General features: G+C 47.6%; 2 protein-coding genes, 1 long non-coding RNA gene and 3 other non-coding genes across 8 annotated transcripts; all 6 read left to right on the top strand.

Moving 5' to 3' along the window:
* Positions 1-7,561: 7,561 nt before the first annotated feature.
* Positions 7,562-10,191, top strand: LOC123130820 (protein NRT1/ PTR FAMILY 8.3). Its single transcript, XM_044550626.1, has 3 exons — positions 7,562-7,741; positions 8,139-8,241; positions 8,349-10,191. The coding sequence occupies exons 1-3, from the start codon at positions 7,697-7,699 to the stop codon at positions 9,938-9,940; spliced, it is 1,740 nt and encodes a 579-aa protein (XP_044406561.1). The 5' UTR covers positions 7,562-7,696; the 3' UTR covers positions 9,941-10,191.
* An 8,451-nt stretch (positions 10,192-18,642) lies between these two features.
* On the top strand, positions 18,643-24,576 carry LOC123128090 (uncharacterized). 3 transcript variants are annotated; one of them, XM_044548004.1, is made up of 2 exons: positions 18,643-18,849; positions 21,874-24,576. In XM_044548004.1, exon 2 carries the CDS (start codon positions 23,515-23,517, stop codon positions 24,559-24,561), a length of 1,047 nt encoding a protein of 348 aa, XP_044403939.1. In that variant the 5' UTR covers positions 18,643-18,849; positions 21,874-23,514; the 3' UTR covers positions 24,562-24,576. The 3 variants fall into 3 exon arrangements, with proteins under 3 accessions (XP_044403939.1, XP_044403938.1, XP_044403937.1); XM_044548003.1 differs by lacking the exon at positions 18,643-18,849 and adding an exon at positions 21,190-21,350; XM_044548002.1 differs by lacking the exon at positions 18,643-18,849 and adding an exon at positions 21,593-21,793.
* LOC123128091 (uncharacterized) lies at positions 21,879-29,768 on the top strand. Its single transcript, XR_006462932.1, has 4 exons — positions 21,879-21,997; positions 28,102-28,106; positions 28,191-28,336; positions 29,003-29,768. It is a non-coding gene; the product is annotated as an uncharacterized lncRNA (long non-coding RNA).
* Positions 29,769-43,763: 13,995 nt separating this feature from the next.
* On the top strand, positions 43,764-43,924 carry LOC123132884 (U1 spliceosomal RNA). Its single transcript, XR_006465108.1, has one exon. It is a non-coding gene; the product is annotated as a U1 spliceosomal RNA (small nuclear RNA).
* Positions 43,925-49,266: 5,342 nt separating this feature from the next.
* On the top strand, positions 49,267-49,429 carry LOC123132896 (U1 spliceosomal RNA). Its single transcript, XR_006465118.1, has one exon. It is a non-coding gene; the product is annotated as a U1 spliceosomal RNA (small nuclear RNA).
* A 4,492-nt stretch (positions 49,430-53,921) lies between these two features.
* Positions 53,922-54,083, top strand: LOC123132872 (U1 spliceosomal RNA). The gene has a single exon (XR_006465098.1). It is a non-coding gene; the product is annotated as a U1 spliceosomal RNA (small nuclear RNA).
* The last annotated feature ends 17,359 nt before the right edge of the window (positions 54,084-71,442 follow it).

The following is a 71,442-nucleotide window of genomic DNA, read 5'->3' as shown; positions in this document are numbered from 1 at the left end:
AGCACCAATGTTGGTGTCAAAACCGGCGGATCTTGGGTAGGGGTCCCGAACTGTGCGTCTTAGGCGGATGGTAACAGGAGGCGGGGGACACGATGTTTACCCAGGTTCGGGCCCTCTCGATGGAGGTAATACCCTACTTCCTGCTTGATTGATCTTGATGATATGAGTATTACAAGAGTTGATCTACCACGAGATCGTAGAGGCTAAACCCTAGAAGCTAGCCTATGGTATGATTGTTGTTGTCCTACGAACTAAACCCTCCGGTTTATATAGACACCAGAGGGGGCTAGGGTTACACAGAGTCGGTTACAAGGAAGGAGATCTACATATCCATATTGCCAAGCTTGCCTTCCACGCCAAGGAGAGTCCCATCCGGACACGGGACGAAGTCTTCAATCTTGTATCTTCATAGTCCAACAGTCCGGCCAAAGGATATAGTCCGGTTGTCTGGAGACCCCCTAATCCAGGACTCCCTCACCTGTGGTCGGACCGCGATTAACATTAACGACGAGGTCGGACCTATCTTCCCCACCCTTTGTGGGGTTCGCCAAGGTGACCCATTCTCCCCATTTCTGTTCAACATGGTAGTCGATGCCCTGGCGGTCACCCTGGATAAGGCCAAATCTGCTGGCCATATCCATGAAATTGTCCCTCACCTTGTGGGGAGGGGTCTCCCTCCTTCAATATGCTAACGACACAATAATAATGGTCGAGGTCTCCGACACTGATATTGTCAACCTGAAGTTCCTCCTCCTATGCTTCCAGCAGATGTCCGGGCTCACGATCAACTTCGATAAGAGCGAAGTGATGATCCTTGGCTATCCTCCGGATGAGGCTCGGGCTATTGCGGATTGGTTGAACTGTTGCTTGGGTACCTTCCCCATGACCTACTTGGGGATACCCATTAGTGACTCTAGGCTCACCGTGGCTGACCTCCGCCCGACTATGACCCGGATGCATCACCGGGTTGAGCCCTGGAAGGGTAGGTGGCTCTCGAAGGCGGCCCGGGTTATTCTCATCAACTCCTCGCTTTCTAGTCTCCTTTGGTTTCTCATGAGTTTCTATAGCCTCCATGAGACGCTTCATCAGGAGATCGCCAAGTACCAATCCAGGTTTTTCTGGCCAGGCGAGGGTGACAAGCAGAAATACCATATGGTGAGCTGGCCCGGAATCTGCAAGCCTGATGTCTACTACACAACCTTCTTCTTGTAGACGTTGTTGGGCCTCCAAGTGCAGAGGTTTGTAGGACAGTAGCAAATTTCTGTCAAGTGGATGACCTAAGGTTTATCAATCCGTGGGAGGCGTAGGAAGAAGATGGTCTCTCTCAAACAACCCTGCAACCAAATAACAAAGAGTCTCTTGCGTCCCCAACAGACCCAATACAATGGTAAATTGTATAGGTGCACTAGTTCGGCAAAGAGATGGTGATACAAGTGCAACATGGATGGTAGATATAGGTTTTTGTAATCTGAAAATATAAAAACAGCAAGGTAGCAAGTGGTGAAAGTGAGCGAAAACGGTATTGTGATGCGTTGAAACAAGGCCTAGGGTTCATACTTTCACTAGTGCAAGTTCTCTCAACAATAATAACATAATTGGATCATATAACTATCCCTCAACATGCAACAAAGAGTCACTCCAAAGTCACTAATAGCGGAGAACAAACAAAGAGATTATTGTAGGGTACGAAACCACCTCAAAGTTATTCTTTTCGATCGATCTATTCAAGAGTCTGTAGTAAAATAACATGAAGCTATTCTTTCCGTTCAATCTATCCTAGAGTTCGTACTAGAATAACACCTTAAGACACAAATCAACCAAAACCCTAATGTCACCTAGATACTCCAATGTCACCTCAAGTATCCGTGGGTATGATTATACAATATGCATCACACAATCCCAGATTCATCTATTCAACCAACACAAAGAACTTTAAAGAGTGCCCCAAAGTTTCTACCAGAGAGTCAAGACAAAAACGTGTGCCAACCCCTATAATAGCAAAGCTCATGGTACATCAAGATCGTGCCGAATCAAGAACACGAGAGAGAGAGAGATCAAACACATAGCTACTGGTACATACCCTCAACCCCGAGGGTGAACTACTCCCTCCTCGTCATGGAGAGCGCCAGGATGATGAAAATGTCCACCGGAGAGGGATTCCCCCCTCCGGCAGGGTGCCGGAACGGGTCTAGATTGGTTTTCGATGGCTACAGAGGCTTGCGGCGGTGGAACTCCCGATCTAGGTTTCTTTCTGGAAGTTTGGGGTTATATAAGAGGTGTTGGAGTCGGGAACAAGTCAGGGGGTCCCCGAGGCGGCCACGAGGTAGGGGGGCACGCCCCCACCCTCGTGGTGGCCTTAGGACTCTTCTGGCCCATCTCCGGTACTCTGTGGGCTTCTTCTGGTCCAAAAATGGTCTCCGTGAAATTTCAGGTCAATTGGACTCCGTTTGGTTTTCCTTTTCTGCGATACTGAAAAACAAGGAAAATACATAAACTGGCACTGGGCTCTAGGTTAAAAGGTTAGTCCCAAAAATCATATAAAATAGCATATAAATGCATATAAAACATCCAAGGTTGATAATATAATAGCATGGAACAATCAAAAATTATAGACACGTTGGAGACGTATCAAAGCCCAAGGACCAGGGTGGTCTGGGCATCTTGTCGTCTCGGCGCATGAACATTGCTCTCCTGACCCGGTGACTCTGGTGTATCGCCAATGGGGAGCAAGGCCTCTGGCTCACCATCATCCGTAACAAGTACCTCTGTGGAAATTCGCTTGCGTTTTGTCAGCGCTCGGTCGGATCCCAGTTCTGGCAAGCTGTGATTCAACTCCTGCCCGTGCTCCGCATTGGCACGTCCATCTCAGTTTGCTCTGGGTCCTCGACTCTGTTTTGGTTTGACCGCTGGCTGGGAGACTCCCCCCTGGCTGCTCGGTTTCCGGACCTATTCGCCATACCGGTTGACCCTCGGGTCTCTGTCGAGACGGCCCTTATTGACTTAGGGCATCTCGCCTTCCGGCGTCCTTTTGCCCTCCCCCCCCTGAGGTGGCTGCGTGGGACTCCCTCCTCCAGGACATCGCCCTTCTCCCGATGGACGCCAAGGGTGCCCCCGACTCCATCTCCTGGCGCCTAGAGCCATCTGGCTGCTTCTCCACTAACTACTTATACGCGGCAATCGCCCCCTCGTTGTCCCCTGAGCCCTTTAGCCTGATCTGGGACATTCGCTTTCCTCTTAAGATTAGGATTTTCCTGTGGCAGTGGATTAGAGGACGCCTTCCCTCTGGGATCGAGGTCCTCAAACGCTATGGTCCAGGTGATGGGATGTGCCCCTTGTGCGGCACGGTGGAGGATTCTAACCACATCTTTTTTTCTTGCTCCACCGCCCAATTCTTGTGGTCCTGCTTCCGTGAGGCGGTTGGTGGGGCAGTGGTGCAACAGCAACTTCCCCGACCTGCTTCAAGAGATCCACGCCGCCCCTCCTCGCTACCGCCATATTAGATGGATGTGCGTTGGAGTCCTCGCCTGGACGCTTTGGACTATCCGCAACAAGCTCGTTATCCAGAAAGTGCCCCTTCGACGTGCGACTGACACAATCTTCAAAATGTGTGGTTACTTGCAGCTTTGGTGGCCGCTTAGCCGCCCTCAGGACCGGGACGCCATCAACACCCTCCTCGCCGATCTTCGCTCGATGGCCTTCCGCGTGGCACCTCCGCTGCCGCCGCCCCCCCCCCCTCTGGAGCCCGATAGAGCCTGCTGCATGTGGTGCTATTCGTGTGTTTGGTTTTCATCTTGGGCTTGTTGAGTTGTGCCCTCAGCATTGAACCTTGTACTCGTATTGGGGTGAACCCCCTGTGTGTGTGTGTGTGTGTGTGTGTGTGTGTGTTGTTTGAACTATGTTGGATGTTTGGCTCGGGCGGTTTGCTTTATAATATAAAGCGGGGCGAAAGCCTTCTTCGGTAACAGTTGGATGCATTACAAATTCCGTGGATGTCTTAAGGGATAACATGTTACGCTTAGTACGTAATCCGAACAATTCATGCTAACCTGAAATGATAGTGTTTCTTTAGTTGAATTAATAGAATGGGAGATGCAAAGATGGAGTCAATATCACCAAGAAGAGGAAAGAAGAACAAGCAGTTTGTTAATGGAATGGACAAGACGGGTGGTTCATCTTCCTATGGAATGAACAAGAGAGGTGGTCCATCTTCCTATTGGTAACCTGCTCACTTTGTTATGTAGAAAAACATTGCACTCGATGCGGTATGATAAAATGCGGGAATAAGAAGGCCTGCTCTCCGGCATACACTAGAGGGAGAGAGAGAGACGGTAGAAAGAAGAGAGACTTTCTCTAGGGTGGGGTCCACCTATAAGAGAGAGAGGGGGGAGGTGTGTGTGTGTGTGTGAGAGAGAGAGAGAGATTTCTTTTCTTTTTCCAAGGACAGGTCCCACGTGTAAGTGAAACATGCACAGAGGGGTAACTATGTACAAGAGATGTCTCGATGACGGTAAAATCCCTTTGACCGGGCAAAAACGGCACCAAAGGTTATTTCAATAAGGGTTTTTGATGGAAGAGGAGCAACGTTGAGCACATGAATTTTTTAGTGGTAAAGATGATAGTGGGTGCAAATTAAGGGGGAAAATGGAATTGGCCCGTGATATAAATGTTTGAACTCGTCCATGGTTCTTAGAAACTGCGAAGAAACTTAGTACACAAAACAAACCAAACTCAAAACAAAGACCAAAGGCACATAGCTCCCCAACAACAACGTTAGAAAAAGCTTGATGTGTTAAGTGTACAAGATACAGTTGTGGCACTTTCGAAGTAGGAGTATCCCACAAAGAGCTTAGGAAATGCCCTTTGCCTCTTATAGAGGTTTATCATTAAGTGCCCGTAAGTTATTTGCGATCCAAAGCAAAAACATTGTGAAAGAAGAAACATCGCAAGATTGTTTAAAAGAAAGTTAAAGTGCACTATAAAAGTAGTGAAGAACAAAAGAGTAATGCAAAGTGATGGAAACTGCAATAGGGCTCAGAGTTTCTTAAGGAGTACAGATTCACCACTTGTATGCTTGTTATTTTATTACACACAAGCACAATTATCGGTTGACCAATCCATGTTATATGTTTAATGTGTTGGCGGAGCCAAATAAATATACATGCATACTACGCAACTCCGTATCACGCATGCCACCACCATCCCCTCCTGCCGGTGCAAGCAATGATGATTAAGGGACTTCCAGTGGATGCGGATTAAAGCTATGGGGTCTCCGTTATTTCCCTTATCATAGCTCGACAAAGGAGGGAGATAACTTCTGTCACAACACTACCTCCACATCCCCGCTTCCCAATGATAGTAACATCTTTCATGTCCACTAAGGCATATGTTGTGTGATCGACTTCACACAACATAATGAAGAATAATTAACACAAACATATAAGAAAAATATTGCCTCTTATTGGTGTTCAGTTCATACACATACTAGGGTTCCTCCATATCCCCGGGAACTAGGGTTCTACTTAGAAATATAGATAATAAACATCATCATGGTGTTCCTAGCAATTACAGATGGATGATTAATGCAACACGAGTATGAATCCATATTAGGGTTCGGTATAACAAATAAATGAATGGAGGGGTCGATGGCAAGGATGTGGATGATGATGATAGTTGATGTCGTAGTCTCCTTTGTCGAGGTGATGGCGTGGCGGTGCCCTTCCATCGATTTCCCCTCCAGATCCCTCTTAGAGTTGATTTTCTGCTCCCGTTTCATGGTTGTGGCCTCTCTGTTCGCCGAATGCGAGATCCAATCACATGTGGATGAAATTCTTGACCATGGGGAGCTGGCCGTACTGCACACTGTCTTCTCTCCTGGTAAGGCTTGCGCTCCTGGCTTTCTTTCCATTTTGATCTTAGGTTATTATTACATCAATTAGCATGGTGTTTACCCAGAAATAGGTGATTTCCAATCAATGCTTAAATCTCCTGCTCCTTTGAGATTCTGACAAAAACAACCAAATAGGTGGCGCGAATGCGATAAAATTATGAAAATCCTATGACTACAACTCAAAAATAAGGGGTAAAAAGTGAAGCAAAATGTACTCATCCATCGCCGCAAAAATGCGAAGGCATTGTGGCTTGAGGAGTCCGAGTGCCTCGCCAAGGAGAAGGTGGCCGCTGCGGCTAAAGTTAGCCGCCTTGACAAGGAGCAGGCCCACCCCACCAGATGTCTGGCCGGACCACCCTTCTCGTCCACCTCTAGCAACGACGATGGCCCTCCAGATGCTGATGCGTATGATGAGGACTTCAACGCCTACTAACGCCCGTTTTGGAGATTCCAAGGGGAAGGGCCTGGCAAGGAAGTGGTGAGGTATCTATCTAGATCTAGCAATGCTATTGTAGTCGAAGTGTCCATATTTTGTGAACTTGCTATGTCAAGTTGTAATGATGAACTTGCTATGTCCGAGCGTATGCTATGTGTTGAATTTATCTACGTCGTGTTGATCGACGTTGCATGAGATTGTTTGGATTCGGGGGATTGGATATAAGAGGGATGGCTACGCCGCGAACAAATGGGCTATGTCCGGCTCAAGATGCTCTAAGAGAAGAGTAGGAACTTGATTGCAGGACTGAGCTTTTTTGGATCTCCGTATGGTTTTGGCAGCGTCTCAGTGCTCTCTTATGGAGAATATCCTCTCACCAAAGTTGAAGGTAAAAGGCAAGAAGGAAAGTCTGGATGAAGGAAGAAAGAGGAGCTTGACTCTACTTCGACACTTTTCAGTTGATGGAGGTGTAGGTGCTCAACATTCAACAAAGTGCTAGCCGCTAGGTGAAGTCGAACGCATATGACCTTAGAGCTGGGATCATCATTAGGCAAGGTGCATATAGACCGTTCGTGGTCCTCGAGGGGGTCAAATACACTGCTGCAGTCTTCAGCACACATTGATTGACTGACATTTGTATTTTTTCCCTTTCAAATCGCATCCTCCAAATCAAGGAAGGAACAGTTCAGAAGCTCACCTATAAACTGAATGGATACCAGCCTTGGCGGTAGTCGATCGACGACAAGTTTGACTTACCATCGTTCTCTCCGTTTGACAAAATCAGCTCATCATCCTTCTCAGCCTCTGCACCTACCGCACCACTGGATGAGACAGACATCGACCCGACTTCTCTCCGTTTGTCCCTGTGATCCCAACTTGTTGCCACGCCCAGTTCAGTCCCTCTTCCGTCCGGCGCCAAGCAAATCACCACGTTTCTATTATTACTAGATAAACAATCCGACATGGCACACACTGTGGAGACCGGCGACCGGCGATGAGTGGCTGCATGCAACCTGAGCCTGCAGGCCGCAAGCACCTAGCTAGCCGCCGCCTACTGCGCGGAAACTTCGCCGCATGGCGAGCGGAGTCGTGCGGTGCGACTGAGAACAAACTCGTATGCGCAATTGTTGGTGAGAGAGATTTGATTATTATTAGCCACTGGATCCTGTCCAAGTCCAAGCTGATCCTGCTTGCTATATAAGCTCCGTCCCGCAGCAGAAACACAGCAGCAGCAGACAGACAGACAGAGCAGCAGCCAAGGCCTGAGGCGAGCTGAGAAAAAGCTCACAGCTCAAACTGAAAGCTAGCTACTAGTTAGGAATTAGGATTAGCTCAAACTTCCGCTTCCGATAGACACAGAGCTCGTCGGCGACATGGACGCCATGGAGAGAGGCCAGCGTGCGCCGCTCCAGCCCGAGGTAACGATCAGCGCGCGCCGCTCCTGCCGCTCCCTGCCACCATCCTCTTCCTCCTGTGCTGCCCCCCTGTTCGTTCTGGAAGGAGGATCAGTACAATGAAAACTGAAATGCAAAATCCGCAACCACGCTTCAGCATCCGTCCACACAAGAAGAGCATTTGTGCACCTCCATTAGACCAAGTCTAACTTACAAGAACACAGAGAAGAAAATGGTTATTAACACGTGGTTAACACATGCTGACATGCATATCCAGCCCCCTTCCTTTTCTAACCAGACAGGCACATCCACATCACGGTCGTGCTGCAGCATCACATCCACAGCTCGTCAATACAACTGCATTTTTTTTAACAGATTCTGTTCTGGTTGCTAACAATTCCTGCAATTATCTCTGTTACAGAGTCATGGCCCAAAGGTTCAAGAGGACGACAGCCTGCAGCTGCAGGTGCCACTCCTCAAGCATAAGAAGCGGGGCGGCAGCAAGGCACCCGCAGTAATTCTATGTGAGCAAAGCTCCATCTTCTTCTAATTGCTTTTCCAGCCAACAAAAATGTAGATTAATTGGAGAGGAGCTAGTGGTTTAACTGAACTTTCGCCATTGTTGGTGCAGTGTTCGAATGCCTGGAGAGCACGGCGTTCAATGGCATCTCCACCAACCTGGTGGTGTACCTGGAGACCGTCCTCCACGGCACCAACCTCGCCAGCGCATCCAACGTCGCCACCTGGTTCGGCACCAGCTACCTCACCCCCGTCTTCGGCGCCATCATCGCCGACTCCTTCTGGGGCAACTACAACACCATCCTCGTCTCCCTCGTCGTCTACCTTCTCGGCATGATGCTCGTCACCTTCTCCGCCTTCGTGCCCACCACCACGGCGGCGCTGTGCGCGGCGGGCGCGTCGTGCGCCGGCACCGCCGGCACGTGGGGGCTGAGCTCGCAGGCCGTGGCTTTCGTGGGGCTGTACCTCGTGGCGATCGGGTGCGGCGGGGTGCGCTCGTCGCTGCTGCCATTCGGCGCCGAGCAGTTCGATGACGACAGCCCGGCCGACCGGGAGGGCAAGGCGTCCTTCTTCAGCTGGTTCTACCTCTGCGTGAGCTTCGGCCCCATCATCTCCGGCGTGTTCCTCGTCTGGATCCAGCAGAACGTCAGCTGGGGCCTCGGATTCGGCATCGCCACCGCCTGCATAGCGCTCGCCTTCGCCGCCTTCATGCTCGCCACGCCCATGTACAAGCGCCGCATGCCCGCCGGTACGCCGCTCAAGAGCCTGTGCCAGGTCGTCGCTGCCGCGTGCAAGAAGATTAGCGTCAAGGTGCCCGCCGAAGCCGGACACCTCTACGAGGTCAGTGACAAGATCGACTCGCCCCAGCCCAGGATCGCGCACACCAGCGACTTCAAGTTCCTCGACAAGGCGGCCATCGTCACGGAGTCGGACATGGAGGAGAGGCCGGAGGCGGCGACCTCGTGGAAGCTCTGCACCGTGACTCAGGTGGAGGAGCTCAAGATCCTCCTCCGCCTGCTGCCCGTGTGGATAACCAGCGTCATCGTGTCATCGGCCTTCTCGCAGATGAACACCACGTTCGTGCAGCAGGGCAGTGCCATGGAAATGACCATCCTGTCGGTGCCGGTGCCCGCGGCGTCGCTGGCCTCCTTCGAGGTGATCTGCGTCATGACATGGGTGCTCCTCTACAACAAGGTGATCGTGCCGGCGTTGAGGAGCTTCTCCTCGAGCGGTGACGGCGAGCCGTCGCAGCTGCAGCGGATGGGTGCCGGGCGGCTCCTCATGGCGCTCACCATGGCGGTGGCAGCGCTCGTGGAAATGAAGCGGCTCGACAGCGCGGCGCGTGGGGAAGAAATCAGCATTTCGTGGCAGCTGCCCCAGTACTTCTTCCTTGCCGGCGGGGAGGTCTTCTGCTACATCGCGCAGCTGGAGTTCTTCTTTGACGAGGCGCCGGACACCATGAAGAGCATGTGCACGTCGCTCGCTCTGCTCACCATCGCGCTGGGGAGCTACATGAGCTCCTTCATCTACGCCATCGTGGAGGCCTTCACGGCGACGGGAGACAGCCCCGGGTGGATCTCCGACGACCTCAACAAGGGCCACCTCGACTACTTCTTCTGGGCCATGGCTGCAATGTGCACGCTCAACTTCGTCGTGTACAGCGGCATCGTCAAGAACTACAGGCTCAAGACGGTCATCTCGTGATCGCTTGCTCTAAATCTTCAAGATTCCATTCCATTACATAGATTACATTGCACAATCGCCAATTGGTGATGGATGAACAGTAACTAGCTAGTAGCCAGGTACATATATACACAAGGCATAGTAGGGAGAAAATGTAGGATATCACTTCTCTTTTCTTTTTCATGGCCGTAGTGTAATCCTATGGCAGGACCATTTTTTTTGAATTTTTGTTGGTGCCCTTTCTTGGATTGTAGAAAGATTACAAGATGACAGTATGAATGTGTGCTTCTCTTCTATTTCAATCCAGGGACAGAAATTTGCATTTAACATGCGAGTAGTGTAGAAATTGTAGTGGAAGCGTTCTACCCTCTCGAAAGAGAGCCGCGGGTATTTATTGATAATGATGAGGCTTATCTCATGATCGCATACAAGACTTGGAGTACAACAGAACATATAGAGATAGAAGAAGGTTTAACTAGATACTAGTATATCTCTAACTAACTAACTCTATACGAGACTATATGCGCCGGCCCATAGGAGGCCTACATGAGATATTTCAATACACCCCCCTAATCACAACTTGATCAAGTTGAGACTACGTCTAAATTTTTCGAAGCTCCTTGTAGGCAACGCCTTGGTGAAGCCATCCGCAATCTGATCTCCAAAGTGAATAAACCGAATATCCAACTCTTTGTTGGCAACACGTTCTCTGACGAAGTGAAAGTCTATCTCAATATGTTTTGTTCTGGCATGAAACACTGAATTAGCAGAAAGATAAGTGGCGTCAAGATTATCACGCCATAAACAAGGAACTTGCATTTGTGTCACTCCAAGTTCCTTCAGCAAAGACTGAAGCCAGATAATTTCTGTAGTAGCATTAGCCAGTGCCTTATACTCAGCTTATGTACTATACCTGGAGACGATAGCCTGTTTCTTTGCACACCATGATATCAAATTTGGACCAAGGAATACTGCAAAGCCACCTGTGGACCGTCTGTCATCAATACTTCTAGCCCAGTCAGCATCAGTAAAAGCACTGACAAGTGTGGATTAAGACTTACTGAATATTAGTCCAACGTTTACTGTATACTTTACATAACTCAAAATGCATTTAGCTACAGTCCAGTGCAAGGTGGTAGGTGCATGCAGAAACTGACATACCTTGTTTACAACAAAGGATAAATCTGGTCTAGTAAGAGTTAAATATTGAAGTGCACCAATCATACTTCTATACTGAGTGCTATCTTCCTAACTTAGGAGCTTACCTTCATGCCGAGATAGTTTCTCTGAACTAGACAATGGAGTTGGCGAAGGCTTGCAATCCTGCATCCCAACCCTTTTCAAAAGATCAACATATTTTTCCTGAGATAAGACAATACCATCTTTGTTTCTTTTGACTTCAATGCCGAGAAAGAAATTCAGATCTCCCAAGTCCTTTAAGGCAAACTCAGAGCCTAGGTCTTTTAGGAGTGTTGTCACTGCTTCATCAGATAAGGTTGCAATGATGATATCATCAACATATATGAGCATGTACATTGTTATATTGGACTTGTTGAAAATAAATAATGAAATATCAGACTTCGAAGGAACAAAACCAATGGCTTGCAACTTCATGCTCAAGCGATGATACCATGCTCTCGGGGCCTGTTTCAGACCATAGAGAGCCTTATCAAGTTTACACACATGAAAAGGTGCATTCTTGTTTTCAAACCCAGGTGGTTGTTTCATGTAAACCTCCTCTTCCAGAACACCATGCAAAAACGCGTTCTGCACGTCCAACTATCGTAGGCTCCATCCCCTAGACACAACAACAGACATAACCAACCTAATAGTAGCAGCTTTAACAACCCGACTAAAGGTGTCCTCGTAATCTATTCCATATCTCTGTTTAAAACCTTTTTCCACTAGCCTGGCCTTGTATCTATCAACCGTGCCATCTGCTTTCCTTTTAATTTTGTAAACCCACTTACAGTCTATCAAATTCCTACCTTGACCACGTGGAACCAAGTGCCACGTCTCATTTTTCTGCAAGGCCATATATTCTTCTTCCATGGTCTTCTTCCATCTAGGATTTGTCATAGCTTCATCAATAGAGCGTGGCTCTCCTGTCATACAGGTTAAACCAAATTTCAAAATAATTTTGTAATTGACAGGCTGAATTTTCCCTGTTTGAAGTCGCGTGCTGGTGCGTGTAGTGCCCACTAGCCGGGGTGCAGAAGATCCCACGCCCGGACGTGCAGGCCTGCCTGGTGGCGATCCCGATGGAGATCTCTCGTCAGTCGAGTCAGGTGAAGCAAGATCCGAGGGAGATTCCCGACCGAACTGGGCGGGCGAACCAGCGACCGGGTCGGCACCTGACGCACCCTGGTCTGCATGCAAGGCGGGACCCGCCGCAGGCGCGCGAGTGGGAGACAGCCGTGGACCCGCAACTCGCGTGGTGGGTGGAGAATGACCCACTTCAGCCCCGCGTGGGCTGTTGCCGCCTAGGCGTCCTGAGGCGGAATCCTGCCGCGATGGCGACGTATCTGCATGGGATCGCTCGCATGTGGATCCCGACGTTGCATGCACAGGCGAATCGCCCTCGTGACGCGTGCATTCGTTTTCTTCTAGAGCATGAAATATGGGCTGATATGCACTGTTTTTAGCACCATTTTCTGCAGCAAAAAATGTTCCTGTATTATCTGCATCATCAACAGACTTAGTAGCATGGTCATGAGAATTATTCACGTGATTAGTAGTATTATTCCCCCCTTGATCTAAGCCGGAATGATGAGCAGGAAGAAGAAGAATCTCTTTTTGTAAGAGAGCACCGGCGTTTGGATGGAGATTTCTGAAAGGGAAAACCGTCTCATCAAAAACGACATCACGGGAGATGTACACCCAACCGATGAAAATATCAAGGCACTTGACACCTTTATGTTGGGGGCTCTACCCGATGAACACACACTATTTGGATCGAAAGGAGGGTTTTCTCGAATTATATGGCCGTAGATTTGGCCAACACGCACAACCAAAGACACAGAGAGAAGCATAGTTTGGTGTAGTATGTAAGAGTCGTTCGGTGGGTGTTTCAAAGTTGATAACTCGATTAGGCAGAATGTTTATAAGATGAGTAGCAGTGAGAAAAGCTTCATCCCAAAACTTAAGAGGCATAGATGCATTCGCAAGTAGAGACAAACCAATCTCAACGATATGCCTATGCTTACGTTCTGCCGAACTGTTCTGTTGATGCGCATGAGGGAAAGAAACATGGTGAGCAATTCCTAATCTTTGGAATAAAGGGTTCAATTTTTCATACTCACCACCCCAGTCTGACTGAACTGAGATAATTTTACTATTCAATTTTCATTCAACAAGTGTTTGGAAATTTTGGAAGACTTGAAACGCTTCAGATTTATGATTGATAAGATAGATCCATGTATACTTGCTATAATCATCAATAAAGCTTATATAGTACTTGTGTCTACCAACAGAAAGAGGTGCTTGCCCCATACATCAGAAAATATGAGTTCTAATGGTTTGGAAGAAACACTAGTTGACATGGGGTAAGGAAGTTAATGACTTTTTCCTCTCTGACATGAATCACAAACTGTTTCACTGCTAGGCTCACCAACAAAAAAGGAGCTTATTTTCCCTAAGCACACGATGAATAATAGTAAAAGAAGGATTCCCTAGACGATCGTGCCACCTTGCCAAAGATAATGTGGTGACACCAAGACCTTGTTTATTGGAACTCCTAAAATGGTGAATCAACGGATATAGCCCACCAACGCATCTACCTCTGTAGAGAATTCTCCTCGTTGCTTGGTCCTTAATCAAGAAGAAAAAAGGATGAAATTCAAGAAAAACATGATTGTCCAAAGCAATACGATGAACGGAGAGAAGATTTGTTCTAGCATGAGGTGAATAAAGAATTCTTTTAAGATGAATGGGCCGGCTAGAGGTATGTAATACTGACTGACCAACATGATCTATTATCATACCTGTCCCATTGGTGCCATGGATCTGATCTTGCCTGCGATACTTGTCACGGACGGTTAGCTTCTCCAGCTCTCCTGTGAGGTGGTCGGTCGCCCCACTATCGACGTACCAGTTTTTATTCACCCCATATTGGGTAGCAGCGGAAACTTTTTCTTCCAATGCATCATCATCAAATTTGTACCAGCAATCTTTAGCACTATGGCCAAACTTACCACAAATCTGGCACTGGATGGGATCATTCCCGCGTGCGTTTGTTGTTGCTAGGTGCGGGGCCACCAGGGCCTCCCGGACCTCTGGGACCGCCTGGCGCACTACCTGATCGGGCTCCCTTGTTGTTGTTGTAGAAAGGACGCCCACCGCCGCCCTGTTTTTTCTTGTAGCCATCGTAGCCACCACCGTTTGGCTTCTGCTACTGCCTGTCGCGAGAAGGCGGTGGGCCACCACGACGTTCGGCGGTGTTGGCCGAGGACTTGAACCCTCCGCCATCGGCGCCATCGTGAAGAGCTCCACTTGCTGATCAAAGTTGCAGATCTGGGAGTAGAGAAGGTCGACGGTGATTGGTTCAGTGCGAGCATCCAGGGCTGAGACCACAGAGTTGAAGTCGAGATCCAGCCCTTGACAATGAAGGAGATGATTTCATCTTCCTCTAGTGGCTTCCCGGTCGCATCAAGTTCATCCGCGAAGCCTCACATCCGGGAGAATTACACCGCAACAGATTGGGTACCTTTCTGAGCATTGGCGAGGGAGATGCGAAGATTATTGATGTGTGAACGGGACTATGAAGCAAACATGTTACCGAGGCTTGTCCAGAGTGCTTGAGCAGTCCGGATGGAGACGACGGAGACGAGCACATCTATTGACAGATTTTCAAGATGTTCCCGAGGACCTGCTGGTCCTGCCTGACCCATGCATCGTATGCTGGGTCTTGGATCATCTGATCCTTGCCGTCTTGTCCTTGACGACGGCGAGCTTCGTCAGCCCGGTGATGGAACCGTCGAGGTAGCCATAGAGCCCTGCGCCGAGGAAGTGAGGGAGGATCTGCGCCCTCCACAGGAGATAATTCTCCCTGGTCAGCTTCTCCGAGACCTGAGAACCGAGGCTGGAGGCAGCTGGGCTTGATGATGAGGACGCCATTGGGTTTTGGTGTAGATGGATTTTTCTAGGGTTCAGAACATGGAGGAAGAGGATGCTCTGATTACCATGTAGAAATTGTGGTGGAAGCGTTCTACCCTCTCGAGAGAGGGTCGCGGGTATTTACTGATAATGACGGGGCTTATCCAATGATCGCATATAAGACTTGGAGTACAAGAGAATAGATAGAGATAGAAGGAGGTTTAACTAGATACTAGTATATCTCTAACTAACTAACTCTATACCAGACTATATGCGCCAGCCCATAGGAGGCCTACATGAGATATTTCAACAAGTAGAACTTTGCTTAGTGAGAACACTAACTAATTCAGGTGCCTAAATATTTTTCTTTGCGAAAAATTTAGGTGACTAAATCAAAGGGTATAAATGGATAGTCAAGGTAAGAGCATCTCCTACATCCGTCCAACGCGTGTCGCGCTAAAAATTAGTTTGCAGCGCGCCGATCATCTGATTTGGCGCAGCGGGGAGCGCTGGCTTCAGTAGCCGCGGTAAAATGCACAGCGCGCGCATAGCTCCAGCAGCATGCGCGCTCTCGCACAAACAATATATGCGCTCCAAACACAAGCAAGAAGATCAAACACAAACAAAATAAATTAACAATAAATAGTTAAATTTCATTATTACAACTCAAACAAATAGTTTATCTTTCAATACAATAAATAGTTCAACAATACAATATCAAACACACAAATCATGATGCTCTTTGTCGGCCATTCCAAGCCCACCACTCCTCAATGAGATCCTACTGAAGATCATCATGCGCTGCGGGACGCCGAATGGCATGATAGGAGGCAACAAAACGGGCCACCCTTTCAGCCCTCCGCCGCACTTGCATGGAATGTCCCAAGAGCTCATAGTGAGAGTAGTCTACATTTTGGCCACGCACATTCTCGATAATCATGTTGTGCATGATCACACAAGTGTGCATGATGTACCAAAGCATCTTTTGATCCCAAAATCTATCCGGTCTTCTCAAAATAGCAAATTGGGCTTGCAAAATCCCAAAAGCTCTCTCCACATCTTTTCTAGCCGCCGCCTGAGCATTGTGGACATCAAGATTTTTCTTACCTTCCGGTTTTTCAATGACTTCACAAATGTTTGCCACTTTGGGTAGATGCCATCCGCAAGATATTAGCCATAGTTGTATGTACGACCATTTGCTAGAAACTGCACCAGTGACAGTTCATCATTTGCAATCTTATTCATCAGTGGTGACCGGTTGACAACGTTGATGTCATTCAAAGATCTAGGCAATCCAAAAAAGCATGCCAAATCCAAGTCTCTTGATCGGCCATCGCTTCAAGGATTATAGCGGAACCCTTTTTTTGGCCGTGGAACTGCCCATGCCATGCCTTTGGACAATTCTTCCAACTTCAATGCATACAATCTATTGAGCCAAGCATACCCGGGAAGCCGTGAACTTTGTTCATCCGACGTCTTCAGCATTGGGAGATCTCAAATACTCCTGGCCAAACACTTGCACAATTCTGACTGCGAAGCGCTTGACACACATGATGGCTTGGCTCTCACCCATGGCCAAGTGATCATCAACTAGATCAGCGAGGATACCGTATGCCAACATACGCAAAGCGGCTGTCGCCTTCTGAAAGGCGCTATGCCCGAACTCTCTGGCGGCATTCCCCCTTTGCTGAAAAATCCGATCATGGCTCGCTAGTTTCTCTGCAATGCGCCTGAACAACTTGGTGCTCAGCCTAAACCGGCGACGGAAGTACGACTCAGGGTATGCGGGATTCTTCACAAAATAGTGCCTCATCAATCTGTTGTGGGCATCGATCCTATCCCTCCAAATTTTCCGCCGACCCATAACCAAACCACAGTGCTTTGGTTTTTTATTGATGTGCATAGCTAGGATCATTGTAAGATCATCCTCCTCTTCCATATCAAATTCTTCTTCGGAAGAATCATACGATGAACTCATCTACAATGTTCAATTTAAACTAGGCTATAAAAACTACAGACAACATGCACCAAATTCATGTAAAAAATGTGAAGTTGCAGCACTACATACCTTGCAGGCGTTTTGTCGAACACCTTGCGGGCGTCGAGCGGCAGTGGGCAGCCGGGCGCTGTTCATCGGAACTGCCGCACGCGATGGGCGGCGGTGACTAGAGGGAGACGAGGGAAGCCGCGATGGCGCGGGGATAGGCCGGGGAAGCACCGGAAGAAATGGGGTGGCGCGGACGGCGGCGGCGCCAGCGGCTGGATGGGGTAGGTGAAGTTACGAGAGTCCAGCGCGCGGGAACGGGCGCATCAAATAAGTGGCGCGCGATGGCTTTTCGGTCGGCGCGCTGAACTGGATATGCTGCGCGCGCGGTTTTTGCGTCTCCGTTGGAGCGCCCGGAGCGATAGCGCGCGCAAAAAAGCACTATTTTTCAGCGCGACCCTTATATAGCGCGGTTGTTGGAGATGCTCCAAAGGTAGGATCATATCCTATTTGATGTGATTGGATTCACGTCACACAAATCTACAATATTTTTTAAAAATGTGTCCTTTTCTTTATCCACGACTTTGGAGTTTTCAAATACGTAATCATGTACAATTTTGATAATATGTATAAGTTGTCTAAATTTTCATTTGAAGTCGATCGAGTATGTGGCCGTTTTTATTTTTATTTTATAAGATTTATACTGATTCGTTTAGTGTGGGTTAAAAATTGAAGAAATCTTTATTTACTTTCAACCGCTGCAAGACTACCGCGGTCGGACATCCGGCGCCAGGAGGCTACAACCACAACAGCAGCCTAGCAATCAAAGAGCTACAGGGCCCGGAGGCTGTGACCCTATTGATTTTGCAACCATGGCGAATATGCACTGAAACTGAATGGCGTTAGAGTTGCATTCATGGTATCCATGCGATGGAAACTATTGGCGGCGGTGCTGCAATTTCGACGGTCAGGGCCACGGCGGCGGGGGTGGACACGACCTTTGAGGTGTGGAAGTGGCAAGCCGGGGAGGGGGTCCGACGATCTACGTGTGTTGAGAATGTGGATTTGGGTGTGAGGGAAGAAGACAACGCGGCGACTGGCACCTAATAGTTGTCATAAAAAAAGAATTTGAACAAAAAGCCCGGTGCTAATGTCTAGCATGCATGTGCACCCGAGGGTGCAATTGCGCTATTATTTTTTTACGACCGTGCCCTCATAGAGGATCTTTTCGCTACATTCGTTTTGGTCCGTGCGCACTTATCGATGCTGGGTCACGGATGGGCTCGGAGGCCATCTTTTTGTCCGTGTGCACCATTTGGTGCTGGGTCACGGGTTGGGCTCAGTGGCCTCTTTTATTTGTGCTCTTTGACATCTTTGGCAGCTAACAGCCGTGCATTATCCCCGTGTTGGCGATGCAATAGGTAGAGTTCATCTAATAAACTGGTCACGTCCTAATTAAACTTCCAGTACGGTACTAATCTGCGCAGCCATGGATTTGACGTCCCGCACCGCATCGGCCACCCTGAAAAACTCGGTTGAGGCCCACCTGGGCCCTCGGCCCAGCTCGCTCTTTCGCCCGTGACTATCCCGTCCTCCTCTGATCTCTTCCCGGAACGCATCATTCGCAGCACGCCGCCGTGAACCACCGCGCCCACCGCCGTCGCCTCGCCTCCCGAAGTTGTCTAAAAGCTCCGGCGAGCAACGCTGCATCTCCTCACCGATGAACACGAGCTCGGGAGCACCACAGCGAGCCTTTGAGCTCGTCACCGCCGCCTCTGTTCGCCGATCGCCGGCGTCGATTCGCCACCGTCAACGCTTCCTCGTGCTCGCCAACGACGCCGTCGGATGCGCCGTGAGCCCCTCTCCGTTTTCCTCCTGTTCACCTTCTCCTGCTCGAGCCCTAGCTAGCTATTCCGCCATGGCCGAGATCTCGCTGCCGCCGCCGCGTAGCTCGCCATCGCTAACCATCCCTGCTGCTCAAACCGAGCGCGAAGCCGAACTCTTGAAGCTCCCAGGAGGCCTCTGAGCCCATAAGGCCTTCCAGCGCTTCGTAGCACTGGTGCCGTTGAAGCCATAGCGCGTCGCCGCACGAGGTCGTCGCCGTCCTTGTTCCCAGCCATCCCTCGACACACCACCGGGTCCAGTGGATGCGCGCGGGCATGGGCTTTCCCCTAGTACCTCCAGCACATCCAGCCGTCTCGATGGTACTCCGCCACGCGGGATGGTCGCCGGCGGCTAACCCCGGCCTGACGTGTCCCTGTTTAATTAGTCGCTAACGAGTCCGTTAACTAGCCACTGAGGCGCTGACTAGTGGGACCCCCAGCTAATTAGGTTAGTTGAACTCCCTGTTTATGGTTAGTAGTTTAATTCCCGTCTGCAAATCAATTCTCTCATTAGCTTTGACTGCTTCAAGCAGGCTAGGAACTCAAAAAGAAAATTTCCTTGCAACTGAGGTGCTGATGGCTGCACAGAATCTGGAAGCTCGGTTGTGGATTGTGATGGAAGGGAAGCAAGAAACTGTCAATAAACACAAGAATTGTGAGGCGTCCAAGCTTTGTTTTTGTTACCTACTTTACACGAACAGGGAAATAGGTGTGCCTTTTATAAGGGCGTTGAAACTGTTGGATGAATTACAAATTCCATGGACATCTTCAGAAATGACGTTAGCCTGAAATGCAACCATGGGCGCTAGCCTGAAATGGCAGTGCTTGTTTAGTTTAGTACATGTACAAAGATGAAGTACAGTGGTAGATAGAGATGAAGCCATCAGATTCAGAAGAGGTAAGAAGCACTGGAAATCAGAAGCACAAACTCTGATGTGCAGGCACACCATCAGATCCAATAGATTCAGAATGAGTACTACACGTTATATACGATGAACATTGCACTTGGCGCGATTATGATAAAAAGGGGAGATTTGACGAAAAGCAACAGCCTTGGTTTCTTTTCCAATTAATTAAGAGAAGAGTAAGAACTACACTAGACGAATCAGCTTCTTTAGAACTACACTAGACAATCAGGCAAGAACTATTCGAATTGGCTGACATTGTCTGTTTTCAGTTAACGTCCTGGTTACTAGTATTAATCTGGATAAAGAAAACGCGTGCCTCAGTTATCAACCTGCTAAGAGCGTCTCCAACAGATGCCGCGCAGGCGCTAAAAACCTTTACAGTGTCGAAATAGTGTTTTCACGTGCGGGGAAAGTAGTTTGCTTTTCCAGGCGCTGCAAATTTTAGTGTGTCGATGTAGCGCCAGCAGGCACTGCAAAATCCAGCGCGCGCGACCAGTCGGTGCTTTTTAAAAAAAATTGGAACAACACATACAAAAAAATACGAAACAACACATAGTTCAAATTTATAGCATATAAAAACATCACATAATTCAAGTCCCAAACCACAAGATAGTTCATACGATGCAAATAAAACTAGATAAAATGATGCAAATAAACTAGATAAAACTACTCCCCCTCATCCTTCTCGGTGGTGTAGTTCAACGGCGTAAACGCGTTGGTCCACCGAGGATCTTCCTCGTCCCAGGTCGACGCACACTAGTAGAAACAGGGCATTGGTCCTGGCCAGATCAGAGCATTACTCCCGGTTGTATTACGAACCAGAACTAATGGGAGCATCAGTCCCGGTTCGAGCAGCTAGGACGCCGGCCGGACCTCGGCAGGCATCAGTCCCGGTTCAACTGGGACCTTTAGTCCCGGTTCCAGACACCAACCGGCACTAAAGTTTTGCCTATATATATCCACGCCCCCCATCTCCTCTGTTTTTTGGCCGTGGAAGGGTCGGAGGTGTGGGCTACTCTATTTGTTGCCTATATATGCACATGAGGTGTTCGATGAAATGCCCGAGCCACACTTAAGCTTTCTCCTCTCCAAGCTCCATTTTCCCCAAGATTTGTCTAGGTTTGACGGTGCACCAACTATCCAAGTGTTCTAAAAGGTTAGCAACTTCATCCTTTCATCTTTCATTGCTAGTTTAGCTCACTGAGGTTGAATCCAGTTTACATAGAGAGTTTCTGTATTCTGTTCATACCTCTGTGACATGATACAGTAATTTGGGTTCTATGCTCAGTATTTCTGTATTCTGTTCATATGCTTTGAAGGTGTAGCTATTGGATTTTATTTACATGCTATTGTTGTCTTGATTTTGACGGCAGCTATATCTTGGTTGTCATTTAGTTCAGCTATTTAAACCAGGGTGCCGATGCAAGCAAATTCTTAGTCTTGTAGAGTGTTTGGATGCAAGATTGGATGTAGGTGTCATATCAAGCTATGTGCACAATTTCTGTGAACTGAAGTTATTGGTGAATGGTGGCCATACTCCCACTCCTGGATACCAAGTTAAGGTCAATCTATCCTCCTTTGAAACTAAATACAAGGATAAGCTAAGTTTATCAAAAACAAATCAGATAACAATCTGAGATGCAGTCATTTTTGTATTGCCCCTGATATTCTTCCATGCTGTTAAGGGCTAGTACTCCCGTTCACTAGTCCACCAATTTTTCCAATGATGGTATCTAGGGTCAAAATCAAACATAGGTCAGATAATATGGGTGTTGTTGGGTTTTGGTAAGATAAACCTACAGGAACTAGTTGTACCAACCCGCTCGCGGAGACAAGATCACTAGTTGCATAAAGTTTACCAAAAAGGGCTCGGTAAAATCCATCTGTCTGCAAATAAAAATTATATCGGGCATTAGTAACTGGTATACATGAACAGGATGAGGTGCTGTTCTTTCCCCCTTGCCCCCCTCACACCTATGAATTTCACCATTCTGGTGCTATTCTGGTTAGTATCAAATTGATCTCTCTGTTAAACATGTGTATGATAGCCGTTCTTATGCTATGATTGTTTTTTTGCACCTGCAGGATGTCATTGCTCAATTCATAGGATTGGTTCATTACCTTGGAATTAAAGAGGAACTTTATGTGGCATGTTCCTCGGGCATTACAGGTTTACCGGGCTAAGAATGAGCTTACTAGAATCGACAATGTGAGTTATATCAAAGCTAATCTTGCTTGATTTATTAAGTAGGTCTATCCTGTAGCTACCACTGCTTCTCTCTGCTTGCTCCACAATTGCTATTTTCTGTCTGCATTCTAAAAAAAGACCACTTCTTTATGTTGATAAAGATTCTGTTGCAAGTATCAAGGAAATTTGATGTTGCGCAAAAAGAGGTTCCTCCAAAATCAGACCGTTTTAGGGGATGGTCTGCTCCATGTTTGGGAGTTCAATGGTCAGGGTTTTTTTTGCGGGGAATGGTTAGGGTGTTTGGGAGTTCAATGGTTAGGGTTTCCCCCCATGATTTTCCAGTATATTTATCCGTAGTTAGTCTTGACTTCTCTGAGATAGTAATAATAATGTAGTGTTTCTGTGAAAAATAATTGTACTTCTAGATGAAGTACATAGTGTGAATCCACCAGAAATTCTCCCGTGGGATGGCGGTTTGGAATCTATACATTTTACCACAATATGCACAAGGAACTGCCCAGAGAATAATATTGCAAATGATTTATTGTGCTCTCTGCACTTAAATTCTTACTCCGTCCATCCGGGTATATTTTAGGTGCTAGCTCATATGCACAACTGCATGGTTTCTCCATTGTAAAGAAGGGCTTACTACTCCGCTCGCAGCCCATTTGTTAATTGTTGAGTGCTACAATTTCTGTATCTTTTCGGTTATTCGCATTTGTTTGTATTACAATGCCCTCACTTCAGTCAATATTCGACATGATCAATTGATCATCATCATCTCTGACCCCAGGGTACGTGGGGATGTATCAATCAACACCTTTCAGTAGTTATTAACAAACCGCATGAATCACTGACTCCATCTGGACATGATCTTAGCCAAGGACCAGTGAGCCTTCTGTAGATTTGCAAAAACAAGTGTTTGTTGTTAGAGTTATAATATACAAGTCATGTACCCCTTTGTATTTATCCCGTTGTATAAGGGGTTTCCTGCATATGTTCCACACCTGTACATATATATATATCGGCCTATGGCCTCATGGGAATACAAGTTGCATATTCCTAACATGGTATTAGAGCCTTAGGTTTTTCATAGCACGCGCAACTCGTGTTCTCGATCCAATATACCGTCCACGCAGCCGCCGCCCTTCTTCTCTTGGCCTCCGCTGCTCTCTGCAGGTCAACCATGCTCTTGCGCCGTCGTTGTCCTGCCTCAAGCAATTCAGCACGAGCGATCCCGTCAGCACCTCCCGTCCGTCTCCCGCAGATTCGTCCGGCCGCCAGCAGTTCAGTCGCCCGAGTCCTCCCGTCCCCTCCGAGCTGCCGCTCTACTGCACTTGCCAAGCTCGCTTGCCGCTCATCCGCCAGGCTCACCTGCGGCTCAATCCATCTGCCGCTCGATCCATCTGTGTGGAGCCGTGGGTGTGTTTCATCCGCCTCGTGGTGCTGGACTACTTCTGCTAGTCTGCTTGTGCGCTAGCTGTTTGGTCTTTCGTCTGCTTTCTGTTGATCAGTAAAAAAAGAGAAAAAAGAGAAAAATGTCTGCTGCATCGGGCTATGTTGATGTCCCTCGCTGTCCGGTGATCTTTGATGGTACTAACTACACCGAGTTCACTGGCTTTATGCGCATTCACATGCGTGGCATCCGTCTCTGGGGTGTTCTTTCTGGCGAGGTCTGCTGTCTGCCACGTCCAGTTCCTCCGGTGGCCTCTACTCCGCCGACTCCACTGGTTCTTCCTACGGATGCTAATCAGGCCGCCAAGAATGCGGCTAAGCTTGCTGATGAGGCTGCTGATCGTGCGTATGATGAGAGGGTTTTGGCTTATGAGGATGCTCTTCAGACTTATCATGGTGCTTTGTCTGTTTACACCCAGTGGCTTGATGATGATGCTCGTGCTGCAGCTATTCTCACTGCTAGTGTTCTGCCTCAGTTTGCTTCTGAGTTTCTGGGTCTTCCTACTGCCTTTGAGATGTGGACCTGTCTTCGTCAGCGCTACGAGCCCTCTGGTGATGCCTTATACCTTTCTGTGGTCCGTCAGGAGCATGCTCTTCAGCAGGGTGACTCTACTGTTGATGACTTCTATGCACAGAGTTATGCTATCTGGCGCCAGCTTGATTCTCTCCGCAGTGCTGGTTGTTGTACTTGCCCCTGTTGCCAGGCTGTCAAGGCCAATTTGGAGTTTCATCGCGTCTACGAGTTCCTGTCTCAGCTCCGTAAGGAGTTTGAGCCCCGGCGTGCTCAGTTGTTTGCTCGTGCCGTATTTATCTCATGTAGGCCCTTTCTGAGATTCGTGCTGAGGAGACTCGCTTACGTGGTGCTGGTTTGCTGGAGGTTCCCTCTGTGCTCGCTACTCGGGCTCCTTCTACGCCACCTGCTGCACCGACCCCTTCTCGCTCGAGTGCTCCGCCGCTCTTGCCCACTCCTTCTGGAGGCTCAGGTCGCCCCCGTCCACATTGCGACTATTGCAACAATGATGGTCATATTGAGTCCCAGTGCTACACAAAGAAGAAACACCTGCGCAAGGCACGATCATCATCTTCAGGGACTTCGTCATCTACCTCGACAGCTTCAGCCATTGCTTTGACTGAGCAGGATATTTTGAGACTTAAGCGTCTGCTCGCGGCTTCAGGTTCTTCCTCGACGGGTACTGCTGGTTCTGTGACTGATGCTTCCCGCACTGAGCAACCACCCTCTACACAGTCAGGTACATCCCCATGGGTTCTGGACTCTGGAGCTTCTTTTCATATGTCTTCTCATTCTTCCACTTTGTCCTCTCTTCGATCGCTGGATTCTCCTGTTCATGTCCTCACTGCTGATGGTACTCCACTTTCTGTCGTTAGTAGAGGCAATCTTACCACTCCTTACTCTGTTCCTGATGTTGCTCATGTTCCTCGACTTACCATGAATCTGTTTTCTGCTGGTCAACTTACTGATTCTGGTTGTCGCGTCATCCTTGACGTTGACTCTTGTTCTGTCCAGGACCGTCGCACGCACACTCTGGTTGGGGCTGGCCCTCGCCGCCGTGATTCTCAGGGTCTTTGGGAATTGGACTGGCTTCATGTTCCTTCTGCTGCCACCACTATCACCAGTTCCTCCGCTTTAGTCGCCTCCGTTACTGGTTCCTTCAAGCAGTGGCATCATCGACTTGATCATCTGTGTGGTTCTCGGTTGTCATCTTTAGTTCGTTGAGGTCTTCTGGGGTTTGTCTCAGGAGATGTCTCTTTAGAGTGTCAGGGTTGTCGTCTTGGCAAGCAGATTCAGTTACCATATTCACATAGTGAGTCAGTGTCTAAGCGTCCTTTTGATTTAGTCCATTCTGATGTATGGGGTCCGGCTCCTTTCGCTTCGAAAGGTGGTCATAAATACTATATTATTTTCATAGATGACTTCTCTCGTTACACATGGCTTTATTTCATGACTTCTCGTAGTGAGGTGTTGTCTATTTATAAGCGTTTTGCTGCCATGGTTCATACTCAGTTCTCTTCACCCATTCGAGTTTTTCGTGCTGACTCTGCTGGCAAGTATATCTCTAAGATGTTGCGTGGTGTTCTTGCTGAGGAAGGAACTCTCTCAATTCTCTTGTCCTGGTGCTCATGCTCAGAATGGTGTGGCTGAGCGAAAGCATCGTCATCTTCTTGAGACGGCTCGTGCATTGTTGATTGCTGCCTCTCTCCCGCCTCATTTTTGGGCTGAGGCCGTCTCCACCTCCACCGATCTTATCAATCTCCAGCCTTCCGCTGCTCTACAGGGTGGTGTTCCTTTCGAGCGTCTTTTTTATCGTCCTCCCGATTATTCGATGCTTTGCTTGTTTGGTTGTGTTTGCTATGTTCTTCTTGCCCCTCGCGAACGCACCAAACTGACCGCTCAGTTTGTTGAGTGTGTCTTCTTAGGCTACAGTGATGAGCATAAGGGCTATCATTGTTGGGATCCTATCGTTCGTCGGATGCGTATCTCTCGAGACATGACTTTTGATGAGTCTCGTCCCTTCTATCCACGCCCATCTTCCTCGACCTTTTCAGTGGAGGATATCTCTTTCCTCACTTTTCCTGACTCACCTATCACCCCCGTCGAGCCTGTGCCTATTCGTTCCGCTCCCTCTGCTTCTCCACCTCTAGTCGATTTGCTGCCACCATCTTCCACGGTCTCCTCGTCTAGCATGTCACCGGATTTTACACCTTCATCTCTGGTGACTTCTTTGTCGCCACCCCTCGATTCTACCTTGGCGATTCCTCCTTCTATTGTTCCATCTTTTCCTCAGTATTACACTCGTCATTCACGTCCTGTGGATGCCTCCGTGGATGTGTCGTCATCTTCCTCTCAGCCTACTTATGGCTTGCGTTCTCGTCCTCGTCCGCCTGTTGATCGCTTTGGATTTCCCACCGCCGGTGCTGCTGTTCTTGAGCTGACTTCTTATCGCCAGGCTGTTGTTCATCCTGAATGGCAGTTTGCGATGGCAGAGGAGATTGCTGCTCTTGAACGCACTGGTACCTGGGATCTTGTTTCCCTTCCTCCCGGAGTCCGTCCCATCACTTGTAAGTGGGTCTACAAGGTTAAGACTCGCTCCGATGGTTCTCTTGAGCGTCACAAAGCTCGTCTTGTGGCTCGTGGTTTTCAGCAGGAGCATGGTCGTGATTATGACGAGACTTTTGCTCCTGTGGCCCATATGACCACTGTTCGTACACTTCTTGCCGTTGCCTCTGCACGCCACTGGTCTATATCTCAGCTTGATGTTAAGAATGCTTTTCTTAATGGTGAGCTGCGTGAGGAGGTGTACATGCAGCCACCACCTGGGTATTCTGTTCCTGATGGCATGGTCTGTCGTCTTCGTCGCTCTCTCTATGGCCTTAAGCAAGCCCCCCGTGCCTGGTTTGAGCGTTTTGCCTCTGTGGTCACTGCTGCTGGTTTTTCAGCAAGTGCTCATGATCCAGCATTGTTTATTCACCTTTCTCCTCGTGGTCGGACTCTTCTTCTTCTCTATGTTGATGACATGGTCATCACTGGGGATGACCCCGAGTATATTGCCTTTGTAAAGGCCCGTCTTAGTGAGCAGTTTCTTATGTCTGATCTTGGCCCTCTTCGCTACTTTCTTGGGATTGAAGTCTCTTCTACCTCTGATGGCTTTTTTATATCCCAGGAAAAGTATATCCAGGATCTTCTTGCTCGTGCTGCTCTTACTGACGAACGCATTGTTGAGACTCCTATGGAGCTCAATGTTCACCTCCGTGCTACTGATGGTGATCCCCTCCCTGACCCGACGCGTTATCGTCATCTTGTTGGCAGTCTTGTCTATCTAGCTGTCACTCGTCCGGATATCTCTTATCCGGTTCATATTCTGAGTCAGTTCGTCTCCGCTCCCACATCGGTCCACTATAGTCATCTCCTTCGTGTTCTCCGATATCTTCGGGGCACAATCTCTCACCGTCTATTCTTTCCTCGCTCCAGTTCTTTACAGCTTCAGGCTTATTCGGATGCTACGTGGGCTAGTGATCCTTCAGATCGCCGTTCACTTTCTGCTTACTGTGTTTTTCTTGGTGGTTCTCTCATTGCCTGGAAGACGAAGAAACAGATTGCAGTTTCCCGTTCGAGTGCCGAGGCTGAGTTGCAAGCAATGGCTCTTTTGACGGCAGAGGTGACTTGGTTACGGTGGTTACTTCAGGATTTTGGTGTTTCTGTCACTACACCGACTCCGCTCTTATCTGACAGTACAGGTGCTATTAGCATTGCGTGCAATCCTGTGAAGCAGGAGCTCACCAAGCATATTGGTGTTGATGCTTTCTATGTGCGCGATGGTGTGCAGGATCAGGTTATTGCTCTTCAGTATGTGCCTTCCGAGTTACAATTGGCGGATTTCCTGACGAAGGCCCAGACTAGAGCATAACATGGCTTTTATCTCTCCAAACTCAGTGTTGTTCATCCACCATGAGTTTGAGGGGGGTGTTAGAGTTATATTATAAGTCATGTACCCCTTTGTATTTATCCCGTTGTATAAGGGTTTCCTGCATATGTTCCACACATGTACATGTATATATATCGGCCTATGGCCTCATGGGAATACAAGTTGCATATTCCTAACATTTGTTTCCTGTTTCGCTCCATCCGAATGATGTTCTGCCCTCCCTCTCAGGATAGGTGAGCCTTCTGTAGATTTGCAAAAACAGAAGTGTTGGTTTCCTGTTTTGCTGCATCCTAATGATACTCTGCCCTCCCTCTCAGGATAGGTGATCAACATACATGATTTACAATATAAACAATCTGTATCACTACACAAGTGGCGGATATACGATGCCATCAATTTTCTTGGATCTCATTTTGCTGGCAAATCCTGGTGGTTTCACTAACATTCTGTGTCGAATGCACAGGTTAGTAGACCGCTAATTAACTGTATGATCAGATGACTCTGCTCGGTGCCAGAGCTACTGTCCTTTGAGAATGTACTTCTGCTTCTTTCCATGTCAGTAATATGCAGCTCATTGTTCTTTTGCATTTCTAAAGAACTATGTTTGCTGTGGCAAGCTTATTTATAGAAGCTGCTACCATTTGAGCATTTTTGTTAAACAAAAATTTCCACTCATCATATTAAGGATGTGTTTTTTTAATCTTTTCTTTATACCAGTTGAGAGTTTTTTTTCTTTTCTTAGTAACATGATCTGATCAGTTATCCTACATCTGGCCATTTCTTTAAATTCTGTAGATCAAGCACCACCAAAGTTTCTTTGAATTACCGACACCAGACTTACTCCTGAAAACTTTTAGCCCATCTAACTGATCAGGTGCTAATTTAAAACTTCATGCAAGTTATTTGAACATGATATGCAAATAACTAAAATTCAGTATGTGCCGTGTCAGTAGAACTACCGCGTCACAAACAGGAACGTGCATTTTTCTTATGCTGAATACTGTGATCTGGTCACAAATCTGTTTTTTAAGTGATCTCTTTATTTAAATTCATGCTTGCGGTTTCTCTATCTAATAGAAGTACTACAATAAGATATGATGGTACACTGATTTTGACTGCTTACGTGTAGAGCTACTACAGAACCTGAAGGAATCATACTAACAGAAATTTCTGAGATGGATCCGTGTCCGCATTCAACTATGGGCTGGAAGCCAAACTGCATTCTTGTTTCGCACTGATTATAACAACTATTGACAACAATTTGCTTTGTCTTCCCTAAAAAAACAATTTGCTAGGTCACCAATACTATTTTTATGCCTTATTTTTTACGTCAAAGGTGATTACATGCATATATTTATAGGGGCTTAAGCGTAGGATGTAAAAACATTATGCTAGCACCTTTAATGTTTATACTCCCTCCGTTCCGAATTACTTGTCTTAGATTTGTCTAGAAACGAAGGTATCTAGCACTAAAATGACTCTAGATACATCCGTATCTAGACAAATCCAAGACAAGTAATTCGGAACGGAGGGAGTACCTGTTAGATGTGTATAGTTCATTGTGTACATCCCCATTGTATAAGGGCACTTTACCACATCTGTATATGTACTGGCCATTGGCTCTCAGTAAAGCTTAGTTGCTGATTATCCAACATGGTATCAGATGTTAGGTTCCCCTCTCCATCGCACGCTGCAACTTCGTGCTAGATTCTCTCTCGATTCCGGTCCTTCCCGTCACGGATCCGGCTGCCCCGGCCAGGTCGCTGCCGCCTCTTGCTCGGTCGGCCGACCATCCCTCGTCACGGACCTGCTACCTTCTCTTCGTCCCGCTCTCTCCAGCTGCCCTGCCGGAACCCGCTGCCCGGCTGCTCACCTCGAGCTCGTCCGGTGGCCGGTCGCTCCCTCGTGCCTCCGCCGCCGCCCGGTCAGGCTGCTCCTCTCCTTCCCGCCGGACTCGCTTCTTGCTGCTGCCGCCGGCCCCTGGCCTCTACTTGCCTGGTCGTGCGCGTGGGCGTGTGGGAGTACCGCGAGCTCGCGAGCAGGCGCTCGTTCCAGCGCCTGGGGGCTCGATCCCCTCGATTCAGCTTGCGCCTTCTCGCGAGCGGGCGCGTGAGTACCTGATCCCCTCTATCCCGCGCGTGAGTGCCTGATCCCCTCGATCCAGTGCGTGGGATATACTATCCCCGTTGACTCAAAAAAAAGAGGCTTCCTCATGTCTTCTTCAGGCTATGTCGCTGTCCCTCGGTGCTCGGTCATCTTTGATGGCACCAACTATGCTGAGTTTGTGGGCTTCATGTGCATCCATATGCGTGGACTCCTTCTATTGGGTGTTCTCTCTGGCGAGGTGCCCTGTCCGCCATGCCCGGTTGCGCCAGTGGCACCAATCCCACCGGTGCCGCCGGTCCTTGCTGCGGATGCTTCTTAGGCTGACCGGGGTGCTGCCAAGGCTCTGGATGATGCTGCGGTTGATGCTTATGATCAACAGGTATCCGTTTATTCCGATGCTCTCTTTATGTACCAGGATGATCTGTCTGCTTACACTCAGTGGTGCAATGATGATGCTCGCGCTGCTGCTATTCTAACTGCGAGTGTCCTCCCTCAGTTTGCTTCCGAGTTCATGGGACTTGGCATAGTTGCAGCGATGTGGTCTTATCTCTGTCAGCGCTATCAGCCCTTTGGTGATGCTCTCTACCTATCTGTGGTGCGCCAAGAGCACGCACTTCAGCAAGGTGATTCTTCTGTTGATGAGTTCTATTCACAGTGCTCTGCCATCTGGAGCCAGCTTGACTCTCTTTGGACAGTTGTTTGTGGAATCTGTCATTGCTGTCAGACTACTCGGTCTCCGGTCTGAGTTTGAGCCTCGCCGTGCTCACTTGCTTGCTCGTGGTCCTGTTCCTATCTCAGAGATCCTTGCTGAGCTTCATGCTGAGGAGACTCGCCTTCGCTCTGCTGGGTAGCTTCTGGTTCCGCCAGTATTGGCCGCCCGGGCTCCTGTGTCATCTGCTCGCTTCACTACTCTGCCGCTCCTACCTACTCCTTCAGGGGGGTGAGCCGTCCTCCTTATGCTGAGAAGGGCACATCGCGCCGTGACAACGTCTGTGGTTACTGCTCCCGGCCAGGTCACCCAGAGTCTGACTGTCGCCAGAAGAAGCGAGATCAGAGGCGCTCCCCCTCCAGTGGGACTTCTGTGTCTTCCTCGACTCCGTCACTCACTGACCAGGATATTGTTTGTTGGAAATATGCCCTAGAGGCAATAATAAAATGGTTATTATTATATTTACTTGTTCATGATAATTGTCTATTGTTCATGCTATATTGTGTTATCCGGAAAACGTAATACATGTGTGAATACATAGACCACAACATGTCCCTAGTGAGCCTCTAGTTGACTAGCTCGTTGATCAACAGATAGTCATGGTTTCCTGACTATGAACACTAGATGTCATTGATAATGGGATCACATCATTAGGAGAATGATGTGATGGACAAGACCCAATCCTAAGCATAGCACAAGATCATGTAGTTCGTCTGCTAGAGCTTTTCTAATGTCAAGTATCCTTTCCTTAGACCATGAGATTGTGCAACTCCCGGATACTGTAGGAATACTTTGGGTGCGCCAAACGTCACAACGTAACTGGGTGACTATGAAGGTGCACTACGGGTATCTATGAAAGTGTCTGTTGGGTTGGCACGAATTGAGACTGAGATTTGTCACTCCATATGACGGAGAGGTATCTCTGGGCCCACTCGGTAAGACATCATCGTAATGAGCTCAATGTGACTAAGGGTTGGTCACGGGATGACGTGTTACGGAACGAGTAAAGTGACTTGCAGGTAACGAGATTGAACGAGGTATTGGGATACCGACGATCGAATCTCGGGCAAGTAACATACCGATTGACAAAGGGAATTGAATACAGGATTTTTTGAATCCTTGACATCGTGGTTCATCCGATGAGATCATCGTGGAACATGTGGGAGCCAACATGGGTATCCAGATCCCGTTGTTGGTTATTGGCCGAAGAGTTGTCTCGGTCATGTCCTCATGGTTCCCGAACCCGTTGGGTCTACACACTTAAGGTTCGGTGACACTAGGGTTGTAGAGATATTAGTATGCGGTAACCCGAAAGTTGTTCGGAGTCCCGGATGAGATCCCGGACGTCACGAGGAGTTCCGGAATGGTCCGGACGTAAAGATTTGTATATAGGAAGTCCAGTTTCGGCCACCGGGAAAGTTTCGGGGGTCACCGGTATTGTACCGTGACCACCGAAAGGGTCCCGGGGTCCACCGGGTGGGGCCACCTGTCCCGGAGGGCCCCATGGGCTGAAGTGGGAAGGGAACCAGCCCCTGGTGGGCTGGTGCGCCCCCCTTGGGCCTCCCTTGCGCCTAGGGTTGGAAACCCTAAGGGGATGGGGGCGCCTCCACCTGGCTTGGGGCCAAGCCACCCCCTAGGCCGCCGCCCCCCATTAGATGGGATCTCTAGGGGCCGGTACCCCCAGGCCCCCTATATATAGTGGAGGGGAGGGAGGGCAGCCACACCCAAGTCCCTGGCGCCTCCCTCCCTCTCGTGACACCTCTTCCTCCCCGCTTGCGCTTGGCGAAGCCCTGCCGGGATCCCGCTACTTCCATCACCACGCCGTCGTGCTGCTGGATCTCCATCAACCTCTCCTTCCCTTGCTGGATCAAGAAGGAGGAGACGTCTCTCCCAACCGTATGTGTGTTGAACACGGAGGTGCCGCCCGTTCGGCGCTCGGTCATCGGTGATTTGTATCACGACGAGTACGACTCCATCAACCCCGTTCTCTTGAACGCTTCCGCTTGCAATCTACAAGGGTATATAGATGCACTCCTCTCCCTCTCGTTGCTAGATGACTCCATAGATTGATCTTGGTGATGCGTAGAAAATTTTAAATTTGTGCTACGATCCCCAACAGTGGCATCATGAGCTAGGTCTATGCGTAGTTTCTATGCACGAGTAGAACACAAGTTGTTGTGGGCGTTGATTTTGTCAATTTACTTACCGTTATTAGTCTTATCTTGATTCGGCGGCATCGTGGGATGAAGCGGCCCGGACCGACCTTACACGTACGCTTACATGAGACTAGTTCCACCGACTAACATGCACTAGTTGCATAAGGTGGCTAGAGGGTGTCTGTCTCTCCCACTTTAGTCGGATCGGATTCGATGAAAAGGGTCCTTATGAAGGGTAAATAGAAATTGGCATATCACGTTGTGGTTTTTGGCGTAGGTAAGAAATGTTCTTGTTAGAAACCTATAATAGCCACGTAAAAACTTGCAGCAACAATTAGAGGACGTCTAACTTGTTTTTACAGCATATGCCGTGTGATGTGATATGGCCAAAAGGATGTGATGAATGATATATGTGATGTATGAGATTGATCATGTTCTTGTAATAGGAATCACGACTTGCATGTCGATGAGTATGACAACCGGCAGGAGCCATAGGAGTTGTCTTAATTTATTTATGACCTGCGTGTCAACATAAACGTCATGTAATTACTTTACTTTATTGCTAACCGTTAGCCATAGTAGTAGAAATAATAGTTGGCGAGACAACTTCATGAAGACACGATGATGGAGATCATGATGATGGAGGTCATGGTGTCATGCCGGTGACGATGATGATCATGGCGCCCCGAAGATGGAGATCAAAAGGAGCAAAATGATATTGGCCATATCATGTCACTATTTGATTGCATGTGATGTTTATCATGTTTTACATCTTATTTTCTTAGAACGACGGTAGCATAAATAAGATGATCCCTCGCAATAATTTCAAGAAAGTGTTCCCCCTAACTGTGCACCGTTGCTAAGGCCCGTTGTTCCGAAGCACCACGTGATGATCGGGTGTGATAGGTTCTAACGTTCGCATACAACGGGTGTAAGCCAGATTTACACACGCAATACACTTAGGTTGACTTGACGAGCCTAGCATGTACAGACATGGTCTCGGAACACGGAAGACCGAAAGGTCGAACATGAGTCGTATAGAAGATACGATCAACATGAAAATGTTCACCGATGATGACTAGTCCGTCTCACGTGATGATTGAACACGGCCTAGTTGACTCGGATCATGTATCACTTAGATGACTAGAGGGATGTCTATCTGAGTGGGAGTTCATTTAATAATTTGATTAGATGAATTTAATTATCATGAACATAGTCTAAAAATCTTTGCAATATGTCTTGTAGATCAAATGGCCCACGCTAATGTTGCCCTCAACTTCAACGCGTTCCTAGAGAAAACCAAGCTGAAAGATGATGGCAACAACTACATGGACCGGGTCCGTAACCTGAGGATTATCCTCATAGCTGCCAGGAAAGCATATGTCCTTGACGCACCGCTAGGTGAAGCACCTGTTTTCCCTGCAGAACAAGATGTTATGAACGCTTGGCAGGCGCGTAGTGATGATTACTCCCTGGTTCAGTGCGGCATGCTTTACAGCTTAGAACCAGGGCTCCAAAAGCGTTTTGAGCAACACAGAGCATATGAGATGTTCCAAGAGCTGAAAATGGTTTTCCAAGCTCATGCCCGGGTCAAGAGATATGAAGTCTCCGACAAGTTCTACAGTTGTAAGATGGAGGAGAATAGTTTCGTCAGCGAGCACATACTCAAAATGTCTGGGTTGCACAACCGCTTGTCTCAGTTGGGAGTTAATCTCCCAGATGATGCGGTCGTTGACAGAATCCTTCAGTCGCTCCCACCTAGCTACAAGAGCTTTGTGATGAACTTCAATATGCAGGGGATGGAAAAGACCATTCCTGAGGTATATTCAATGCTGAAATCAGTGGAGGTGGAAATCAAAAAGGAACATCAAGTGTTGATGGTGAATAAAATCACTAAGTTCAAGAAAGGCAAGGGTAAAAAGAACTTCAAGAAGGATGGCAAGGGAGTTGCTGCGCCCGGTAAGCAAGCTGCCGGGAAGAAGCCAAAGAATGGACCCAAGCCTGAGACTGAGTGCTTTTATTGCAAGGGAAACGGTCACTGGAAGCGGAACTGCCCCAAGTACTTAGCGGATAAGAAGGCCGGCAATACCAAAGGTATATGTGATATACATGTTATTGATGTGTACCTAACCAGCGCTCGTAGTAGCTCGTGGGTATTTGATACCGGTGCAGTTGCTCATATTTGTAACTCAAAACAGGAACTGCGGAATAAACGAAGACTGGTGAAGGACGAGGTGACGATGCGCGTCGGGAATGGTTCCAAGGTCGATGTGATCGCCGTCGGCACGCTACCTCTACATTTACCTACGGGATTAGTTTTAAACCTCAATAATTGTTATTTAGTACCAGCTTTGAGCATGAACATTGTATCTGGATCTCGTTTAATGCGAGATGGCTACTCATTTAAATCTAAGAATAATGGTTGTTCTATTTATATGAGAGACATGTTTTATGGTCATGCCCCGCTGGTCAATGGTTTATTCTTATTTAATCTCGAACGTGATGTTACACATATTCATAGTGTGAATGCCAAAAGATGTAAGGTTGATAATGATAGTCCACTACTTGTGGCACTGCCGCCTTGGTCACATTGGTGTCAAACGCATGAAGAAACTCCATGCAGATGGACTTTTGGAGTCTCTTGATTATGAATCATTTAACACGTGCGAACCATGCCTCATGGGCAAAATGACCAAGACTCCATTCTCCGGAACAATGGAGCGAGCAACCAACTTATTGGAAATCATACATACTGATGTGTGCGGTCCAATGAGTGTTGAGGCACGCGGTGGCTATCGTTATGTTCTCACCCTCAATGATGACTTGAGTAGATATGGGTATGTCTACTTAATGAAACACAAGTCTGAGACCTTTGAAAAGTTCAAGGAATTTCAGAGTGAGGTTGAGAATCAACGTGACAGGAAAATCAAGTTCTTACGATCAGATCGTGGGGTAGAATATTTGAGTCATGAATTTGGCACGCACTTAAGGAAATGTGGAATAGTTTCACAACTCACGCCGCTTGGAACACCTCAGCGTAATGGTGTGTCCGAACATCGTAATCGCACTCTATTAGATATGGTGCGATCTATGATGTCTCTTACCGATCTACCACTATCATTTTGGGGTTATGCTATAGAGACTGCCGCATTCACTTTAAATAGGGCTCCGTCGAAATCCGTTGAGACGATACCGTATGAATTGTGGTTTGGTAAGAAACCTAAGCTGTCGTTTCTGAAAGTTTGGGGATGCGATGCTTATGTCAAGAAACTTCAACCTGAAAAGCTCGAACCCAAATCGGAAAAATGCGTCTTCATAGGATACCCTAAAGAAACCATTGGGTATACCTTCTACCTCAGATCCGAAGGCAAGATCTTTGTTGCCAAGAATGGATCCTTTCTAGAGAAATAGTTTCCCTCGAAAGAAGTAAGTGGGAGGAAAGTAGAACTTGATGAAGTATTGCCTCTTGAACCGGAGAGTGGCGCAGCTCAAGAAAATGTTCCTGAGGTGCCTGCACCGACTAGGGAGGAAGTTAATGATGATGATCATGAAACTTCAGATCAAGTTGCTACTGAACTTCGAAGGTCCACAAGGACACGTTCCGCACCAGAGTGGTACGGCAACCCTGTCCTGAAAATCATGTTGTTAGACAATGGTGAACCTTCGAACTATGAAGAAGCGATGGCGGGCCCAGATTCCGACAAATGGCTGGAAGCCATGAAATCCGAGATAGGATCCATGTATGAAAACGAAGTATGGACTTTGACTGACTTGCCCGATGATCGGCGAGCCATAGAAAATAAATGGATCTTTAAGAAGAAGACAGACGCGGATGGTAATGTGACCATCTATAAGGCTCGGCTTGTCGCTAAGGGTTATCGACAAGTTCAAGGGGTTGACTACGATAAGACTTTCTCACCCGTAGCGAAGCTGAAGTCCATCCAAATCATGTTAGCAATTGCCGCATTCTATGATTATGAGATATGGCAAATGGACGTCAAAACGGCATTCCTTAATGGTTTCCTTAAGGAAGAATTGTATATGATGCAGCCGGAAGGTTTTGTCGATCCTAAGAATGCTGACAAGGTGTGCAAGCTCCAACGCTCAATCTATGGGCTGGTGCAAGCATCTCGGAGTTGGAACATTCGATTTGATGAGATGATCAAAGCGTTTGGGTTTACGCAGACTTATGGAGAAGCCTGTGTTTACAAGAAAGTGAGTGGGAGCTCTGTAGCATTTCTCATATTATATGTGGATGACATACTATTGATGGGAAATGATATAGAATTCTTGGAAATCATAAAGGCCTACTTGACAAGTGTTTTTCAATGAAGGACCTTGGAGAAGCTGCTTATATATTAGGCATCAAGATCTATAGAGATAGATCGAGACGCCTCATTGGTCTTTCACAAAGTACGTACCTTGACAAGATATTGAAGAAGTTCAATATGGATCAGTCCAAGAAGGGGTTCTTGCCTGTATTGCAAGGTATGAGATTGAGCACGGCTCAATGCCCGACCACGGCAGAAGATAGAGAAAAGATGAGTATCGTCCACTATGCCTCGGCCATAGGGTCTATCATGTAGGCCATGATGTGTACCAGACCTGATGTAAACCTTGTCATAAGTTTGGTAGGAAGGTACCAAAGTAATCCCGGCATGGAACACTGGACAGCGGTCAAGAATATCCTGAAGTACCTGAAAAGGACTAAGGATATGTTTCTTGTCTATGGAGGTGACAAAGAGCTCGTTGTAAAGGGTTACGTCGATGATAGCTTTGACACAGATCTGGATGACTCTAAGTCACAAAGCGGATACGTGTATATTTTGAATGGTGGGGCAGTCAACTGGTGCAGTTGCAAGCAAAGCGTCATGGCGGGATCTACATGTGAAGTGGAGTACATGGCAGCCTCGGAGGCAGCACAAGAAGCAATCTGGGTGAAGGATTTCATTACTGACCTAGGAGTTATTCCCAATGCGTCGGGCCCGATGACTCTCTTCTGTGACAACACTGGAGCTATTGCCCTTGCCAAGGAGCCCAGGTTTCACATGAAGACCAAGCATATCAAGTTTCGCTTCAACTCCATTCGTGAAAATGTTCAAAATGGAGACATAGATATTTGTAAAGTGCACACGGACCTGAATGTCGCAGATCCGTTGACTAAACCTCTTCCTCGAGCAAAACATGATCAACACCAGAACTCTATGGGTGTTCGATTCATCACAATGTAACTAGATTATTGACTCTAGTGCAAGTGGGAGACTGTTGGAAATATGCCCTAGAGGCAATAATAAAATGGTTATTATTATATTTCCTTGTTCATGATAATTGTCTATTGTTCATGCTATAATTGTGTTATCCGGAAATCGTAATACATGTGTGAATACATAGACCACAACATGTCCCTAATCAGCCTCTAGTTGACTAGCTCGTTGATCAACAGATAGTCATGGTTTCCTGACTATGGACATTAGATGTCATTGATAACGGGATCACATCATTAGGATAATGATGTGATGGACAAGACCCAATCCTAAGCATAGCACAAGATCGTGTAGTTCGTCTGCTAGAGCTTTTCTAATGTCAAGTATCCTTTCCTTAGACCATGAGATTGTGCAACTCCCGGATACTGTAGGAATACTTTGGGTGTGCCAAACGTCACAACGTAACTGGGTGACTATAAAGGTGCACTACGGGTATCTCCGAAAGTGTCTGTTGGGTTGGCACGAATCGAGACTGGGATTTGTCACTCCGTATGACGGAGAGGTATCTCTGGGCCCACTCGGTAAGACATCATCGTAATGAGCTCAATGTGACTAAGGGTTGGTCACGGGATGATGTGTTACGGAACGAGTAAAGTGACTTGCCGGTAACGAGATTGAACGAGGTATTGGGATACCGACGATCGAATCTCGCACAAGTAACGTACCGATTGACAAAGGGAATTGAATACGGGATTGGTTGAATCCTCGACATCGTGGTTCATCAGATGAGATCATCATGGAACATGTGGGAGCCAACATGGGTATCCAGATCCCGCTGTTGGTTATTGGCCATAGAGTTGTCTCGGTCATGTCTGCATGGTTCCCGAACCCGTAGGGTCTACACACTTAAGGTTCGGTGACGCTAGGGTTGTAGAGATATTAGTATGCGGTAACCCGAAAGTTGTTAGGAGTCCCGGATGAGATCCCGGACGTCACGAGGAGTTCCGGAATGGTCCGGACGTAAAGATTTGTATATAGGAAGTCCAGTTTCGGCCACCGGGAAAGTTTCGGGGGTCACCGGTATTGTACCGGGACCACCGGAAGGGTCCCGGGGTCCACCGGGTGGGGCCACCTATCTCGGAGGGCCCCATGGGCTGAAGTGGGAAGGGAACCAGCCCCTGGTGGGCTGGTGCGCCCCCCTTGGGCCTCCCTTGCGCCTAGGGTTGGAAACCCTAAGGGGGTGGTGGCGCCTCCACCTGGCTTGGGGGCCAAGCCACCCCCTAGGCCGCCGCCCCCCATTAGATGGGATCTCTAGGGGTCGGCGCCCCCTAGACCCCCTATATATAGTGGAGGGGGGAGGGCAGCCGCACCCAAGTCCCTGGCGCCTCCCTCCCTCTCGTGACACCTCTTCCTCCCCGCTTGCGCTTGGCGAAGCCCTGCCGGGATCCCGCTACTTCCACCACCACGTCGTCGTGCTGATGGATCTCCATCAACCTCTCCTTCCCTTGCTGGATCAAGAAGGAGGAGACGTCTCTCCCAACCGTACGTGTGTTGAACGCGGAGGTGCCGTCCGTTTGGCGCTCTGTCATCGGTGATTTGGATCACGACGAGTACGACTCCATCAACCCCGTTCTCTTGAACGCTTCCGCTTGCGATCTACAAGGGTATGTAGATGCACTCCTCTCCCTCTCGTTGCTAGATGACTCCATAGATTGATCTTGGTGATGCGTAGAAAATTTTAAATTTGTGCTACGATCCCCAACATTGTTCGCTTCAAGCGCCTTCTTGCTTCCTCAGGCTCCTCGTCGACTGCTACTACTGTGACTGCATCCTCTTCCTCACCACCACCGGCATCTACACAGTCAGGTACATCTTCGTGGGTTCTGGATTCTGGAGCCTCCTTTCATATGTCTTCTGATTCTTCCGCGTTGTCCTCTCTCCAACCTATTGATTCGCCTGTTAATGTTCTTACTGCCGATGGCACATCTCTTCCTGTTGCTTGTCGTGGTATTCTTTCCACTCCATCTTTTTCTGTTCCGAGTGTTTCACATGTTCCTCGCCTTACCATGAATCTTTTTTCCGCTGGCCAACTTACTGATTCTGGTTGTCGTGTCATTCTTTATACCGACTCTTTCTCCATTCAAGCTCGTCGCACCAAGGCTTTGGTTGGTGCTGGCCCCCGGCGCCGTGAGTCAGAGGGCCTTTGGGAGGTTGACTGGCTTTGTGTTCCTTCCGCTGCCACCACTTCTGCCAGCTCTCATGCTCTTGCTGCCTCTTCGTCTGCGTCCTTCTAGCAGTGGCATCATCGCCTTGGTCACATCTGTGGCTCTCGTTTGTCTTCTTTAGTTCGTCAGGGCCTCTTGGGGTCTGTATCTGGAGATGTCTCCTTGCATTGTAATGGTTGCAGACTTGGCAAACAGACTCAGTTACCTTATCCTACTAGTGAGTCTGTATCTCAGCGTCCTTTTGACTTAGTTCATTCTGATGTCTGGGGTCCTACTCCCTTTGATTCGAAAGGTGGTCATCGCTATTATGTTTTGTTTATTGATGATTTCTATCGCTACACTTGGCTCTACTTCATGAAATCTCATAGCGAGGTTCTCCCTATATACAAACGATTTGCTGCCATGGTTCACACCCAGTTTTCCACGCCCATTCGTACCTTTCGTGCTGACTCCGCTGGAGAGTATATCTCTCAACTGTTGCATGGTTTTCTTGCGGAACAGGGTACTCTTGCCCAGTTCTCATGTCCTGGTGCTCATGCTCAGAATGGCGTTGCCGAACGTAAGCATCGTCATTTGCTTAAGACGGCTCGTGCGCTCATGATTGCTGCTTCCCTTCCACCCCATTTTTGGGCTGAGGCTATTTCCGCATCCACCTATCTCATCAATATTCAGCCATCGACTGCTCTACAGGGTGGTATTCCTATGGAGTGTCTCTCTGGTCGCTCTCCTGACTACTCAGCTCTCCGTATGTTTGGATGTGTGTGCTATGTTCTTCTTGCCCCCCGAGAATGCACCAAATTGACTGCTCAGTCGGTTGAGTGTGTTTTCCTTGGCTACAGTGATGAGCACAAGGGCTATCGATGTTGGGATCCTGTGGGCCGTCGCTTGCGCATCTCGCGTGATGTGACTTTTGACGAGTCTCGTTCTTACTACCCACGTCCTTCTTCCTCGAGTTTCTCTGTGGATGATCTTTCTTTCCTTCTCCTTCCCGATACACCCTGCTACGTGCCTCATATGTCACCTCTTCCTCCGGCACCTCTCATTCCTTCTCATTCACCATCGACCCCATCTTCTCCATCCTCCTCCCCCTCTCCACCATCATCTCCAGTCCGTCGCCCTCTCTCACCGTTCCCTCTCCACTATACTCGTCGCCCTCGTACTGAGGATGTCTCCCCTGACGAGCCTTCCACCTCTGGTGCACCTCCCCTCACGCCTACCCCGGTTCACAACCTCCGTGCTCGGCCTCGCCCCCCGCCTGATCGCTACTCCCCTGATCGGTACGGTCTCTCTGCTATTGCTGAGCCCACTTCCTATCGGACTGCACTGACTCAGCCAGAATGGCAGCTTGCGATGGCCGAAGAGCTTGCTGCCCTTGAGCTCTCTGGCACATGGGATATGGTTCCCCTCCCTTCCAGTGTTCATCCCATCACCTGCAAGTGGGTCTACAAGATTAAGACTCGCTCCGATGGTTCTCTTGAGCGCTACAAAGCTCGTCTTGTGGCCCGTGGTTTCCAGCAGGAGCAGGGGCGTGATTATGATGAGACATTCGCTCCTGTGGCTCACATGACCACTGTCCGCACTCTTCTGGCTGTGGCTTCTGTTCGTCAGTGGTCTATCTCTCAACTTGATGTCCAGAACGCCTTTCTCAATGGCGAGTTGCATGAGGAGGTTTATATGCAGCCACCACCGGGGTACTATGCCCCTGATGGTATGGTCTGTAGACTTCGGCGCTCCCTCTATGGTCTTAAACAAGCCCCTTGCGCCTGGTTTGAGCGCTTTGTCTCTGTGGTGACTGCAGCTGGTTTCTTGCCCAGTGATCATGATCCCGCGTTGTTTGTTCACACGTCTCCTCGTGGTCGGACTCTTCTCCTTCTCTATGTTGATGACATGATCATCACTGGTGACGACTCTGAGTACATTGCCTATGTTAAGGCTCGCCTTCGCGACCAGTTTCTCATGACTGATCTTGGCCCACTTCGCTATTTTCTTGGGATTGAGATCTCCTCGACCTCTGATGGCTTTTACATCTCCCAAGAAAAATATATTCAGGATCTTCTTACTCGCGCTGCTCTCAGTGATGAGCGCACTGTTGTGACTCCTATGGAGCTCAACGTTCAGCTTCGTGCCTCTAATGGTGACCCTCTTCCTAATCCCACTCGCTATCGCCACCTCGTTGGCAGTCTTGTCTATCTTGCTGTTACGCGTCCTGACATCTCCTATCCTGTCCACATCCTGAGTCAGTTTGTTTTCGCCCCCATCTCTGTCCACTATAATCACCTCCTCCGTGTTCTACGATATCTTCGTGGCACGATCTCTCAGCGCCCTTTTTCCCCCGCTCCAGCTCTCTTGAGCTCTAGGCCTACTCTGATGCTACCTGGACTAGTGATCCCTCTGATCGACGATCGTTGTCTGCTTACTGTGTCTTTCTTGGTGGCTCTCTTGTTGCCTGGAAGACAAAGAAGCAGACTACAGTTTCTCGCTCGAGTACAGAGGCTGAGTTGCGAGCCATGGCTATGTTGACGGCTGAGGTGATCTGGTTACGGTGGTTACTTGAGGACTTTGGTGTGTCTGCTACTACCTCAACTCCTCTACTGTCCGACAGTACCGATGCTATCAGTATTGCGCGTGACCCGGTGAAGCATGAGCTCACCAAGCACATCGGTGTGGATGCCCACTTTGTGCGTGCTACTGTGCAGGATCAGACTCCCGCTCTTCACTATGTGCCCCCTGAGTTATAGTTGGCTGACTTCTTCACGAAGGCATAGACTCGAGCGCAGCATGGGTTTTTCCTCTCCAAACTCAGTGTTGTTGATCCACCATGAGTTTGAGGGGGGGGGGTGTTAAATGCGTATAGTTCATTGTGTACATCCCTATTGTATAATGGGCTTTTCTGCACTTTACCACATCTGTATATGTACTAGCCATTGGCCCTCAGTAAAGCTTAGTTGCTGATTATCCAACAGTACCGACTAACAAGTATTATTGCTGCCTAATTTGAACTGCCTTGTTCTTTTGCTACCAACAGTAGCACCAAGAATCGAAGAGATCCATCTATTTATTTTTGAGTTAAAAAATGGGCACTATGTTAATTCCTCCTTGGCTAAAGAAGTGTGGTCAGTAAAAGAATTTGTGCAAACTTCAGTTTCTGAGGGTTTTTGTCAAATCTTTGTGAAAGGATGCCTTTGAACGTGTGATTACTCTTTCTTTTTAGCATTTGAGCGTGTGATTACTCATACGGTTTCTTCCACGTTGATGTCGATCTGATGGGCCAGCGTCAGACTCCATACATCTGGTGCATGGGCTTCCAGTCCAACCCATAAAAACAGCCCGGTTGGTACCAACAGGCCCATACACGCTGTCCTTCCTCGTCCAGGGAAAGCTGGAGCAAACACCAGGCGAGCCTTACTTTGGTTTAGTACCACATCGCCCGCCAAGGAGGGAGCAGAGGCAGCGCAACCAATATAAGCAGGGCATATGGCAACCTTGAAACATACTTACCTGGACGGGGTTTATGGCTGATCAAGAAGAGCCATGGCCTAGGCTAGTGGCCCACATTGCACTTTGTGGGAGCGCTGGCTTACCATCTCCCCTTTGAGGGAGAATGGACGTCATAATTTGTGATAGAGGGGGTACGCGTTCGTGCGGCCCTTGCAAAATATCAATTTCAAGTTTTGGTTGTTTTGATCTGTGGTTTGGTCCTTAGTTTCAACTCTGAATTCTTTTGAAGTGTTTCTAATCTTTTTCTTTGTACCAGTTGAGAAAAAACCATTTCTTATTAACATGATCTGATCGGTTCTCCTACATCATCTGTCCATTTCTTTAAATTCTGTAGATCAAGCACGACCAAGTTTCTTTAAATTACAGCAACAGGCCATACCCCTGAAACTTTTAGCCCATCTAACTGATCAGTTGCTGATTTAAAACTTCATGCAAGTTGTTTGAAACTGATTTACTATAAATAACTCAAATTCAGTGTGCTCTGTCACTAGAACTATAGGGCGTCACAAGCAGGAATGTATATTTTCTTACGCTGAATATCATGTCTGGTCACATATCTGTTTTTAAGTGATCTCTTTGTATAAAATCATGATTATGGTTTCTCTATCTAATATTACTACAGTAAGATATGATGGTACACTGAATTTGACTGTTTACGTGTTCAGCTACCACAGGACTTGAATGAATCATACTAACACAAATTTCTGAGATGGATCCGACATGATGTGAAGCTGATGTGTGTGTATGGTGGTATCGATAATAAGAACCATCGACGACAGTTTGCTAGGTCAGCAAAACTATTTTTTATTTCTTGTTTTTCACGTCTATATAAGGTGATTACATGTATATCTTTTTCGGGCCATAAATGTAAGATATGCAGCTGATGTCAAAACATCATGCTAGCACCCTCATTGTTTGTATCGACAAACAAGTATTCGCTGCCCAATTTGAATGCCATTGCTCTTTTGCTACCAACAGTAGCACCAGGAATCCAAGAAATTCATCTGATTAGTTTTGAGTTAAACAACGGGCACTATCTTAGAATCCACTCCGGAAAGTTGATCTTATATGACTATCACGGGCTTTATATAACCAGCTAGTTAGACTTCTATTTTTTGCTTGCCATTGTGAACAAAAGACTGGTATTTATTCATAGCCTTGCTCTGTTTTCATAGATGTTCATGCCACGCCACCAAATGTAGGGTCATAAGAGTCCTGATGCTTGACTGAGCTTCTTTACTTTAGGGTTCAGAGTTCAGACTTCTCTCATAATTTTTTCAGCCTGGGAGTTGTACTAAATTTGATTCTGGAGCGGAGGGAAGAAAAGCGAAAAGGAACGTCTGAATGAAGGAAGAGGAGCTAGCATCTTACGTCTCATTGCCTATACTTGGACACTTAATTGAGCTATATATAGGTGCTGAGCCTGACTGCAAGTGTTAGGTGAACTGGAATGTGTATGTCTGTATGACTTCAGAGCTGGGATCACCATTTGCATACAGTTTTCTTTTTGAGGGAAAGCTGCATACAGTTGGTAGTCCCCGGGGTACGGGGGCTTGCATATCTCCAGTTCAAAATTTCAAATGCACTGGTGCAGTCTTGGGCACACATTGACTGACTCACATTTGTTTGTTTTCAGTTAATGTTTTCAGCCTGCTAAATAATAAGGAAGAAAAAAATCCTGAAACTCACCGGTAAAATCTGGAAAGTTATTAGTTTTTTTTTGAGGATTTGGAAAGTTACTAGTGATAAGCGATAGAGGATCACGCAGCTGTGACAAGTTTGACCTGCTCCGGTTGCACCTATAACACGGCCCACAGGATGACAGCATCGACCCGGCTGACTCTTTTCCAACGCGCCAATCTGGCCCGGTAGGCCCATACACACTGTCCTGTTCGAATTCCTCGTCCCGGAAACCAGCAACATCAACCCAAAAAAGAAAAAGAAAAGAAAAAGAAACCAGCAACAAACACCAGACGAGGCATATTTTCGTTTAGTACCACATCGCCCGGCCAAGGAGGTGGCAGAGGCAGCGCAACCTATATACCGAAAAAGGCTTTCGCCCCGCTTTATAAATAAAGCAACCACCAAGCACAAAGTATCAAGGTCACAACAACACAACACACACACTCACTCAAAGCCACCGCGGGCACGGTCCAACACACACACTCAGACAAAGAGACCCAAGGTCCGCTGTGGGCACAGCACAACAAGCCCAACACAAGCACACGACGAGACAACAGAAAAACGGCAAGGCAGTGGCGATGGCGATGACGAGAAGACGATGATCTAATCTGGTTCCGGAGGTGGTGGGGGAAGCGGTGGAGCCATCCGGAGAGCCATCACGCGAAGCTGGGTGATGATGGAGGTGATGGCGTCTCTCTCCCTGGGGCAGCTAAGCGGCCGCCAAAGTTGCAAGTAACCAGACCATTTGAACAAAGCGTCAGTAGCACGACGAAGAGGGATGCGCTGAATCACAAGTTTATTCCTAACAGTCCACAGCATCCAGGCCAGCACCCCAATGGCCAGCCACCTAATGTGGCGCACTGCGGGTGGGATCGCCTGGAGTTCGGTGAAGAGAGCAGGGAAGTTGTTGTGGTCCCAGCTTCCACCCACTATCTCGCGGAAACAGCTCCATAGGAACTGCGCGGACACGCAGGTGAAGAAGATATGATTCGAATCCTCTTCCGGCCCGCAGAGTGGGCATCGCCCATCACCCGGGCCATTGCGCTTCAGGACCTCGACGCCAGACGGGAGGCGGTCGTGGATCCATTGCCACAAGAAGATCCTAATCTTCAGGGGAAGGCGAATCTCCCAGATGAAGGTGAGCGCCTCATGACCAGGCGAGGGAGCAATGGCCTGGTACAGGGACTTGGTGGAGAATTGTCCAGAAGGCTCTAGACGCCATCTGGAGCTGTCATCCTCAGTCGTAAGATCAGGCGCGTGCAATGCAATGCAGTCAAGCAGCTCTTGCGAGTCGGCGGTCTCAGCCGGACCAAAGGGCCTCCGGAACGCGAGCTGCCCTAAGTCAATAAGGGCTGCCACGACCGATATCTGAGGGGCCATCACAATGGAGAATAGGTCGGGAAAGCGGGCCGCAAGGGGCAAGTCGCCAGACCATCCGTCGAACCAGAACAAGGTGGTGGTGCCTGATCCGACCTCTATCGAGGTCCCAATCCGGAGAACTGGGAGGAGCTGGGTGACGAATTGCCAGAACTGGGATCCCCCAGACCGCTGGTAGAAAGCGAGAGGCTGGCCTCAGAGGTATTTTTGTTGAATGATGCGAAGCCACAGGCCACCATCTCCGTTGGCAATCCGCCAAAGCCACCGAGTTAGGAGGGCAATGTTCATGCGTTTGGAAGACATGATCCCGAGTCCGCCCTGGCTGCGAGGCTTGCAGATTTCTGACCACCTAACCATGTGGTACTTCTGCTTGTTGCCCTCACCGGCCCAAAAGAAACGGCCCTGAACAGTGGCGATCTCGTGATGAAGCGTCTCCGGAAGGCTGTAGAAGCTCATGATGAACAAGAGCAGGCTGAAGAGGGACGAGTTGATGAGCACCGTACGTGCTGCTTTGGAGAGCCAACGACCTTGCCAAGGCTCGATACGGTGCTGAAGCTTCCCCACCGTGGGGTGCAGTTCGGCCACCGTGAGCCTAGATTCACTAATGGGTATCCCCAGATAAGTCGTGGGGAAGCTCCCAAGCTGGAAGTTAAGCCGATCCGCAATACTCTGGCGCTTGTCTTGGGAGTACCCCAAGACCATCACCTCGCTCTTGTCGAAGTTGACCTTGAGGCCAGACATCTGTTGGAAGCACAGCAGAAGGAACTTGAGGGTCGAAATATCACTCTCCGAGCCTTCCACCATAATGATGGTGTCATCCGCATATTGGAGAAGGGAGATCCCGTGCTCCCCAACAAGATGCGGGACTATCCCCTTTATGTGGCCCGCCGCCTTAGCCTTATCCAAGATGGGCGGCCAGCGCATCGACCACCATGTTGAACAGGAACGGGGAGAAGGGGCCGCCCTGGTGCACCCTACAGAAGGTGGGGAAGAAAGGGACGATCTCCCCATTAATGTTCACCGCGGTCCGGCCTGAGGAAATCATCTGCATCACCCTAGTCACCCACCGATCATCGAAGCCCTTCCGGAGGAGACATTCCCGAAGGAAAGACCAGCTAACCATGTCATACGCCTTGTGGAAGTCTAGTTTCAGGAAGACTGCCTTGAGGTGTTTGGAGTGAACCTCATGGAGTGCTTCGTGAAACACTAGGACTCCGTCAAGGATATAACGACCCTGGATGAAGGCCGACCGATCCGGGTGAGTGATCCGGTCGGCAATAGGGGCCACCCTAATGGCGTACCCCTTTGCGAGGATGCGGAAGATGACGTTAATCACCGTAATCGGGCGGAATTGGCGGATCTCCGAGGCTCCCGCCACTTTGGGGATGAGGGTGATTACACCAAAGTTGAGTCGGGCGAGGTCGATGGACCCGACCAAGAACTCGTCAAATAGGGCCATCACCTTAGGTTTGGTCACCTCCCAGAAGGTCTGGAAAAACTTCACTGGGAGCCCATCTGGTCCAGGAGCCGAGGATGGGTTCATGCCCTTAATAGCCGCCCAAACTTCAGCCTCAGAAAACGGTGCCGTGAGGGCCTCGTTGTCCGCAGGCGAAACGCAACTGTGGGCAGGCCAAATATCTTGCGCCAGGGCAAGACCTCCCCGAGGGGAAGCAGAGAATAGGTCTCTGTAAAAGTTGTCTACATGAGCCCGGATGTCCTCGGGACTCTCCAGGAGGGACTCTCCGTCCCAAAGAAGGGGGATGGAGTTCCGGCGTCGGCGGCCGTTCGCAATGGCATGGAAGTAGGCGGTATTGGCGTCCCCTTTAAGGACCCAATTCTGAGTACCCCGCAGACGCCAGTAGGCCTCCTCGTCTGAGTAGATGACTGTGAGCTGGTCTTCCAAATCATATCTAAGCATCCACTAGTCAGCCGAGAGGCCAGCGGCGTCAGCCCGCAGGTCGAGCGCTTGGATGTCATGAAGGAGAGCTTTTTTACGCTCCCGGATGTCGCGGCCAACGTTTGCGCCCCAGCCCTTCATGAATTGCCATGACCGCTTGGCGCAGAAGTGCCAGTTGTCGACGGCCTAAAGGGATCGATGGGGGGCCTCACGCGCCTCGCGCCACCGCGCGCCCACCGCGGCAGAAAACCCAGGCTGGCGCACCAGAAGGTCTCGAAACAAAATCGGGGCGGAAGGGGAGGACGCTCATTCTCCGAAGAGAGGAGAAGGGGGACGTGATCTGAGCCAATCCGCGTAATCGCCCGGAGCGATGCTAGGGGGCAATGAATGTCCCACTCAGGGGAAGCGAAGACCCTGTCGAGAACGGAGCGAGTCGGCTCAACTTGTCGGTTTGTCCAAGTGAACCTGGCCCCGACACGATCGAGCTCGTGAAGCCCCATGTCCGCAATATAAGCAGGGCATAGGGCAACCTTCAAACATACTTACCTGGACGGGGTCAATGGCTGACCAAGAAGAGCCATGGCCTAGGCTAGTGGCCCACATTGCACTTTGTGGGTGCGCTGGCTTACCATCTCCCCTTTGAGGGAGAGTGGATGTCATAATTTGTGATAGAGGGATGCAAAATATCAATTTTAAGTTTTGGTCTTTGTGAATAGGTCCTTAGTCCCATCTCTAATTTTTTTATATGTTAGCGACATTGGCTGATTTGCAGAATGATTCTTTCTCTGAAACCGTGAGTGACCTTGGGCTTGTTTCTATTTACAGTGTTGTACTGGGGCCCAGTGTGTTTAAGGTTCGCACATTCTGTCTGGGAGTTTGATCCTTGGTCTGTGCGAGAGTGATCTTTTCCTCTAAAAAAGGTTTTCAGTGACCTTGGGTTTGTTTCTATTGTCTGTTATGTATTACCAGTAAGCACTGAAGTCTGAACTTGCTGAACTGCACTAAGAGCGAGCATGCTGGTAATGATATGGTAGAGGTGAAGATCATACTGGTAATGAGAGGGAGAGGTGAAATTGCTGATAGCTCAACCTTTTTCTTTTCTTGAAATAGCCAGTCCAACTATCCAAAATTTGACTGCACGGCGTCAATCTCTGAAGTCTGAAGAACAAATACAGTTCACTTCAGATTGCTTATACTAGAAAAATAAACCTGGCTTACTAGGAAGAAAAACCTGGCACCGAAAGTTGACACCAAAGATTTCTTCTGTTCAACATATTGCTTCTTTTAGTAGCGCGTGTTCCCTTTCATACAGAATTCGGTTTTTTCTTTGTGAATGAGACAGGTTTAGATCGAGACGATTCGTCAAACTACGAGGAGAAAAAATTGAACTAGTTTGACTGTAAATGTGCTTTCTGTACTTTCCCTGATTTCTTATCTGAAAAAGATTATGATTATCCCGTGCAAGCTGCAAAATCTGAATAATAACGACAGCATGCATTTCACAAAGTTCTGTAAAATAGACGAGACCAAAATCCGCCAGTGCGGCGCAGTAGCAATGAGCGAGGCGGCAACGGCACCTCTTAGCCGGGCGTCGTCCTCGTCCACACCGAGGCAATCACCTCCGATCTGGGAAGGTGATAGCATAAAGAGGGAGCTTCTTCCAGTACTTAACCGTAGCATTAGCCATGTGCAAATTGTTTATCTACTGAACTTTTTAGGCGTTGTACGATGGTCCGATGCAAGTATGGATATGAGGATATCCGGGTGTCATATTCCTTCAAAGCTCAGATTATATATATGTATGTGCAACACTCCACAGAAATATATTCAAGCATAAGTAGGTGACTGATTGAACTTTTGTGGTGCATGATTTCTGTCAGTTAAAGTTATTTGTGAACACTGTGTCATACTTCTGGATACCAGGATAATGTCAATTCATCCTCCTTTGAATCTAGAATACCAGGATAAGGTCAATTTATCCAAAAATAATAATCAGACAACAAATCTGAGATGCATTCTTTTTTATTGTCCTGATATTCTTCTATGCATGTTTATGGCTAGTACTCCCTTACACCAACTTTTCCAATGATGGTATCTTGGGTCAAAATCAACCCAGGTCAGATAATATGGGTGTGGTTGGGTTTTAGTAAAATAAACATACAGGAATTAGTTGTACCTACCCGTTCACGGAAACAAGACTTAGTAGTTGCATAAAGTATACCAAAAAAGACTCGGTATAATGCATATCTGTCTGCAAATTGATTGTATGATTGGCTCCGATTGCGTCAAGCAAGTTACAAACTCAAAAGAAAATTTGCTTACAACTGAGATGCTGATGACTGGGCAGAACAAAAGCAGAATTGTGAGGGAAAGGAGAGACAAGAAACTGTCAATAGTTCACATCAGAATTGCGTAGCTGTATTCGTAATGTAGATTTGATATATCTCAGTTTTGGGATCTCAACAACCACAAAACGGGAACGATCCAGTGATCAGATTTCCAAGTTCCTCGTAAACATGCAAGCGTTCAGTCTACTCATTAGATTTAGAAGAGGAGACCAGGAATTAATCATGCGTTGACAGGCAGCAATTTTCACCATTCAACACATTCATTCATTACATGTCTCTCGTGGCATGGGTTCTTTGTTTTCATACAGAGGATTATGAAGTATGGACACAAGAGCTGTAGTGGTAAACATGAGGTGTCCATCTCACGTCCGAGTTTGTCGAGCGGTCCATTGCTGTAGGAAACCAGTAGAGCATACGTAGGTACATGAACTATTGACTTTCTTGTTCTTACCTACTTTTGTGATCGTCCTGACCTCACTATTAACTTGATGCATTACATATTCCGTGGACATCTTCAGAAATAACGGGCTACGTTTAGTACGTAATCCTAGCCACGCATGCCAACAAGAAATGACAGTGCTTCTTTAGTTTACTAGTATGCGTGCACGCGCAATGCGCGTCTTTACGTTGCAAAGTGATTTCGGTGAAAATAAGTCATGAAAATGCCTGGAGAAATGATTCAAGACAAATGACCATTGTGCATCTATGGAAGCATAAAGAAAATAATAGGAATTAGCATAAGAAAGCTTGTCACGTTCTTACGACAGTAACTATCACATGAATATGTAATTTGCAAAAAAATTAGGGTACCAATTGCGGAAAATATATAAATGAACCAGGGTATATATGAACTCGCCTTGGAAACACATTTCTAAATCCTCAAAAAAAAATTAAAAAAGCTGCACGCGCACATCTCCATGTTCTATCTCTGCACAGAAACTTTCACGGAAAAACATTTTTTTTGCATATGCAAAAAAGACAAAACAACGTGTCGTAAAATGTTACTTAGAAGCACTGAAATTTGTCTTTTATGCGGAGGCAAAATAAAAAGACATTTTTTCGTAAAACTTTGTATCGCGCATATATATTGCGAAGATGTATGCGTGAAATTTTATTTGGTATTTTTTCACATTTTAACGCACGTTCAAAATCCCTTTTTTAAAAACAGGTTCATATGTATGTACGTACCTAGGTTCAGGTAGTGCCTCCTCTACCTATGGCTATGTTTTACTGTAACTTTCCACCCAGAATTGCACGTGAGACAGGTTCATATGTGCGCTATGCACTGGTTTTTTTGTTTACCTTTTAATTTTTTATTCTTATTCTTCACCTCCTGTCAGACTTTTTTTTAAGTTACCTCCTGTCAGACTTAGTGGTACAGATCTCACTTGTGTCTGCAACCACACGTGCCACGTAGCTCTGCGGGCATCTGTAGTAAAACAATTTGCACTGCTCCAGGCGATTCGACTATGGCATGGTGTGACTTTGTTGGCTCCAAAGAACTGACATGCAGTGGGGTCGCTACTCCGTGCTAACACATACTCCTAGATGCTTCTAGAGTGACGCAGACAACACTGATGCTACTGTAGCGGCGAATCCCTGCATTATAAGCCGTCGGATGGAGCCCAATGAACGGCCAGAAATGCATTTTGATGCAAGAAATCAAACTTTCAAAACTGGTACACTATATAGTATAGATATAGATAAAAGAATGGGAGATATAAGGGGGTCAGTATCACAAAGAAGAGGTGAGAAGAACAGACAGTTTCAGTGTTGTAGAACCGTACGGTGCAGTGAAAGTGCAAGCAGATTACCACGTGTCTCCAACTCCGACGAGCAGGGACACCATCAGATTCAGTATATTTAGAATGAACATATTTCTACCACGTACTGTACATTCTTTGCATTGGAGAAAAGGCACTGCCCTTGGCAAGAGGCGAATAAAGAGGAGGATAAGGACTTCAGTGCGTGGCGGCACAGAGTCCTGACGCTAGACTGAGGTTCTTCAGAGTTCAGAGTTGAGGTTTTTGCAGCCTGGAAGTCGTAGTCGATTTGAATGCGGTGGAGAGTCTTATCAGTAAAGTGGAAGCAAAAGGGCAAAATGAGAGCGTCTGGATGGAGGAAGAAGAGCCAACTTCTTCCGTCTCCCTGCCTGTAAATTGCACACTTTTTTTTTGAAACTTCCCTGCCTACAAATTGCACACTTCATTGAGCTGCTGCAGGTGTTGAGCCTGCCGGCAAGTGCGTATGACTTCGACTTCAGAGCAGAGGACTGTGCACAGACAACCCGTTCAAATACACTGGCGCAGTCTTCAGCACACATCGATTGACTGACATTTGGTCGTTAGCACAGAAAAACCTATCGATTTGCATCCTCCTACTAATACTAATCAAGGAAGGAAAAGTTCTGAAGCTCACCTGGAAACTGAATGAATGAAAAGGGGGAATAAACTATAGAGGATCACGCAGCCGTGGCGGTATTCGGAGACAAGTTTGACCTTTCATCATTCTCCATTTGACACTTTGACAGAATCCACACATCTCTTGTCCGATCTCAGTTCCCAGCCTCTGCTCCTCTTAGGACTTGGCACCTACCGTGCCACAGGGATGGATGATGACATCGACCCGGTTAACTCTTTTCTTTTTCCGATGCCAGTTTGGCCCGATTGGTACTTGGTGCCAATAGGCCCATACACAGTGGCCCGTTCGAACTCCTCGTCCTGGAAAGCCGCAGCGAGCACCAGGCGAGGCATACTTTCGTTTCGTTTAGTACCACATCGCCCGTCGAAGGAGGTAGCAGAGGCAGCGCATCCTATATTAGCAGGGCATTGGGCAACCTTGAAACTTACTTACCTGGACGGGGTCTATGGCTGATCAAGAAGAACCATGGCCTAGGCTAGTGGCCTACATTGCACTTTGTGGGTGTGCTGGCCTACCATCTCCCTTTTGAGGGAGAGTGGACGTCATAATTTGTGATAGAGGGGGTACGCGTTCGCGCGGCCCCTGCCAAATATCAATTTTAAGTTTTTAATCTTTTTCATTTGCAATTTGTTCTTTATTATTATTATTATTATTATTATTATTATTATTATTATTATTATTCTAAACTCTGATGTCTGTGTTTTCAGTTTCAGTTCGAATTTTGTAGCTAGTTTGATCCTTAGTTGTTCTGTATTTCAAGCACTCACCCAAGTCTGAACTTGCTAAACTGCACTAAGAGCAAATTTGACTTCACGGCGTCAATATCTGGAGTCTAAAAGAGTGAAAGCAACTGCAGTTCACAACACATCGCTTACTAGAAAGAAAAACAAGGCAACGTATGTTGACAACAAAGATTTATTCTGTTCAACATACTGCTTCTTTTAGTAGCACGTGTTCATTTTCACGCAGAATGCACTTTTTTTGCCCTTTTTGAAAGAGACAGGTTTAGATTGAGACGATTCGTCAAACAATGCGGAGAAATTTAGAACAAGCTTTGACTGCAAATGTGCTTTGTGCTCTTTTCCTGATTTCTTATCTGAAGAAGATTATGCTGTGCAAGCTCCAAGAACTGAATATTAAGGATTTCATATATCCAGGTGTCATGTTCCATCTCTTCCTTCAACACTCAATTGACAAATATGCATGTGCAGTACTCCAGGGAAAGAAATTCAAGCATAAGTAGGTGACTGATTGAACGCATGTCGTCCATGGTTTCTGTCGGCTCAAGTTATTGATGAACACTATGTCATACTAATGGATACCAAGATAAGGTTAATTTATCCTGCTTTGAATCTACATACTAGGACAAGGTCAATTTATCCAAAATAAATCGACAATGATATGAGATGCACCCATTTTTTTTATGGTCCCTGATATTCTTCCATGCATATTTATGGCTAGCACTCCTGTTCACCAACCTGTCCACCAAATTTTCCAAATCTTGGGTCAAAATCAATCACAGGTCAGATAATATGGGTGTGGTTGGATTTTGGTAAGATAAACGTACAGGAATTAGTTGTACCAACCCGCTCGCGGAAACACGACCAGTATACCAAATAGGACTAGGTAAAATTCACATTTGTCTGCAAATTGATTTTATGATTGGCTCTGATTGCTTCAAGAAGTCTACAAACTCAAAAGAAAATTTACTTACAACTAAGATGTTACTAATGACTGCGCAGAACAGAAGCTGAATTGTGAGGGAAGGGAGGGACAAGAAACAGTCAACAAACCTGGTTTTTAAGTTCACATCTGATTGGGTCGCTCTATTCCTCTTAGAAATTTAACGTAGCCGAGCTTTGGGATCTCTCTGTTAGTTAGGAAGAATGAGATTGCACGAATCGAAAATCATTGATCGTGTGCATGGTGCACATATATAGGTACAGGGTGGACCTGCCTCTACTTGTCTCCCAAGATGTACAAATATACGAGGGGGAGAGAGAGATACATCGGTATAAATACAGACCCAAGTCCTATACATATGCAGTGGACAATGTACGCTTAACACCTCCCACAGTCGAAGCGTCGCCGGAGACACAAAGACTGGACCGAAACTCCTCAAAGACTGGGGTCGGTAGTCCCTTAGTCATGACATCGGCAAACTGCTAAGTGGTAGGAACATGCAAAACACGAACCTTCCCGAGAGCCACCTGCTCGCAAACGAAGTGAATGTCGAGCTCAATATGCTTCGTACGGCGATGGTGGACGGGGTTGGCGGAGAGATAGACGGCGGAGACGTTGTTGCAGTAGACGATCGTGGCCTTGGGGACCACACAAAGCAACTCCTGGAGAAGCTGACGGAGCCAAGAGCACTCAGCAACGGCGTTAGCCACTGCCCGATACTCCGCCTCAGCACTCGAGCGAGAGACCGTGGGCTACCGCTTGGACGACCACGAAATCAGCGAGGGCCCGAGGTGTTGGAAATATGCCCTAGAGGCAATAATAAATTGGTTATTATTATATTTCCTTGTTCATGATAATCGTTTATTATCCATGCTAGAATTGTATTGATAGGAAACTCAGATACATATGTGGATACATAGACAACACCATGTCCCTAGTAAGCCTCTAGTTGACTAGCTCGTTGATCAATAGATGGTTACGGTTTCCTGACCATGGACATTGGATGTCGTTGATAACGGGATCACATCATTAGGAGAATAATGTGATGGACAAGACCCAATCCTAAGCATAGCACAAGATCGTGTAGTTCGTATGCTAAAGCTTTTCTAATGTCAAGTATCATTTCCTTACACCATGAGATTGTGCAACTCCCGGATACCGTAGGAATGCTTTGGGTGTGCCAAACGTCACAACGTAACTGGGTGGCTATAAAGGTACACTACAGGTATCTCCGAAAGTGTCTGTTGGGTTGGCACGAATCGAGACTGGGATTTGTCACTCCGTATAAACGGAGAGGTATCTCTGGGCCCACTCGGTAGGACATCATCATAATGTGCACAATGTGATCAAGGAGTTGATCACGGGATGATGTGTTACGGAACGAGTAAAGAGACTTGCCGGTAACAAGATTGAACAAGGTATCGGGATACCGACGATCGAATCTCGGGCAAGTATCGTACCGCTAGACAAAGGGAATTGTATACGGGATTGATTAAGTCCTTGACATCGTGGTTCATCCGATGAGATCATTGTGGAACATGTGGGAGCCAACATGGGTATCCAGATCCCGCTGTTGGTTATTGACCGAAGAACGTCACGGTCATGTCTGCATGGTTCCCGAACCCGTAGGGTCTACACACTTAAGGTTCGGTGACGCTAGGGTTATAGAGATATTAGTATGCGGTAATACGAAAGTTGTTCGGAGTCCCGGATGAGATCCCGAACGTCACGAGGAGTTCCGGAATGGTCCAGAGGTAAAGAATTATATATAGGAAGTGCTATTTCGGCCATCGGGACAAGTTCCGGGGTCACCGGTATTGTACCGGGACCACCGGAAGGGTCCCGGGGGTCCACCGGGTGGGGCCACCTGCCCCGGGGGGCCACATGGGCTGTAGGGGGTGCACCTTGGCCTACATGGGCCAAGGGCACCAGCCCCTAGAGGCCCATGCGCCAAAGGGACAAGAGGAGGGGAGAGTCCTAAAGGGGGAAGGCACCTCCGAGGTGCCTTGGGGAGGATGGACTCCTCCCCCCTTGGCCGCACCCTTCCTTGGAGGAAGGGGCAAGGCTGCGCCCTCCCCCTCTCCCTTGGCCCTATATATAGTGGGGGGAAGGGAGGGCAACCATACCTAAGCCCTGGCGCCTCCCTCTCCCTCCCATGACACATCTCCCTCCTCCCACAGCGCTTGGCGAAGCCCTGTTGGAATCCCGCTACTTCCACCACCACGCCGTCGTGCTGTTGGATCTCCATCAACCTCTCCTTCCCCCTTGCTGGATCAAGAAGGAGGAGACGTCGCTGCTCCGTACGTGTGTTGAACACGGAGGTGCCGTCCGTTCGGCGCTAGGATCATCGGTGATTTGGATCACGACGAGTACGACTCCATCAACCCCGTTCTCTTGAACGCTTCCGCGCGCGATCTACAAGGGTATGTAGATCCACTCCTCCCTCGTTGCTAGATGACTCCATAGATTGATCTTGGTGACACGCAGGAAAATTTTGAATTATTGCTACGCCACCCAATAGTGGCATCATGAGCTAGGTCTATGCGTAGATTCTATGCACGAGTAGAACACAAAGTAGTTGTGAGCGTTGATTTTGTTCAATATGCTTGCCGTTACTAGTCTTATCTTGATTCGGCGGCATTGTGGGATGAAGCGGCCCGGACCAACCTTACACGTATGCTTACGTGAGACCGGTTCCACCGACAAACATGAACTAGTTGCATAAGGTGGCTGGCGGGTGTCTGTCTCCCCCGCTTTAGTCGGGTCGGATTCGATGAAAAGGGTCCTTATGAAGGGTAAATAGCAATTGGCATATCACGTTGTGGTTTTGCATAGATAAGAAACGTTCTTGCTAGAAACCCATAGCAGCCACGTAAAACATGCAAACAACAATTAGAGGACGTCTAACTTGTTTTTGCAGGGTATGCTATGTGATGTGATATGGCCAAAAGGATGTGATGAATGATATATGTGATGTATGAGATTGATCATGTTCTTGTAATAGGTATCACGACTTGCATGTCGATGAGTATGACAACCGGCAGGAGCCATAGGAGTTGTCTTTATTTATTTATGACCTGCGTGTCAACTTAAACGTCATGTAATTACTTTGCTTTATTGCTAAAGCGTTAGCCATAGTAGTAGAAGTAATAGATGACGAGACAACTTCAAGAAGACACGATGATGGAGATCATGGTGTCATGCCGGTGACAAGATGATCATGGAGCCCCAAGATGGAGATCAAAGGAGCTATATGATATTGGCCATATCATGTCACTATTATTTGATTGCATGTGATGTTTATCATGTTTATACATCTTATTTGCTTAGAACGACGGTAGTAAATAAGATGATCCCTCATTACAATTTCAAGAATGTGTTCTCCCCTAACTGTGCACCGTTGCTAAAGTTCGTCGTTTCGAAGCACCACGTGATGATCGGGTGTGATAGATCCTTACGTTCACATACAACGGGTGTAAGACAATTTTACACATGCAAAACACTTAGGGTTAACTTGACGAGCCTAGCATGTACAGACATGGCCTCGGAACACAAGAGACCGAAAGGTCGAGCATGAGTCGTATGGTAGATACGATCAACATGAAGATGTTCACCGATGATGACTAGTCCGTCTCACGTGATGATCGGACACGGCCTAGTTGACTCGGATCATGTAATCACTTAGATGACTAGAGGGATGTCTATCTAAGTGGGAGTTCATAAGATGAACTTAATTATCCTGAACATAGTCAAAAGGTCTTCACAAATTATGTCGTAGCTCGCGCTTTAGTTCTACTGTTTAGATATGTTCCTAGAGAAAAATTAGTTGAAAGTTGATAGTAGCAATTATGCAGACAGTAAAAGGCTTATGTCCTTAATGCACCGCTCAGTGTGCTGAACCTCGAACGTCGTTTGTGGATGTTGCGAACATCTGACATACACATTTTGATAACTACGTGATAGTTCAGTTAAATGGTTTAGAGTTGAGGCACCGAAGACGTTTTAAAATGTCGCGAAACATATGAGATGTTTTGAGGGCTGAAATTGGGATTTCAGGCTCGTGCCCACGTCAAGAGGTATAAGACCTCTGACGATTTTCTTAGCCTGCAAACTAAGGGAGAAAAGCTCAATTGTTGAGCTTGTGCTCAGATTGTCTGAGTACAACAATCACTTGAATCGAGTGGGAGTTGATCTTCCAGATGAGATAGTGATGTTTCTCCGAAGTCATTACCACCAAGCTGCTAGAGCTTCGTGATGAACTATAATATATCAGGGACATATATGATGATCCTTGAGATATTCGCGATGTTTGACACCACAAAAGTAGAGATCAAGAAGGAGCATCAATTGTTGATGGTTGGTGAAAACCACTAGTTTCAAGAAGGGCAAGGGCAAGAAGGGAGACTTCATGAAATGGCAAATCAGCTGCTGCTCTAGTGAAGAAACCCAAGGTTGAACCCAAACCCGAGACTGAGTGCTTCTGTAATAAAGGGAACAGCCACTGGAGCAGAATTACCCTAGATACTTGGTAGATGAGAAGGCTGGCAAAGTCGATAGAAGTATATTGGATATACATTGTGTTAATGTGAACTTTACTAGTACTCCTAGTAGCACCAGGGTATTAGATACCGGTTCGGTTGCTAAGTGTTAGTAACTCGAAATAAAAGGCTACGGAATAAACGGAGACTAGCTAAAGGTGAGCTGACGATATGTGTTGGAAGTGTTTCCAGGGTTGATATGATCAAGCATCGCACGCTCCCTCTACCATCGAGATTGGTATTAAAACCTAAATAATTGTTATTTGGTGTTTGCGTTGAGCATAGACATGATTGGATTATGTCTATCGCAATACGGTTATTCATTTAAAGAGAATAATGGTTACTCTGTTTATTTGAATAATACCTTCAAATGGTCTTACACCTAAAATGAATGGTTCATTGAATCTCGATCGTAGTGATACACATGTTCATGCCAAAAGATAGTAATGATAGTACCACACAAATGTGGCACTGCAACTTAAGTCATATCGGTATAAAACGCATGAAGAGGCTCCATGTTGATGGATTTTTGGACTCACTCGTTTTTTGAAAAGTTTGAGACATGCGAACCATGTCTGTTGGTGTATATGCATGAAGAAACTCCATGCAAATGGACTGTTTGGACTCACTTGATTTTGAATCACTTGAGACTTGCAAATCATACCACATGGGCAAGATGACTGAAAGCCTCGTTTTCAGTAAAATGGAACTAGAAAGCAACTTGTTGGAAGTAATACATTTTGATGTGTGCAGTCCAATGAGTGCTGAGGCATGTAGTGGATATCGTTATGTTCTTACTTCACAGATGATTTGAGTAGATGTTGAGTATATTTACTTGATGAATCATGAGTCTGAATTATTGAAAGGTTCAAGTAATTTCAGGGTGAAGTTGAAAGATCATCGTGACAAGAGGATAAAATATCTATGATGTGATCATAGAGATGAATATCTGAATTACAAGTTTGGCACAGAATTAAGACATTGTGGAAATTGTTTCACAACTAATACAGCCTGGAACACCGTGGTGTGATGGTGTGTCCAAACATCATAACTGCACCCTATTGGATATGATGCATACCATGATGTCTCTTATCGAATTACCACGATAGTTTATGGGTTAGGCATTAAAGACAACCACATTCACTTTAAATAGGGCACCACGTAATTCCGATAAGATGACACCGTATGAACTATGGTTTAGAGAAACCTAAGCTGTCATTTCTTAAAAGTTTGGGGCTGCGACGCTTATGTGAAAAAAGTTTCAGGCTGATAAGCTTGAACCCAAAGCGGATAAATGCATCTTCATACGACACCCAAAACAGTTGGGTATACCTCCTGTCTCAGATCCGAAAGCAATAAGGGATTGTTTCTTGAATCAGGTCCTTTCTCAAGGAAAAGTTTCTCTCGAAAGAATTGAGTGGGAGGATGGTGGAGACTTGATGAGGTTATTGAACCGTCTCTTCAACTAGTGTGTGACATGGCACAGGGAGTTGTTCCTGTGGCACCTACACCAATTGAAGTGGAAGCTTATGATAGTGATCATGAAACTTCAGATCAAGTCACTACCAAACCTCGTGGGATGACAAGGATGCGTACTACTTCAGAGTGGTACGTAATCCTGTCTTGGAAGTCATGTTGCTAGACAACAATGAACCTACGAGCTATGGAGAAGCGATGGTGGGACTGGATTCCGATAAATGGCTCGAGGCCATAAAATCCGAGAGAGGATCCATGTATGAAAACAAAGTGTAGACTTTGGCAGAACAGCTCGATGGTCGTAAGGCTGTTGAGTGCAGATGGATTTTAAAAGGAAGACGAACAATTGTGGTAAATGTCACCATTAAGAAAGCTCGACTTGTCATTAAAAAGTTTCCCGACAAGTTCAAGGAGTTGACTGCGGTGAGACTTTCTCACTCGTAGCGATGCTAAGAGTCTGTTGGAATTATATTAGCAATTACTGCATTATTTGTGAAATCTTGCAGATAGGATGTCAAAACATTGTTTCCTCGACGATTTTTTTGAGGAAAGGTTGCATGTGATACAACCGGAAGGTTTTGTCAATCCTGAAAGATGCTAATAAGTATGCAAAGCTCCAGCAATCCTTCTGAGGACTGGAGTAAGCATCTCGGAGTTGGAATGTATGCTTTGATGAGATGATCAAAGATTTTGGGTGTATACAAAGTTTATGAGAAACTTGTATTTCCAAAGAAGTGAGTGGGAGCACTATAGAATTTCTGATGAGTATATGTTGTTGACATATTGTTGATCAGAAATGACGTAGAATTTCTGGAAAGCATATAGGGTTATTTGGAAAGTGTTTTTCAATGGAAAACCTGGATTAAGCTACTTGAGCATTGAGCATCAAGATCTATAAGGATAGATCAAAACGCTTAAATGGTACTTTCAAATGAGCACATTCCTTGACATGATCTTGAAGGTGTTCAAGATGGATCAGTCAAAGAAGGAGTTCTTGCTTGAGTTGTAAGGTATGAAGTTAAGACTTAAAGCTCGAGCACGGCAGAAGAAAGAGGAAGGACGAAGGTCGTCCCCTATGCTTTTGTCATAGGCTCTCTACAGTATGCTATGCTGTGTACCGCACCTGAAGTGTGCCTTGCCATGAGTCAGTCAAGGGGTACAAGAGTGATCCAAGAATGGATCACAAGACAGTGGTCAAAGTTATCCTTAGTAACTAGTGGACTAAGGAATTTTCTCGATTATGGAGGTGGTAAAAGAGTTCGTCGTAAAGGGTTATGCCGATGCAAACTTTGACACTAATCCAGATTATTCTGAATAGTAAACTGGATTCGTATAGTAGAACAGTTGTTTGGAATAGCTCCAAATGTAGCGTAGTAGTTGCATCTACAAGATGACATAGAAATTTGCGAAGTACATACGGATCTAAATGTTGCAGACCCGTTGACTAAAACCTCTCTCACAAGCAAAACATGATCAAACCCAGAACTCATTGAGTCTTAATCACATGATGATGTGAACTAGTTTAGTGACACTAGTAAACTCTTTGGATGTTGGTCACATGGCCATGTGACCTGTGAGTGTTGATCACATGGCGATGTGAACTAGATTATTGACTCTAGTGCAAGTGGGAGACTGTTGGAAATATGCCCTAGAGGCAATAATAAATTGGTTATTATTATATTTCCTTGTTCATGATAATCATTTATTATCCATGCTAGAATTGTATTGATAGGAAACTCAGATACATGTGTGGATACATAGACAACACCATGTCCCTAGTAAGCCTCTAGTTGACTAGCTCGTTGATCAATAGATGGTTACGGTTTCCTGACCATGGACATTGGATGTCGTTGATAACGGGATTACATCATTAGGAGAATGATGTGATGGACAAGACCCAATCCTAAGCATAGCACAAGATCGTGTAGTTCGTATGCTAAAGCTTTTCTAATGTAAAGTATCATTTCCTTAGACCATGAGATTGTGCAACTCCCGGATACCGTAGGAATGCTTTGGGTGTGCCAAACGTCACAACGTAACTGGGTGGCTATAAAGGTACACTACAGGTATCCCCGAAAGTGTCTGTTGGGTTGGCACGAATCGAGACTGGGATTTGTCACTCCGTGTAAACGGAGAGGTATCTCTAGGCCCACTCAGTAGGACATAATCATAATGTGCACAATGTGATCAAGGAGTTGATCACGGGATGATGTGTTACGGAACGAGTAAAGATACTTGCCGGTAACGAGATTGAACAAGGTATCGGGATGCCGACGATCGAATCTCGGGCAAGTATCGTACCGCTAGACAAAGGGAATTGTATACGGGATTGATTAAGTCCTTGACATCGTGGTTCATCCGATGAGATCATCGTGGAACATGTGGGAGCCAACATGGGTATCCAGATCCCGCTGTTGGTTATTGACCGGAGAACGTCACGGTCATGTCTGCATGGTTCCCGAACCCGTAGGGTCTACACACTTAAGGTTCGGTGACGCTAGGGTTATAGAGATATTAGTATGCGGTAACCCAAAAGTTGTTCGGAGTCCCGGATGATATCCCGGACGTCACGAGGAGTTCCGGAATGGTCCGGAGGTAAAGAATTATATATAGGAAGTGCTATTTCGGCCATCGGGACAAGTTTCGGGGTCACCAGTATTGTACCGGGACCACCGGAAGGGTCCCGAGGGTCCACTGGGTGGGGCCACCTGCCCCGAGGGGCCACATGGGCTGTAGGGGGTGCACCTTGGCCTACATGGGCCAAGGGCACCAGCCCCTAGAGGCCCATGCGCCAAAGGGACAAGAGGAGGGGAGAGTCCTAAAGGGGGAAGGCACCTCCGAGGTGCCTTGGGGAGGATGGACTCCTCCCCCCTTGGCCGCACCCTTCCTTGGAGGAAGGGGCAAGGTTGCGCCCTCCCCCTCTCCCTTGGCCCTATATATAGTGGGGGAAGGGAGGGCAACCATACCTAAGCCCTGGCGCCTCCCTCTCCCTCCCATGACACATCTCCCTCCTCCCACAGCGCTTGGCGAAGCCCTGTTGGAATCCCGCTACTTCTACCACCACGCCGTCGTGCTGTTGGATCTCCATCAACCTCTCCTTCCCCCTTGCTGGATCAAGAAGGAGGAGACGTCGCTGCTCCGTACGTGTGTTGAACGCGGAGGTGCCGTCCGTTCGGCGCTAGGATCATCGGTGATTTGGATCACGACGAGTACGACTCCATCAACCCCGTTCTCTTGAACGCTTCCGCGCGCGATCTACAAGGGTATGTAGATCCACTCCTCCCTCGTTGCTAGATGACTCCATAGATTGATCTTGGTGACACGTAGGAAAATTTTGAATTATTGCTACGTTCCCCAACACGAGGTAGACACAATCGACTGATGTAGAGCTACCTGTGTCCGGGTAGCCAGCCCAGTCAGCATCGGAGTAGGCGACCATGTCGATGGAGGAGGATGCCGTCAGGGTGAGTCCTAGGTTCATAGTGCCGCGTATGTACCGAAGAATACGCTTCAACAGAGTCCAGTGGGAATCACGCGGGGAGTGCATGTGGAGGCACACCTGCTGGACTGCATACTGCAAGTCAGGCCGAGTGAGGGTGAGATACTGCAGGGCACCGACGATGGAGCGGTAGAACGCGACATCCGACGCAGGAGAACCCTCCAAAGCAGAGATCTTCACCTTGGTGTCAACATGTGTGTGGGGGCAGTCTTGCAATTAAGCATACCCGCGCGCTCGAGAAGCTCATGAGCGTACTTCTGCTGATGCAGAAAGAACCCATAGGCATGGCAAATGACCTCAATGCCAAGGAGTAGTGCAGCGCTCCCAGATCCTTGAGGGCAAACTCATCACGAAGACGAGCCGTGAGCTGTTGAAGGAGCCCAGGCGAGGATGCCATCAGGATGATGTCGTCCACATAGAGCAGCAGGTACGCAGTAGCAGTGCCCTAATGGTAGACGAAGAGAGACGCGTCGGAGCGGGTTGTGCGAAACCCAAGCTGATGCAAGAACCTAGCCATACGTTGGTACCACGCCCGGGGGGCCTGCTTCAGTCCATAAATAGACCGAGAGAGCAAGCGGACATGGTCGGGATGCTCGGCGTCGACGAAGCTAGTCGGCTGCTCACAGAAGACCCGTTCCATGTGGCCGTGCAAAAATGCGTTGGAGACATCCAACTGATGCACGGGCCATGCATGGGAGACCGCCAGCTGAAGCACCGTGCGTATTGTGCCCGGTTTAACGACCGGGGCGAAGGTGTCGGTGAAGTCCACGCCGGCGTGCTGGCAAAAGCTGTGCACCACCCAGCGAGTCTTGTAGCGCTCGAGAGAACCGTCAGGGTTGGTCTCGTGACGAAACACCCATTTTCCACTGATGACGTTGGCATGAGGGGGCCGCGGAACAAGATGCCACGTGCGGTTGCGCTGCAACGCATCAAACTCCTCGCGCATCGCGGCAAGCCAGTGTGGATCACGGAGGGCGGCGCATGCGGACAAGGGGATGGGCGACGGTGGAGAGGACGATGTCGACATCACGCACGCATACTCATCAGCAGCATAGCACATGCTGGGTCGGTGGATACCGGCGCGAGACCGCGTCATCATGCCAGCGGGAGGTGGGTCGGCTGCAGCAGGAGCAACAGACGAGGGTGCCGGCCGGAGCAGCGGTGCTAGCAGGTGCGGTGGAACCGGCCGCGGCACCCATCGGGGTGGGAGCCGAAGGGCCACCCGAGGCCATGGTGGGCCGCGCCGAGACCGAGGTCGAGGGGCCCGCAGCGGGGGCCACAGCAGAGGGGCCCACAGCGAGGGCCGAGGCAGAGGGGCTCGCAGCTTGGGGAGCTGCCGCGGAAGGGCGTGCTGATGCCGCGCCGGGAGGGGGCACAGGGAGCCGCGCCGGGGCCACATGGGGCCGTGTCGGGGCTGCACCAGGGCCACGTCTGAAACACCGTCAAAGAGCGTCGAATCCTCTACAGAAGGCGGTACCTGGTGAAAAGGAAATACCAGCTTATCAAAGTACACGTGTTGGGAGGTGTACACACGGTGGGAGACGGGGTCATAGCACCGGTAGCCTTTGATGTTATGGGGATAGCCTTGGAAGATACACGCTACGGAGCGAGGGGTGAGTTTGTGTGGTGTAGTGGAGGCAGTGCTAGGGTAACACAGACAACTGAAGATACGGAGACCATTGTAGGATGGAGGGGAACCGAAGAGAAGTTGGTGCGGAGTGTAGTTCCAGTGGGGACGACAAGGCCTGATGTTAACTAGGAGAGTGGCGGTGGCGAGAGCGTCGGGCCAAAACCGAGGGGGCACCTTGGAGTAGAACAACAATGTGTGGACGCAATCATTAAGAGTGCGGAGAATCCGCTCGGCGCGGCCGTTCTGCTGGGATGTGTAGGGGCACATGAGACGAAAAGTGGTGCCATGATATGCTGATACGTCTCCAACGTATTTATAATTTTTGATTGTTCCATGCTATTATATTATCTGTTTTAGATGTTTAATGAGCTTTACTATGCAGTTTTATATTATTTTGGGACTAACCTATTAACCAAAGGCCCAGTGCAAATTGTTGTTTTTTGTCTATTTCAGTGTTTCGCTGAAAAGGAATATCAAACAGAATCCAAACGGAATGAAATCTTCGCGAGCATTGTTTTTGGAACAAACATGATCCAGGAGACTTGAAGTGGACGTCAAGGAAGCAGCGAGGCGGCCACGAGGCAGGAGGGCGTGCCCCAGGGGGGTGGGCGCATCCCCCACCCTCGTGGGCCCCTCATAGCTCCACGGACCTACTTCTTTCGCCTATATATACTCATATATCTTGAAAACATCCAAGAGCACCACGAAACCCTATTTCCGCCGCCGCAACCTTCCGTACCCGTGAGATCCCATCTTGGGGCCTTTTCCGACGCTCCGCCGGAGGGGGCATCGATTACGGAGGGGTTCTACATCAACACCATAGCCTCTCCGATGATGTGTGAGTAGTTTACCACAGATCTTCGGGTCCATAGTTATTAGCTAGATGGATTCTTCTCTCTCTTTGTATCTGAACACAAAGTTCTCCTCGATTCTCTTGGAGATCTATTCGATGTAATTCTTTTTGCGGTGTGTTTGTCGAGATCCGATGAATTGTGGGTTTATGATCAAGATTATCTATGAACAATATTTGGTTCTTCTCTGAATTCTTTTATGCATGATTTAAATATCTTTGCAAGTCTCTTTGAATTATCAGTTTAGTTTGGCCTACTAGATTGACCTTTCTTGCAATGGGAGAAGTGCTTAGCTTTGGGTTCAATCTTGCGGTGTCCTTTCCCAGTGCTAGTAAGGGTAGTAAGGCACGTATTGTATTGTTGCCATCGAGGATAAAAAGATGGGGTTTATATCATATTGCTTGAGTTTATCCCTCTACATCATGTCATCTTGCCTAATGCGTTACTCTGTTCTTATGAACTTAATACTCTAGATGCATGCTGGATAGCGGTCGATGTGTGGAGTAATAGTAGTAGATGCAGAATCGTTTCGGTCTACTTGTCACGGACATGATGCCTATATACATGATCATGCCTAGATATTCTCATAACTATGCACTTTTCTATCAATTGCTCGACAGTAATTTGTTCACCCACCGTAGATTATGCTATCTTGAGAGAAGCCACTAGTGAAACCTATGGCCCCCGGGTCTATTCTCCATCATATTATTTTCCGTCAACTAGCTATTTCTGTCGCTGTTTATTTTTCAATCTTTACTTTTCAATCTATACAACAAAAATACCAAAAATATTTATCTTATTATGTTTATCAGATCTCACTTTTGCAAGTGGCCATGAAGGGATTGATAACCCCTTTATCGCGTTGGTTGCAAGGTTCTTGATTGTTTGTGCAGGTACGAGGGACTTGCGTGTAGTCTCCTACTGGATTGATACCTTGGTTCTCAAAAACTGAGGGAAATACTTATGCTACTTTGCTGCATCACCCTTTCCTCTTCAAGGGAAAACCAACGCATGCTCAAGAGGTAGTAAGAAGGATTTCTGGCGCCATTGCCGGGGTGATTTGCACCAAGTCAAGTCGAGATTTGATCTCCCAACAACTAGCCATTTCTGGCGCCGTTGCCGGGGAGATCTACGCACAAGTCAAGACATACCAAGTACCCATTACAAACTCTTATCCCTCGCATTACATTATTTGCCATTTGCCTCTCATTTTCCTCTTCCCCACTTCACCTTTGCCGTTTTATTCGCCCTCTTCCGTTCGTCCTTCTGTTTGCTCGTGTTGCCATGTGCCTTCTATTAGCTTGCATCTTCGCTTGCTAAATATCTATTGTTATGGATCCTCATCCTCTTGCTAATCTTTTTAAAAATCCAATTATGATGAACCAATTGCTAGTGAGTTGAGTGCACTAGATTATCTTTATGAGGTTTTGCTTGAAATCCGTGAACCTGAAAATTGTGATGAAGTGCGTTATGAAGTGATTCACGATAGATCTTTGAATAAAAAGCAGGATTGCAATGATGTTGTAACATCCGAAATTTTCAATTTGGAATGTTATACATTAGATCATCACTGCATATCATATTTTACTTGCTTTTTGGCTTGATCCTAGAAATTCTACGCAACTCAAGGACCCTCAGAGAGAGTTGGGGAATTCATGATTTTCATATTTGAGTTTTCTCAAATTTTGAAAATATGATCATTTGATTTTATTTATTTTATCATCAATTATTTCAATTACAAAAATATGAGAAAGGGAATAAAATGCCTTTCCCAAAACAAAGAAATATTGAGGATTTAATAATAAAATCAAATAAGATTTTATTTTGGAGTTATTTGCTATTTTATTTGAATTTAGGAAAAATGCATGTTTTTTAAAATTGCATTTAGGCCCCAAATAAATGTTCATCCTGTTCGGTTTGATTTTAGAATCCGGGTAAAATTTATTTTGGGATTTTGAAGTCCGTTTAGTATTTCTTTTATTTGTTGTTCTGCGCGTAATTATTTTAAAAAAAGAAACCAACTTTGGGCCGTGTTCGGCCAGGACTCCTCCGGCCGGGCCTTTAAATAGCGCCGCCCAGAGCCCGTTTAGCCTAGCCGCCGCCGCCGCCAGGAACCCTAACCCTAGCCCACGCCGCCGCCGCCGCCGCGCGCCACAGCCACCGGACCCCGCCACCGCGCCGCCCCACGCCGCCCCGCCGCCGCCGCGCGCCGCAGCCGTCGGACCCCGCCGCCGGGCCGCCCCATGCTGCCCCGCTACCGCCGCCGGACCCCGCCGCCGTCGTTGAGGTTGACCCCGCCGCCACTGGTTTTCCTAGAAAACTGTTCGGTTTTCGCCGGTTTTCGTTCGTTTTTTAGATTCCGTTTTTTAGATCGATTTTTTCGGTTTAGTTTATTTAGCGAGCGTTCACTTGTTCGTTCTTCTTAACAGACGCGTTCATCATTTAGGTCCAGATAATGAACATTCGTTCGTTAATCTGTTCGTCGTTTTTCTTTTTCTCAGATTTTCCGCGATTATTTCTGATCGCGATTTCTGATCCGATTTTCATTCTAGTATAACTTTTCGCTCGTTTATCGGAATCAGGCGATTCAAGTGCCTGGAGTTTCGTCTCGAAACCCTCTTTCCGTTTAACCAACTCAAACAAGTTTTTGCCCCTGTAAAATTTGACCTAGATCTAGAATAGTAAGCGAGGTTTGTTTCTTTCGCCATTTGACTTTCGTTGCTTCGTTCGATTTGATTCTTTTTGTCAACCGGAGTTCTTAAGTCGAACTTTCTGGTTAGTTCTCTTATTTGAGTTTTACATGTGCATTAGATGAGTACTTATTGTATGCTTGTTTGTTTGCGATAGAGTACCTGGAGTGCGCCGCTTGCTACTTCGAATCTCTAGGTTTCGTGGATCATCAGCAAGGCAAGTAACACTTTGATCATACCTCCTACTACCCAGTTTTATTGCATTAGCTCAACCCTCAAACATTGCATGATTAGGATCTAATTAAATTGTGGGTATTGGGAAGTAGATGAGGTAGTACCTATTACCTGTTTTATTCTCAAACCTTTGGGAGTTACTTCTACGTTTGCTTATTGCCATACTATGCTAGTAGACGTGGATTGGGTGAGTGTATCCATGATAGATGTGAGATTGATAAATTAATGGTTTATTTTAAGGTGGCAACTTGAACACATCTGGGTGGATTGAGGCACCTGGGTATTCTAGCGATTGTCTGTTTTTCTTTTGGACCGCCACCCAGGATCAACGGGATCATGAGATTATTCATACTAGAAACTTCCGTGTGCAGCCACAAGCTACTATGGGCTCTAGCATAGTTGATTAAGTCGTGCGAACTCTTACAGTGATAGACTAGCAGATGTAGGGGAAAGTAGGTGTAACGGTCTACCCGTTTGTAAGGTGCTAGCGCTTCTGAAAGACTATGTCTCGGTCATCCGTTTCTCAAACACCATGTAGTGCGAGAATTCCAACGGAGGAGATCGAGTCTTGTGGGGAAAAGTGCGCAAACCTCTGCAAAGTGTATAAACTAATCATGGTTAGCCGTGTCCCTGGTTATGGACATCTTGAGTATCTAGTACTTGGATTATCATGTGAATCTCATCATGTTACTCTAATTAATATTGTTGGGTTTTTAATGATGATGTTTAATTGGGATTGAGAGGGTTGTCAGCGTACTGGGAACCAGGGTACCCACACTTGCCTGCCTGCGGCCCACGTCGCATTCCTGGTACGGCCCGGTAGAGCCCGGCTGATTGACCAGCTGCTCAAGACCCTCGCGAGGGGGCCAGCCCTCACGAGGAGAACGACCAAGACCTCCTCAGGGAGCGGCCTCACCTAGGCTGCTCCGGAGGGGCGACCAAGACCTCTCCCAAGAGTGGCCTCGGCTAGGCTGCTTCGGGAGGGCGGAGATCTCAAGGCAAGGGGTGCCTCAGGACGAGGCAGTGATGCAAGCCATGACGAACCGTGCCAGCGGGCCCTAGCGCGTGCCAGCGGCCGCAGTTTCCATATCGGTGCAAAGGAGACCGCACATGCGCAGGTTCCCGAGGGGCCAGACAAAGGTTTCCTCTTTGGTGCAACAAGACCGAAGACCGCAAGGACGACAGGAAGGATGTCATCGCCGAGCCCACCACTGCGTCACCGCCTGCCCTCTTTGCAGGCGAAGACCACCTTTTGTCAGGATAGGAGCGTCCTTGTGTTCCCGCTCAAATGGCCGTTGTGGGATTCCCTTCCCGCCTAAACATTTCGGGGGAAGAGGACCCTGG

This window comes from Triticum aestivum, chromosome 6A, assembly GCF_018294505.1.
Source record: "Triticum aestivum cultivar Chinese Spring chromosome 6A, IWGSC CS RefSeq v2.1, whole genome shotgun sequence".
NCBI lineage: Eukaryota > Viridiplantae > Streptophyta > Magnoliopsida > Poales > Poaceae > Triticum > Triticum aestivum.
Note: the sequence above shows the minus strand (reverse complement) of the source record. Positions and strands in the feature narration are given on the sequence as shown.

Coding starts and splice junctions, on each gene's coding strand:
- LOC123130820 (XM_044550626.1), top strand. CDS start 7,697: ATGGACGCCATGGAGAGAGGCCAGCGTGCGCCGCTCCAGCCCGAG. Junction 7,742..8,138: donor GTGCGCCGCTCCAGCCCGAG/GTAACGATCAGC, acceptor TCTCTGTTACAG/AGTCATGGCCCAAAGGTTCA. Junction 8,242..8,348: donor GGCACCCGCAGTAATTCTAT/GTGAGCAAAGCT, acceptor TTGTTGGTGCAG/TGTTCGAATGCCTGGAGAGC.
- LOC123128090 (XM_044548004.1), top strand. CDS start 23,515: ATGTCTGCTGCATCGGGCTATGTTGATGTCCCTCGCTGTCCGGTGATC.